At 44.6% G+C, this 72,089-nt stretch overlaps 3 protein-coding genes and 1 long non-coding RNA gene across 4 annotated transcripts in view; 2 read left to right on the forward strand and 2 right to left on the reverse strand.

Annotated features, from left to right (window-relative positions):
* Nucleotides 1–11,017: 11,017 nt before the first annotated feature.
* On the forward strand, nucleotides 11,018–16,098 carry LOC123066958 (wall-associated receptor kinase 2). Its single transcript, XM_044489959.1, has 3 exons — nucleotides 11,018–11,918; nucleotides 14,357–14,518; nucleotides 14,975–16,098. The coding sequence occupies exons 1-3, from the start codon at nucleotides 11,018–11,020 to the stop codon at nucleotides 15,961–15,963; spliced, it is 2,052 nt and encodes a 683-aa protein (XP_044345894.1). The 3' UTR covers nucleotides 15,964–16,098.
* A 5,287-nt stretch (nucleotides 16,099–21,385) lies between these two features.
* On the reverse strand, nucleotides 21,386–25,292 carry LOC123183131 (zingipain-2-like). Its single transcript, XM_044596211.1, has 4 exons — nucleotides 24,954–25,292; nucleotides 23,452–23,650; nucleotides 22,880–23,203; nucleotides 21,386–21,636 (listed from the first exon to the last, which is right to left on the reverse strand). Exons 1-4 carry the CDS (start codon nucleotides 25,290–25,292, stop codon nucleotides 21,386–21,388), a joined length of 1,113 nt encoding a protein of 370 aa, XP_044452146.1.
* Nucleotides 25,293–31,362: 6,070 nt separating this feature from the next.
* LOC123067060 (uncharacterized) lies at nucleotides 31,363–32,041 on the forward strand. Its single transcript, XR_006431517.1, has 2 exons — nucleotides 31,363–31,663; nucleotides 31,792–32,041. It is a non-coding gene; the product is annotated as an uncharacterized lncRNA (long non-coding RNA).
* A 29,068-nt stretch (nucleotides 32,042–61,109) lies between these two features.
* LOC123185474 (disease resistance protein RPM1-like) overlaps nucleotides 61,110–72,089 on the reverse strand; it is a 21,705-nt gene continuing 10,725 nt past the window's right edge. The window contains exon 3 of the mRNA XM_044597353.1: nucleotides 61,110–64,121. Within this exon, the coding sequence (XP_044453288.1) occupies nucleotides 61,365–64,115 (2,751 nt within the window). The 5' untranslated portion in view covers nucleotides 64,116–64,121 and the 3' untranslated portion in view covers nucleotides 61,110–61,364. The remainder of the gene's footprint in view (nucleotides 64,122–72,089) is intronic.

The raw sequence follows: 72,089 nt of genomic DNA on the forward strand, positions 1-72,089 counted from the left end.
CACTTAAACAAAAGGACCTTAAAATCATGTTCGTAGTCAAGTTCTCATATGTCCACTATGTAATCATAATATGTGTCCTTTCCCCTCTCGGTTGTTACATCAAAGCGGACACCGCTATTTTGGTTCGTGCTCTTTTGATCTTGGTCAATCGTGTAAAATGTATTTCCATTTATCTCGTATCCTTTGCAAATCAATACAGTCAAAGATGGTCGCCTAGACAACAAGTACAGCTCAACACAAACAGTGTTGTCACCTCTGAGACGTGTTTCCAACCAACTGCTGGAAGTCCTGATGTGTTCACATATAATCCAGTCGTCGCACTGCTCCGGGTGTTTGGAGCGCAGACTGTTCTTGTGTTCATCGACATATGGGGTCACCAAGGTAGAGTTCTGTAGAACTGTGTAGTGTGCTTGAGACCAAGAATATCCGTCCCTGCATATTATTGAGTCCCTTCCAAGAGTGCCTTTTCCAGTCAGTCTCCCCTCATACCGCGATTTAGGGAGACCTATCTTATTAAGGCCAGGAATGAAGTCAACACAAAACCCGATGACATCCTCTGTTTGATGGCCCATGGAGATGCTTCCTTCTGACCTAGCGCGGTTATGGACATAATTCTTTAGGACTCCCATGAACCTCTCAAAGGGGAACATATTGCGTAGAAATACGGGCCCCAGAATGACAATCTCGTCGACTAGATGAACTAGGACGTGCGTCATGATATTGAAGAAGGATGTTGGGAACACCAGCTCGAAACTGACAAGACATTGCGCCACATCACTCTTTAGCCTTGGTACGATTTCTGGATCGATCACCTTCTGAGAGATTGCATTGAGGAATGCACATAGCTTCACAATGGCTAATCGAACGTTTTCCGGTAGAAGCCCCCTCAATGCAACCGGAAGCAGTTGCATCATAATCACGTGGCAGTCATGAGACTTTAGGTTCTGGATCTTTTTCTCTGGCATATTTATTATTCCATTTATATTCGACGAGAAGCCAGTCGGGACCTTCATACTGAGCAGGCATTCAAAGAAGATTTTTTTCTCTTCTTTCGTAAGAGCGTAGCTGGCAGGACCTTCATACTGCTTCGGAGGCATGCCGTCTTTTTCGGGCAAACGTTGCAGGTCCTCCCGTGCCTCAGGTGTATCTTTTGTCTTTCCATACACGCCCAAGAAGCCTAGCAGGTTCATGCAAAGGTTCTTTGTCACGTGCATCACGTTGATTGAAGAGTGGACCTCTAGGTCTTTCCAGTAGGGTAGGTCCCAAAATATAGATTTCTTCTTCCACATGGGTGCGTGTCCCTCAGCGTCATTCGGAACAGCTAGTGCGTCGGGACCCTTTCCAAAGATTACGTGTAAATCATTTATCATAGCAAGTACATGATCACCGGTACACATGGCAGGCTTCTTCCGATGATTTGCCTCGCCTTTGAAATGCTTGCCTTTTTTTCGACATTGATGGTTGGTCGGAAGAAATCAACGATGGCCCAGGTACACATTCTTCCTGCATTTGTCCAGGTATATACTTTCAGTGTCATCTAAATAGTGCATGCATGCGTGGTATCCTTTGTTTGTGTGTCCTGAAAGGTTACTGAGAGCGGGCCAATCGTTGATGGTCACGAACAGCAACGCCTTTAGGTTAAATTCCTCCTGTCTGTGCTCATCCCACGTACGTACACTGTTTCCATTCCACAGCTGTAAAAGTTCTTCAACTAATGGCCTTAGGTACACATCAATGTCGTTGCCGGGTTGCTTAGGGCCTTGAATGAGAACTGGCATCATAATGAACTTCCGCTTCATGCACATCCAAGGAGGAAGATTATACATACATAGAGTCATGGGCCAGGTGTTGTGATTGCTACTCTACTGCCCGAAAGGATTAATGCCATTCGCGCTTAAAGCAAACCATACGTTCCTTGGGTCCCTTGCAAACTCACCCCAATACTTTCTCTCAATTTTTCTTCACTGCAACCCGTGAGCGGGTGCTCTCAACTTCCCGTCTTTCTTACGGTCCTCACTGTGCCATCGCATTAACTTGGCATGCTCTTCATTTCTGAACAGACGTTTCAACCGTGGTATTATAGGAGCATACCACATCACCTTCGCAGGAACCCTCTTCCTGGGGGGCTCGCCATCAACATCACCAGGGTCATCTCGTCTGATCTTATACCGTAATGCACCGCATACCGGGCATGCGTTCAGATCCTTGTATGCACCGCGGTAGAGGATGCAGTCATTAGGGCATGCATGTATCTTCTCCACCTCCAATCCTAGAGGGCATACGACCTTCTTTGCTATGTATGTACTGTCAGGCAATTCGTTATCCTTTGGAAGCTTCTTCTTCAATATTTTCAGTAGCTTCTCAAATCCTTTGTCAGGCACAACATTCTCTGCCTTCCACTGCAACAATTCCAGTACGGTACCGAGCTTTGTGTTGCCATCTTCGCAATTGGGGTACAACCCTTTTTTGTGATCCTCTAACATGCGATCGAATTTCAGCTTCTCCTTTTCACTTTCGCATTGCGTCCTTGCATCGACAATGACCCGGGGGAGATCATCATCATCGGGCACATCGTCTGGTTCCTATTGATCTTCACCAGCTTCCCCCGTTGCAGCATCATTGGGCACATCGTCTGGTTCCTCTTGATCTTCACCAACTCCCCCCGTTGCAGCATCACCGTATTCAGGGGCACATAGTTTTCATCGTACTCTTCTTCTTCGCCGTCTTTCATCATAACCCCTATTTCTCCGTGCCTCGTCCAAACATTATAGTGTGGCATGAAACCCTTGTAAAGCAGGTGGGAGTGAAGGATTTTCCGGTTAGAGTAAGACATTGTATTCCCACATTTAATGCATGGACAACACATAAAACCATTCTGCTTGTTTACCTCAGCCGCATCGAGAAACTCATGCACGCCCTTAATGTACTCGGAGGTGTGTCTGTCACCGTACATTCATTGCCGATTCATCTGCGTGTATTATATATAATTAAGTGTGTCAAAAACTATTACAGAACATCATGAATAGATAATTAAGTGACCAAATTAATAGAAGTTCATCATCACATTAAAACCAAAGTACATACATAGTTCTCATCTAACAACATATAGCTCTCCAGAGCATCTAATTAATTAAACCATACATTGAAACTATGTAAAACATTTCAATGCGAAAACAAATGTGATCATAATTGCAACCAAGGTAACAATTGATCCAACGGCATAATGATACCAAGCCTCGGTATGAATGGCACATTTTCTAATCTTTCTAATCATCAAGCGCATTGCATCCATCTTGATCTTGTGATCATCGATGACATCCGCAACATGCAACTCCAATATCATCTTCTCCTCCTCAATTTTTTTTATTTTTTCCTTCAAGAAATTGTTTTCTTCTTCAACTAAATTTAACCTCTCGACAATAGGGTTGGTTGGAATTTCCGGTTCACATACCTCCTAGATAAATAAAATCTATGTCACATTGGTCGGCATAATTTTCATAAACAATAAATGAACCAATAGTTATAAAGATAATATATACCACATCCGAATCATAGACAGGACGAGGGCCGACGGGGGCGGATACCAAAACCATCGCACTATATAAGATGCAATAATAAAAGTAAGAAAATAATACAAGTATCTATGTAAACATACAAGTAAGAATATTTTTCCTTTCAGAAAGAAGATAAGAATAAGAGGCTCACCACGGTGGTGCCGGCGATGAGCTCGGCGCGGGTGATCGACGGCGGTGAAGACGGGGACGGGGCGTGACGGACCGCTAAACCTAGACAAATATTGAGAAAAATGGAGCTTGGAGGTCGAGCTTGGAGAGGAGAAAGCTTAAGTAGTGTGGCTCGGGCATTCCATCGAACATCTTGTGTGCATAGGAGGTGAGCTAGAGCACCACCAAGCCCTCTCCCCCTCGGCCAGAAAAAACAGAGCAGTGTGCTCTGCTCTTACGCGAGGGGGTATATATAGGCACCTCATTGGTCCCGGTTGGTGGCTTGAACCGGGACCAAAGGGGCCTTTGATCCCGGTTCAAGCCACCAACCGGGACCAATGGTGTTGGGCCAGGAGCGAGGCTCATTAATTGATCCCGGGACCAATGGTGGATGCTCTTCGATCTGAATATGTTGAATGCCATGGCTGCCGACAACATGGGCAGAGCTGCGACACGCTCCTGCTCCACCTCGCCGGCTCATGCCTCATCAGAGCCAGCCTATTGCCGGCCCCATGTTCCCTTTGGCACCGGACCCATATGGCCATATCTAGAGCAAGGTTTTGGTTACCGAATGAGGCATTTTTACCGAGGGGGACTGGAAAACGCGGTTACCACGGTTACCGAGAAATACCGAAAAATACCGAGAATATTCCGAACGAATTTTATAGTTGAATTTTGAATTCAAATAAGTTAATGAACGAACATTTCAACCAAAGACCTCTCAAAACAGGAACTAGGTTCCGACCAACAAGCCAAAACCAACTCTCATGGTATTAATTAGATTTTATGTACTTTACTATAAATTGAGTGTTTAAATTCAAAAAATTCAAATAACTGGTATTTTTTGCTTGGTACGTGGATTTACCGAGGGGCACGAAAATACGCGGTAACCATGGTAAATCTCGAAATTTCGACCGGTAACCAAAACCTTGATCTAGAGACGATGGCGCATGAAGGAGAGCCGAGGTCGTGTCCGTCCGGGATGCGGAACTCCGGCCGCGGCGGCGCGCCGTCCTCGCCTTGGTGAGACCATGATGTGTTGTTCTCCACCTAAGCTCACCCAGCCCGGATGCATCTTGAGCTCGCAGCCGTCGCGTCGACCTTGCGTATTTCTTCGGCACCCCGCCGTTTCCGGCCCGTGAGGTCGCCGTGGGGATCTGTTGCCTCTGGTATATCAGCGCGGTCGCTCTCTTGCCGTGCGCACTGCTGCCGCGCATTCGCGCTGTGTGCGGCGTGCTTCCTGCATGCGCGGGCTGTTGCGTCGCGTGCGTGTAGGGCTTACGTGCTGCTGCTGCATGTGTGATGTGTGGGCCGTTGTTCTTTGTCAGGGAGCAGTGCCGCTTTCCATACCTCGGTGACCCTGTCCACACGGTGCTAGCGGTGCCGCTGTCGACGTTGCTTCAGGGTGTTGCTGATCGGTGCGGGCTCTCTCGTGTCTTCCAGAGATTTTTTGCTTTCCTCCCTCTTGTGCGAGGCTATAAATAGGTTCCTTTGCTTCTTTCGGTAGTACTTGTGGTTTCCAGTTGCGTCTTATACCTGCTTCGATGGTTTCTTCTTGTAATGGTCCGCGTCGTTCTGGCCGGCTTTCTCGCTCGCGGGCGTCTACAGTTGATCGGCGAGGTGGTTCGGCCCGTGGTGGTGTTCCTGCTGTTTCGGCGGATCGGGCCATTGTCTTGCGAGGTGTTTCATCTTCTCATCTTGGCTCGCCGTCTCGGTTTGGTCGCTCTATGCGTCCTTCGCCTCCTGTGCGTGATTCTTCTGGGCGATCTCCTGTTTCGGTGGATGTTCTGGCGCAATCTGGTTTGAGTTCTCTTTTCTTTCCGTCCATTCGTGTTTTGCCTGTTAATGTGGACTAATTGTTCTGTTTCGTTGTTGGAGTTAGATAGTGATGCTTCTGCTAGGTGGCGTAGGGAGGAGATCCGGCTGGGCAAGCGGCCCATTGATTCTACTCTCGGTTTGTGCATTTAGTTTGGCTGAATTTTATAGGTGGCTGCTGTTTGTCCGCGCACTTATTTGCGCAGTTTGTTTTACATTGGCAGAGGTCCCATTTTGCGCGGCGGAGTCATGTGGACGTGATGTTGTTCCTGCTATTGGCTGTTTGTCTGATGTAGAGCCTGGTATTTCGTTGTTTCTTTTGTTAATTCCTCATAAATGAGCTATGATTATATATGATATTTTTATTTTGTGTGATAGATTCACTTCTAAAATTAAGAGTTTTATGAGCATAAGTTTGAAGTCATTACTTTTTAGTTAGAAAAGGTAAGTTGTGCACATAAGCGAGTTGCATAGGATGCATTTTTTATTGGCATGCCTGATACATCTTGCAACATGGAAAATGGTAGAGAACATGTCTTACTCCCAGAAGAGATGGAATAGGCTAGGGCACATCTTATTGAAAGAGGCCATAGCAGTGGCTCGGCGGCGGCCATTGGTTGCATGGCCCATCCACGTTGGTTTGTGTGTGTGCGTTATTGCTAGGGTCCCCCGAACATGCGCCTGGTGCTGATAGGTGCACCCCGTGGTGTACATGCGCGCTTGCGTGCATGGCACATGCACGTGCATTGGGCCGACGGGGCACAATATCGAACGGAGCATGTCTTTCTCTTCCAATGATGATTTCTGTTTGATCTTTAAACACGTCATAGGATAGCGGCCCCATTGCGTCTGGCCATGCTTCTTCCCGCCTCCGATCGTGAGCGGTTCAAGGTTGTGCTCACTATAGCATCACCTGATTATCAATCATAACTATCACACATTTGAAGTCACAAAGAGAAACCTTTTTCCAATGCAAGAGAAGGCACACACCAACCAATGACAGTTCAACATGTAACCGCCTAGGAAAGTAAATTCACAAGACAGACTAAGATCCTAGCAAAATAAATTCACAAGACAGATTAAGATCCTGGCAAAGATATGCACCAATTTGCAAAAGATCTATAGAAGTTCATCACAGGCAGGAAGCTGCGCTGTCATGAATAAATGAAATGTGTTTAGTCTAATTAAGAAAGTGTCGATGTGTATTTTGGACTTTGTAAGATGTAGCACTCATGCTAATAATTAGTGTATCGTCCTCAATTTGCTTTTATCATGTCTTGCCATTTTTTTTCATTACAAACTTATGAATTTGCTTTTATGCATGTTTTGCCTTTTTCATACTAACATATGGACCCAAAGATTTTCATTTTAAGTTTAAGTTTATAAAACAAGACAAAAGCAACATATATACAAAACTTAACACTAATACATATGCACGGTGATGATAAATGTGTCATTTCTAGCTTCTTCTTTTATGATTGTAACCTCAACTATCAAAAGTAACATATATAAACACAATGTATCGACGAGGCGCGGCGTGCCGCCGCGCGGGTACATGCTAGTAGATGTCAAGGGATTGGAAGTTTACCTGATGCTGAAGAGAAGCGAGGCCATCCAGTCCATCACGCAGTGCTTTCAGTTCACTGAAATATGGATATGCACCCTTAGCTTTGAACAGATTGCCAAGTCTTTCAAAGCAGTCCCACCATACTTACGCAACATCAAGGGATGTACACAGGGAACTTTGCAATGTCCAGTGAACCGGCACAGTTGTAAATACTTGACATCTCCATCTGGGGCATCCGCTAACAATCAATAATAAGTGATAAGAGCCCCGCGTGAACAGTTGCAGTAAGTATGTGTAATATAGTTTAGATTGATTGATTGGCGAAGATGAGAGTGATGTGTAATATAGTTTTGATTTGATTGATTGGCGAAGAGGAGAGTCAATGTTGGTCATTACCCAAAATGATCCCGGTAGGAGAGACCGGCTCATAGGTGTTGACGGCGAGGAAGGAGAAGACATTGGAGACTGATGAGTCGTGAGCGGAGGCCAAGGTGGTGTCAGTTGCTGCCTGCTGACTGACGATGACGGGCGGAGGGATCGGACCGACCAAGAGGAGGTCTCGAGTTGTTGGTTCTTGCGGAGAAGCCGGGGCGGAAGGGGTGGCTGCAGTTAGTGCATCCATCTCATATTGGTTGTTGAAAAAACCAGTAGTGACCTAATTTAAAAGCCAACACATGTCAGCTCATATGGGTATGTGGAACTGAGCATACGTGTTGTACTGTGTGGGCTTAGCTCATATGGGTTTGTGAAACTGAGCATACGTGTTGTACTGTGTTGCCAACGGTGCTTGCATTTTCCTGAATTTATTTTAGACTCTAGTGATATTCGTCCAGTGGTAGAAGACGTTTCTGTGATTACGAAAACGCCAGTTGTGACTTTTTCAATCTCAAGATATTGTACCAGCTCAGTATCCAACACATGTCAGCTCATATGGGTTTGTGGAACTTAGCATATGTGTTGTACTGTGTTGGCACCGGTGCTCGTATTTTCCTGAATTTATTTCAAACTCTCTGGTGATATTCGTTCAGTAGCAGGAGACGTTCTTGTCGACTACGAAAACGTCTGTTGTGACTACGTCAATCTCAAGTTTTTGTACCGGCTCAGTATCTCGACGATTTTTGGTAGGGTGCACGTGTATGCGTTTTTAGGGATGAGTGTATGTATGTATACGTGAGCAACTGCGTTAGACTGTGTTAAATAACGATAGCCAACACCAAAGAAAAAATCTAGTAGCGAAATAAATAAATAAAACTGCCACGTGTTAGCTTGGTACGCACTCACACGAAGTACTTCAAATGCATGGGAGCAAAGGTAGCAAACACCAAAGAAACAATCTAGTAGGGAACTAAATAAAAAAACTGCCACGTGTCAGCTTGGTATGCACTCACACCAAGTACTTCAAATGCGTGGGAGCAGCCCTAGCTTAGTAGCTTTAATTTTTTTATATATAGTGATACTATTCATCACCCAGGATGCAGAATAAATTATTCTCCACCCGAGGTAATCTTACGATCACGTCATAATTAAATTACATTTGGAATTCAAATAGTTACATTCCTATTGATTCACTATGTAAATTTTGGCATAAAAAATAAAAGTATAGGTCGTAAGACAAGAAAATTTGCAGTTTATGTACATTTTACACTAACTTTTTACGTTTGTAATTTTACGTAACATAAAATATTTTTTACGGTGATTATATATTTTCTTACTGTCTCTTTTTATGTCGGAAATAAGTCAAAATTTATGAAATGTAAAATTACGGTGCATTGATGGTAAAATAGAAAGGGGTGAAGAATAACTATTCCTCACTCAGGGTGACGATACTTTGACATGCAGACAGCAGCCACGATACTTTGAGCAGTTAAGTGTGTACGCATAATCGTGACGAACATGTTTGTACCATGTATGTTGTAGTGGCTATATTATTACATTTTTATTTGAATGGAAAAAAGAAGATGGAACAACCCATTCGATGGGATATACTAGCATAAATCTATGTTGTATACTACCGATATATGATTGTGAATGATGACAAAAGTTGGAGTTATCATAAGTGATAATTTAATAGAGGATGGACGTAGGCAAAGGCATTATTTCAATCAGGCCAAATCTGTGCTTGCTTTGACATGGAAAATCTGGCTCAAGGCGCATTAATTAGTTTGGGATGCAATTGAGGTCATGGAGGAGTGTGAGTCATTTGAGAATGGAACTTGTATATTGTACATAGGCAACAAACTGCAACAATTGAGCAGTTAAGTGTGTACACATTATCATGACGAACATGCTTGTGTCATGTACGATGTAATGGTTACATTATCCTATTTGATGGGATATATTATCTATAAAAAGAAACCGTGTATATCAATGATATTTGTGATTTGTAGATCTGGTTGGTTAAAGGACGTTTCATGGTCAAGATAGTGGGGCCACTCCTTGATGAAGAGTTTGATCTAGCCATTGACTTTTCTTTGCCACAGTTTCTTGCGAAATTTTTGTCATATTATTGCGTCTTTCATTCTGTAGGCATCAGCATGCCTTGAGCTTGCTGATCCTTTTATGATAAACATTCTCTTGGATGAGTTTTTGTGTATTGATATGAACACTGAACACTTCAGATAAAGTTAAGGGTGGAATGTGTAATTTTGTTTTCTTTGTGAAATGCATGAAAGTAAACAAATCAAATTTTCATAAGCAATAATTCAATAGAGGACGAACGTAAGGAGACGTCGTTGCAATGAGACCAAAGGCAGACTTTTTTGTCTTGACATGGAACGAATGGCTAGCTCTAGGTTTTTTATTATGATAAGCAATTGTTGTTCGGTGGTCCATGAACCTCGATGTAATTTTTATTATGTTGAAGTGTTTTATACTTGCGGTGTATCTTTATGATAGATCTGATCTTTTTAAAAAAAATAACAGAGTACAAATGCAGGTGCTCGTATACATGTACATACACTCAACTCTATGAACACACGCACACAGACTCTATCCCTATGAGAACCTCCGAAATATTGAGTTGGCACAACATCTTGAGATTGATAAAGTGTGGCTCCAGCTCCATTAATTAGTTTGGGTTACAACCAGGGTTAAGCAGGAGTGGAGGTCATTTCATAATGTAACTTGCATATATATGGTGCATACACAGCATTCGCGGTACTTTGAGAAGTGAAGTGTTTATGCATAATCATGACAAACTTGTATATGTCATGTATGCTGTAATGGCCATATTATTGCCTTTTTATTTCAATAGAAAATAAGATAGCACAACCCATTCGATGGGATATATTAAATATATGGTGTATACAATCAATATTTGATTTATGGGTGATGATAAAGAATCTGAATTTGAATTGTCGTAAGTGATAATTTAATAGAGGATGGACTCAGGCAGAGGCATTATTGCCATGAGGCCAAATCCGTGCTTGTCTTCACATGAAAAGTGTGGCTCCAAACGCATTAATTAGATTGGGTTGCGATCACGGTCAAGGAGTAGTGCAAGTCATTTGTGCACACACAACAACTACAATAATTGAGCAGTCAAGTTAGTGTGTACACATGATAAGTCAAGTTAGTGTGTACACATGATAAGTCAAGTTAGTGTGTACACATTATCATGTGTCATGTACGATGTAACGGCTACATTATCGTATTTGATGGGATATATTAGCCGTACAAAAATCATATATATGTCTGAACGATATTTGTGATTGGTGGATGATGGTACATTGAAGGACGTAGCATGGTCATGAGTCGCACCCCTTGTATTTTATTTGCCACAGTTCCTTGAGAAACTTTTGTCATGTTATTGACTTTTGTTTCGCTGGAGATGGAGACGTGGGGCATCCTTTTAGAGGGTTGGCTACTTATAAAACTCTCACTACTCTTGCCGGAGACCAACATACGGTCAGCAATGCTGAGACTGTGGACATCATTAATGTTGCTGCTGCTCCTTGGGGCAGCGGCAGCTGCAACAGCAGCTACCACGGCGACCACTCGTGGGTGTCAGCCGAGCTGCGGCGGCGTTGATATCCCCTACCCCTTCGGCATCGGCGCCGGCTGCTTCCGCAAGGGCTTCGAGATCGAGTGCATCAACGTTGGCCCTGTGCTCGCCGGCACATCCCTCCGGGTGCTCAAGCTGTCGCTGGATCCAGATGAGTCGCAGGTGATGCTTCCCATCGGGTGGGAGTGCTACAACGCCTCCGACCCGAGCGACACCTATGAAAACTGGGACTATGGAGAGACAACGATGAACAATGACGGCGTCTACCGCATCTCCAACACGCACAACATGCTCGTCGTCGTCGGCTGCAACACCTTGGGCTTCGCACTCAGCAAACCGACCAAGGGCAGCAACTACAAGTACGCCTACCAGACTGGGTGCGTATCCTTCTGCAACAACTCGGCCAGCGCGCAGGACGGCCTCTGCGACGGCGTCGGGTGCTGCCACGTCAACATCCCGCCGGGGCTCACTGACTACTACTTCAACTTCCACGAGTACGACCACTCCGCCATGATGGACTACAGCCCGTGCGACTACGCCTTCCTCGTTGACAGGAACAACTACACCTTCCAGCGGTCCGACCTCAAGATGAACACAAACCAGATCATGCCGGTGTGGCTGGACTGGGCCATTCGCGTAAACGATTCCATCTCCGAGGACATACTATCATGCAAGCAAGCGGCCAAGACGGGTCAGTACGCCTGCGCCAGCGCCCACAGCGACTGCGTCAACTCGACCAATGGACCTGGCTACAACTGCAAGTGCTCCAAAGGCTACGAGGGCAACGCTTACGTCGACGACGGATGCATCAGTAAGTTTCCGTGCTTTTAGTCTGACTACAATTTTATTTATTTGAGAGGGCGCCATGGCAGTGGGGAGACTGTCACCCTGGCATCGGATTGGTGAAGAGGTCAAACGGCCCTCGCCTGTCACGGCAAAGAAGGTAGATACGAGCAATGGATCGGCGGCTGAAGGTAGGTTTAGGTAGGGGACAACGGAAGGAAGAATAGCTGCCGGCGGTGGGAGGGTAGGGTTTGGAAGAAAAGACAAGGACCGCGGAGTTATAAGAGAACAAGACCTGTAAAAGAACTCCCCCTAAATATATGGTTTTATGGGGTGTTGATCTAATTTATGGGAGGTACTTAGGTATTGTGCTTTAGCATGACCCATAAATATCTTTCATGTAAAACATGTTTTTTCTTCATATTTCTTTCTTAACTAGCATACAAAAGTAGATAATTAATTACATTTAGGTCCTTGAAATAAGAAAAACAGCCTCGAGCCATTGCAAACCAAAACTTTAATTGCAGCAAGGTCCTTTGAGCTCAGCTGGATAACCATCAACCTGGCCCGGGCTGCCCGCAGCGGGGCGAGGCGGGCAAGGCAGCAGGGTTCGGTGGGCTAGATGGTCGGGGCAGTGCCACAGCATGGTGAGGTGGCCCGTAGTGGGCTGAGGCAAGATGGGCAGCACGGTGAGGTGGCGATGAACAGCTGGTCGGCCACGTGAGGTACGTCGAAGAGGCGGGCGCTGCGGGCAGGAGTCGCGACAGACACCCCGAGCCACGAGGACCAGTTGGGCGGGCGGCGGACTCGATGGCTAGACTAGAGGGGCGGCAGAGTCGGCAGAGTTCATCATCGGCGATCCAAGTAGTGCGGCGCCGCCTGAGCAACGCGTGGAGGCGAGCGTACTAGGGGGCTGAATTTTCAGCAGTTGGCTCCCGCTACGATTCAAAGGAAAGTTTACCGGAAGACACGTGAGGGGGAGTGTTGACGTATAATGTGCTGCCTAGTCTCTTTCATCAGATCGGTCTTTTGGTTGTATTGGCTAGAGTACGCACTTCTACATGGTATCAGAGCCAAGAGGTTTTGAGTTCAAGACCCGGCTGGCGCAATTAAATTGCAGCCCACTTTCGGTCCACGTTTAGGCCTGAGGGAGCCACACGTGAGGGAGAGTGTTGACGTATAATGTGTTGCCTAGTCTCTTTCATTAGATCGCCCTTTTCGTTGCATTGGCTAGAGCATGCACTTCTACAGAATCATCTCCCCCTAGATGGAAGGGTAGTTGGGCTGATTATATTGGTCCCCTAATTTTTCTTTTAAGTTCTATGGAAACTATTGGAGCACGGATTTTGGCCTAACTCCCCCTAAACCAGAATCGTTACAAGGGAAACTGTTGGTGATGTTGTAATGGCGTGGTGGTGGTCATAACTGGCTGGTGGCTAATTTGGGCTGAGCATCTTCAAATCCTCAATAAAACTACTCCAGTAATCACTTGTTGAGGCTCTCAAATAACTACTTTTGTGTTATTGGGATGGATGCTTTCGCAAATCCTTAATAACCCCATGTGCACCCAACCTCGCATCTCTCTCTCTCTCTCTCTCTCTCTCTCTCTCTCTCTCTGACGGCAGGTGGTGGTGGCGGCAGGTGCTGACAATGGTAGCAGCGGCCACGGTGATTGCGGTGGGCTGTGATGGCGGCAACAACGCTCTGTGGTCCGGTGGCCGGCGAAGGCGGTGGTGGCGTGGTCGGCAACAACGGTGGCACGGGCAGCGTCGGGTGATAGAGTTAGCAGCAACTGACATATATATGGGCCTCACGTTATTTGGGAGAGTATTGGAAGAAGCTCAAGTGCCTCCATATTTGGGAAGTCGGGCTAAATTATTTGGGGCGTCCCAAACAATATTGAGCATTGGAGACCTGTTGAAGCTTGTTTTTGCCCCATTCATATCTAAATATTATTAGATATTGGGAATCTGTTAAACATGCTCTTAGTGGTGAAATATGACCACTAACAGGCCGATCTAAGCGAAAGATGAGTGATGGGACATCATGGAGAGGACAAAAGACTCACCACTGACAGGTCACCCGACTGATCGTTTGGTTAAAAAAAAACCTGACTGGTCGTAAAGTGGTGTCGTTGTTGACTTGGTAGCATAGCCCTCACTCATCGATCATGGCTGATCGGTTAGTGCTGCGCATCACCACTGACGGGTGGTTGGTGGACGGTCAGTGTTGGAGCAGTATTTCTAGCAGTAGTAGTTGATTACAATCTCAATATTTGGTGAATATGCAATTTGTATATTTGTTTCCATATATAGTTAATTTTTTCTTCATTGAATTGAAATCACACATTTTCTAAATCAGTTGAGACTGAAAAAACCTTAGTAGATGAAAACATACAAAACTATGTTTCTTCTTGACCAATGTTCTAAATAATATTCATTTTGTGAATTTGCGGCCGGGACACAGATATAGATGAATGTGCAGATCCTGCCAAGTATCCTTGCTATGGTGTATGCAAGGACACCCAAGGATGGTACGGATGCGAATGTCCTGCAGGTTATCGGAGCCATGACCCAAGAACAGAACCATGTACTCAACAGTTCGCACTTGCAGCACAAATCTCCATAGGTAAACATCATACTCCTACTACACCTGTTACTTCTCAATGTATTGATGCCATCGCTTTTGCTAATTTAGTTATGTAAATTGTTCTCTCTTAGTCGCCCCAAAATACGTAAACAGAGCTAGTTAAATTATTCTTGCAACTATCTCTTTTCTAATATGTATTCGTATTGTTTGAGGCTCACAAGTCAAGTCACAAGAATTTACCACAATTTAAACTACCTGCTGAACAGAAAGATAATCCTCAATCTTATAGTATATATTAGGATCCCTAATTGAACGGTTACATTCAATTTGTAAGTATCTTGCTACCCATTTTAAAATATTTGCTTGCGCTTCATACCAAGCATAAACTCAAAAATTAAGTTTGATTATTAAAATAGTTACGTTCCATGGCCAACTAATTAGTGACCATAAACTTTGATTATTACAATAGTGAAGCTTGTTTCTTTGTCCATGTAGGTGCAATTGGTGGTATTCTTGTCTTGGCATTTCTGGCATTCTTTTTTGTTCTTCGCAAAGAGAAGCAGAAGGCCAGAGATTTTTACCGAAAGAATGGTGGGCTTACATTAGAGAAAGCTAGAACTATTAAGATTTACACAAGGGACAATCTGAAACCAATTTTGAAGAGTAGCAATCTAATTGGTAAAGGTGGTTTTGGTGAAGTTTACAAGGGTGTCGTTGATGGAGCTACTGTCGCAGTAAAGAAACCGAATGGTCGTAGTGTGCTAGAAAAGGAGCAATTTCCAAATGAAGTCATCATCCTGTCTCAAGTCAGCCACAAGAACATTGTAAGGCTTTTAGGTTGTTGCCTCGAAGTGGATAACCCCATGCTCGTCTATGAATTCATCTCCAAAGGAAGCTTGGAGGACAATCTTTATCGTGCTGACAACGAGGAGCTTCTCGATTTGGATGTACGTCTAAGTATTCTTGAAGAGTCAGCACAAGGTCTAGCTTATATGCACTCACAAATCCATAACAAAATCCTGCATGGTGATGTTAAACCAGCAAACATACTCTTGGATGAGAACTTTTCCCCGAAGATCGCGGATTTTGGGATATCGAGGTTGCTTGCAAAAGGTAAGTACCACACTGGAAACGTCATAGGTGACATGTCTTATATGGATCCTGTGTACCTACAATCAGGTCGATTGACCGACAAAAGTGATGTCTATAGTTTCGGTGTTGTCATCTTAGAGCTCATTAGCAGGAAGAGCGCCACTGACTCTGAAAATAATAGCCTAGTGAGGAGCTTCCTAGAGTGTCAACAAAAAGGGGAGAGTATGACTGAGCTCTTTGATAAGGAAATTGCAACAACAGGAGATTTGGGATTTCTTAACAAGTTGGCAGAGATTGCTCTTGAGTGTCTTAACCTTGATGCAGATCAAAGACCATCAATGACAAATGTTGCAGGGCGCCTTCTCACATTGCATAGGTCCCGTAATCCTTAGGTTTGTTTACGGACCGGAGTTTCAATGGCATGTTAAGTTGAATAAAATAGGTAGCTATTAGTGTCAACCTTTGTTGTATTCGTTGTTACTATAGTGAGTAACTTTACATTTCATATGACCAAATGTATGGATTGATTTCCGATTAAACTTTATTGTAATAGGGATTTAAACATCATCTTCCATAACAATATCTGGGCTAGGTACATCACTAGTACAGTATGTAGTGTTTTTTCTTTGGGCAGAGACACCTGCCTTGGGATTGCCTCTATGATTCATGACAAAACAGAATAGTTGAGTGAAAAGCTATGGATCACATGCGCCCCACCAGACAACGAGTCCTCGCTACTGGACTGGTGGCGATCGGCACAACAATCCGCCCCAACGCCCATGCGCAAGGGCCTGGGCTCCATGACCCTCCAAGTTCTTATAATCTGGCAACTTATATGAATATAACCTAGTAAATGAATGGCATTAATATTGTAACTACCACCGGAGAAGGTGGTCAAAATATATCAACATGAGAATCCAAGATTGAAGATAATATTGCAATCAAATCATCAGTAGAAATATAAAGTTAATTGGATTAGCAGCTCGTGACATAAAATGAATTTTAGTCCCCGCGAGTGCAGTCCAGGATTTCAACCAACAACTCCGTTAGAAACAGCAGCAATAAGCGAGGCTAGAGTTTTCTACCAACGATCAAAACTACAACACCTGCATAGTCCAAAAGCCGATACAAAAAGCCTCAATTGGACTGTTGATTGAAAGTCCTTGACGTTGTTTCTTGACATGAACCGAAAATACTAATGCTTACCACTGCAATTTCTTTATATGATGACGAAAACGACTAGAATGACCATTTCAGGACCTGGACATCTGAAGCTAGTTCGAAGCCAGATAAGATGTACAGGCTTAATTAGTGAAGTCTAATGCTACTCTAGGTAGTATTCTCGCAGGTGTTTACAACAAGGTTAGGGATATCTAAGGTTGTTCTTCCTTCAGTGACAAAGACTTGATCTTTAGAAATTTCTGACCTCAAGAGAGCACTCTAAAAATTCATCTTACTGGTAGTTGATGTCAAGACTTCCAATCAGTAGTAATTTAATTAATAAACGAGTTGTCATTTGGCGCCCATAGATGGTTGCTATTTATAAGGATGAATGCCGGTGGAACACATACCTCATGATGATTGCTATTGTGCAGGTGCAGGTGTCTACCTGATGAGAATTTCTAGCAACAACAATCCAGTTGCACGGTTATATTGGGTTATTTCATCACCCCATATCCTACTTTTCATAAACTATATGCTTTTGCAGCGGAAATATACATATGATCCCTGAATACCACACTTATTTCGTCACGACAAGAAAACAATGGATACCTTTGAATTAGGGTTTGCCTAATTATCTGGTTCCACCTCAGTCTAGATAATTGGAATAATTAAGATAGTGGATGAAAATTGAACTTATAATTTGCATCTTACAAACAAAAAAATGGCTGCTCTTTCTGTTCACACCCCTTCCTCAACAAGTAAAAGATCCATGCAGAAACACAATTTCTGACCCCGACAATTCTCAGAAGATTTATACATGGACTCAGTGGGAATGTGAACTTACATGCTAGGTGCCTGGTAGAAAGAAATTCTGATGCGCCTGCATTGCAGCTCCGAGGCAAGTCTGTGAAAAGTGCAGAAAGAACGGCACTTCCAGCAACACCATTTACCATCAAGGCGGCAGGAAACTGGCAAGACAGCTGCAGCAGGCCAACACGATCATCAACATGCACTATGCCCAAATGGCAACCCGTCCATCAAGTTAGTTGTAGTAACAGGAAGTCAGGAACCCGTCAACAATGGTTTGTGCCAGCAGCAAATATAGTATTACTCCTTCCTTGATGACCATATATAAGTCTTTTTAGAGATTTCAATAAGAACTACATGCAGATGTATATAGGCATATTTTAAAGCGTACATTCACTCATTTTACTCCATATATAGTCCCAATTGAAATCTGTAATAGGACTTATATTTAGGAACGGAGGGAGTGTATTACATGAAAAGACAACTAAAAAACAACAACATGAAAAGACGCTGCCGCTCTCTTGGATGTCTTACTTGCCGTTTTTTAGTGCAAATCAGGGACCTCTGAATTGTGTGGCATATTCCTTGGTACCACATATCAAGCTTCTTATGAAAATATTTGTGTTAACATCCACACCAAGTTTTGTGTTGAATAAGGAATAGTGCGCAGCAGGCGAGCAACTACCATGAAAATGACTTGGGCCAACAGAGCTAGATAGTGAACTTTTGGAACTAGTTAGACCCCTGAGATGATAATGTCTACCATATAGTCCAAAATATTAAACTGTGAGAGGGAGACGATAATCAATCAGTGGGAGCCCTGGCACCACCGTGCTGCCGAGATCCTCTTTCCAGCGATCAAGCTCCATTGACTCGGTATCATTTCTACTTTCCCCTCCACAAGCTCATCCCTGCACTCATGTCATCAGTTGCTTATCGGCTTTTCATGCATGCAGTCTCCGTTTCCGTTCAACTTCAAGCACCATGGGTCGTCATGCCAGTCTGTTCTTCCTCCCGCTTGCAACTGCAGCACCCGTGCTCTCCATGGTACAAGGCTTTGGCTATCCGACAGCCAACCTCGCGACACTTTGGATCAACAATGATGCCTCCCTCCTGCACAACTTCCACTATGACGGAGGTTTTGTCATGCGTCCCATTCTCCTCTGTTCACAAAGTACATACTATAGCCAGTCCTTTGCCATAGGGTTCTTCTGTGCCCCACCTTATGACATGTTTTACTTTATCGAAAAAGACTTTCGCCCCGCTTTATAAGTAAAGCAACCACCAAGCACAAAGTATCAAGATAACAACAGAACACACCACACACAAACACAACGCCACCGCAGGCCAGGTCCAACACACACACAAAAACAGACAGACCCAAGTTCATCTGTGGGCACAGCACAACAAGCCCAACACAGGGGCGTGGTGCAGTGGAGATCGGTGCCCGATGCGCGGTGATGGACTCGCGCAGGTGGAGGTAGTTGTCTGGCGTCAAGGTGGCGTTGATGGCGGCGTGGCCTGACAAGGTAGAAGCCTCAATATCTGCTCTGAAGACGGACCTGTGGAAGATGGCAGCGATGACACATGTGAGTGCGTCAGACCAGTTTATGCCCCAGACCAGGTATGTGGCTCGGCTGGGGCTTCTGGCTTTTGATGATAGGCTTAGGTGAGTAGACCGGGTATTTGGCCCAGGTAGCACCCCTTCATCATATGGATAGGAGTAGTGGCATATGTTGCCAAGATGGCGGATTCAGACATTTTATTGTAATACTTTGTAAGGTCCTCGTGAATAATCAATAAAGTGGCCATATGCATCTCCCAGATGCAGAGGCCATGGGTCATCCTCCTTTTCTAAAAAAAAATCTGTGGGCACAGCACAACAAGCCCAACACAGGGGCACTACGATAAAACACATAGAAGGCGGTGGCGGTGGCAAGATGACGACGATCTAATATGGTTCCGGTGGTGGAGGGGGAAGCAGTGGAGCCATCCGGAGAGCCATTGCGCGAAGCTGGGTGATGATGGAGGTGATGGCGTCTCTCTCACTGGGACGGCTAAGGGGCCGCCAAAGCTGCAAGTAACCAGACCATTTGAACAAAGCGTCAGTAGCACGACGAAGAGGAATATGCTGAATCACAAGTTTATTCATAACAGTCCACAGCGTCCAGGCAAGCACCCCAATGGCCAGCTACCTAATGTGGCGCAACGCGGGTGGAATCGCCTGGAGTTCGATGAAGAGAGCGGGGAAGTTGTTGTGGTCCCAGCTTCCACCCACTACCTCGCGGAAACAACTCCATATGATGCGCGGACACGCAGGTCAGGCCTACAAAGCGGACAACGACCATCACCAGGGCCATTGCGCTTCAGGACTTCCACGCCGGACGGGAGGCGACCGCGAATCCATTGCCACAAGAAGATCCTAATTTTCAGAGGGAGGCGAATCTCCCAGATGGAGGTGAGCGCCTCATGGCCAAGCGAGGGGGCGATGGTCTGGTAGAGAGATTTAGTGGGGAATTGCCCAGACGGCACTAGGCGCCATCTGGATTGGTCATCTTCAGTCGTGAGATCAGGCTCGTGCAATGCAATGCAGTCGAGCAGCTCCTGCCAGTCCGCGTTTTCAGCCGGGCCGAAAGGTCTCCGGAACGCGAGTTGCCCCAAGTCAATAAAGGATGTCGCGACAGAAATCTGCGGGGCAGCCACGATGAGAACATGTCGGGAAAGCGAGCCATGAGGGGCGAGTCTCCAGTCCATCTATCGAACCAGAACAGCGTGGCGGTGCCGGACCCTACCTCAATCGAGGTCCCAATCCGGAGGACTGGAAGGAGCTGGATGATGGATTGCTAGAACTGGGAGCCCCCAGACCGCTACCAGAAAGCGAGAGGTTGGCCGCGAAGGTATTTCCGCTGAATGATGCGAAGCCACATGCCACTATATCTGATTGGAAGGCTACGATCAGGTGGTGCACGAAGTGGACCTAGAAGCTCCCGATGAGATTCGACGTGGACAGGGTGGGGCTCGCCGGCACTGACGGGCCCACCCACTATGGAGGCCGAGTTGTTGAACATGGCCGCCACTGCCGTGTCCATTGACAACCGCCCCTCATGCTTCTGCTATCCGAGAGGCAACGGCATGGTTGGTGTCCCATTGCCGGAAAACAACAAAGGCACTGCCATCGAGGTACATTAATTTTTCGGATCAAGCTCATAATAAGTCAATCAATCAACATAACTCAAGCAACAAACTACTCCTTCCGAGATCCTAAATTAATTGACGCAACTTTAGTACAACGTGTGCTTTAGTACAACGTACACTAAAGCTGCGTCAATAGATTTGTACCGGAGGATTCAAGTCGGCAAAGGCAGGACTATAATCGAGGGTGAGAGGGTAGCACTGCTGGGTTATGGGTCCGCGGTGCAGTACTGCGTGGTGATGGTGGCCATGGTGGAGCAGCATGGCCACGACCAGAGGGTCACCGTCGCAGATGCCAGGTTTCGGCAAGCTATTGGACCACGGCAAGCCGTTAGACCACGCTCTCTCATCAGGAGCCTCGCCAAGTCCCACAAGGTGATCATCACCGTCGAGGAAGAGTCCATCGGCGGGTTTGGCTCTCACGTGGCTCAGTCCCTCTTAATACAAACCAAACCAGACAAGTTCAAAATGTGTAGCAACCTGTCATCCTAGCACGAAGTTCACCATGGAATAGATATAAAATCATGCATGTCATACAATAACATAACAAAGATCACCGGTCAAGTTGCTAGTGAGGCAAAATCTAGAGCTACAACAAAAAAGAGGTGGGATTTCACAAACAAAGGTCTAACCAAGATGTGCCATCCGATGTTAGTCAATCACTGGATATAGTCCTCCATACATAAACATACCCAAGGCACCTCGCTCGTCAGTAACGTGCCTACGGATCCTCCCAAACCCCCCCTCGCCCCAATCCTTTCCCCACAAGTTCTTGAAGCGCCAATACTTAATGCCATCAGGATCCATACCATAACCGACAATCAGGACAGCATGCCATGTAGTTGCGCTACTATCAGGTACAGCTTCACACTCCATGATGCCTCCTTTGTAGTTAAATAGATGAGTGAATTCCAGTTTTTACCCCTAAGTTTAACATTTTTGACGCTAATTACCCTATTTAAGAGAATTTCATCCGGCATACCCCATTTAACAAAAGTGTTGCCATAAATTACCCTCTTCTATTTTTTGTGAGTGTTCTGATCTATGGGCCCCGATTACCAGGTCCACGTGGCGTGCCACGTCGTCGGTTTTTTTCCTTGGCGACTTTTCTACAGACTGAACCGATTCGCCAGCTTCTGCCGACCGGACCGGGCCGATGGCAAGCACACGCAGACGCATGTCCTCACCGATTTACAGGTCGCTTGAGTCTGATGCACCACGATCCCATCCAATCCCGCCACGCATATCTCGCTGGAGTCTGTTGCGCCACGCATGGATCACTAGAGGAGAGGGTAAACCCTGGACTTTGCCCATGGATCACCGGAGCATCATCAAACCAATCATCACAGAATCACTAGAGGAGTTAACTGCACCCTGCATCAAGCGAGAACTATTCACACATACAGTAGGCCAACGATGTATGCACAGGGAGTCTAGTTCCATGGAGAAACAATTCAGAGGAAGAAAGAAATACCTGAACTTGCTGACAGTGACGGGCGGGGCGGGATAACGCGCCAGCATGGGACTACACGCTCGAGGCACGGCAGCCGCACGCCGTTGTCGTCGCCGCCCTTCAACACCCTCCGCCACCGTCACGGCCCTTCAGCACCGCCGCCACCGTCGCGGCCCTTAGGCACCCGCCGTCTCCGTTGCCGCCATTCAGCACCCGCAGTTGCCGTCGATGTCATTCAGCACCTGCAGCTGCCATCATTTCCCTTCAGCACACGCTGTCGCCGTCGCTGTCGTAAGCGAATCCCTAACCCTAGGCGCGAGCGAGAGCGGTGAGTGCGGTAAGAAGCCGGGCGACCGGTGCGTGCGCTAGGCTAGACGTGAACGCGGTGCGGCCCGGGTCGAGCGTCGATCGCCACGACTGACGGTGCGTGCGGTTCAGCGATCCGGTCGGGCTCAGCGGCGCGGACTGGTTTCACATGAGGAAAAAACCCAGAAAAACCGACGACGTGGCATGGCACGTGGACTTTGAAATCGGGACCCATGAATCAGAATGCTCATAAAAAATAGAAGTGGGTAAACCCTGGCAACACTTTTGTTAAATGGGGTATGCCGGATGAAATTTTCTTAAATGGGGTAATTAGCGTCAAAAATGTCAAACTTAGAGGTAAAAACTGAAATTCACTCTAAATAGATCAGGCGTACCCTGTAGACGGACAACCACAGGCCGCTTCGCTACTGCTTCCTCGAGAGCATCCTCGGTCAAGTCGACGCACCAAAAGCCTAATATACGTGTTTCTGCTGCTACTGTCTTGTCCCTCTTGCAACCCGAAGCACTTCTCTTGGCCATGTATGGGTAGGATGATTCGCTCGAGAGTCCATTATCCTGTATGTACTTGAAAGCAAGTTGATAGTAGCCACCGTTGCAACCGTTGTTCTCTGTGTTGCAGTCGATAAGCTCTTGAACCGATAGGGAGATCGATTGCAAGGTCTGCAGATAGTGTGCTGCTTCAACCGATGCTGTTGTAGCCATGGCCCAACAACAGCCTGCAACAAATGAGCAAGTTAAGGTTGTGGTGTATGCTAGCTATGTCAACAACTGTGTTGCGTAATTACTCTTAATTAAGCGACCCCTGCCCGCATAGCAGGAAATAAACTACTACCTCTGTAAAGTAATATAAGACCTTTTAGATCTCTACAGGGGGAGTAAGATCTACTAATCGAGCAAATTCAAACACATGCTAGTCAACAGCAGAGAAGATCCTTACCACAACCGTCTTGTTTCCTCACAACCGGAGAGACGGCGCCAGCTTCGACCCAGTCGATCTCTGATGGGCGGGTAGACTTCTCAGCATGCTCTCCAGTCTTGTTCATATGCCAAACTCCAAGACGAAGAGCAATGTGTACGGTGCACCATGCAGGGATCGCTATGACATGCATCTTGTGGTCCCTGGAAAAACGACGCAACTGCATACTTAATTATACAAACCTCGCTCATGAGCAATCTGATTAATAGAGGGACATGACGCACGTTTACATTGTGACAACCATGCATATATTCTAGGGTTTGTTCGCTGAGGAAACATGATGCATGTCTATGATGATGAAACTATAAGAGTCAGCCGCCGCGGGATTGACAGATTTACTACTATAAGAGTCTGCCGGCATATCATCTTAAAATTTACGAAGTCACCGTAGACACCTCGTCGTCGATGAGAACGTCTCCTTCCACTGAATGCGCATCGCCGGAAATCCTGAAACAAATCCAGGAATAAATGCAAGCACCAGGATCTGAACCCTGGTGGACTGGAGATACCACAGTCCCTCTAACCATCCAACCACAGGTTGGTTCGCTCCTTTTCATGTTTTTGGTGGGTATTTTCTAGAGAAAATTAATCAAGTAACATAATTTTTTATACAACATGAAAAGTGAAAAACAAATGTTAACATACCTCAATATAATTGTTCAATTATATGGAATGCAGATTAATATCATATTTGGAAAAGGTTCCTGTAGATATAAGAAAACATTCATGTATTGGAAAATATTTGTATATATTCCTATAAAACAAATCATAGGCTTAAACAAGGTTCTTTCACGCACGTTTGGACATACCTTCATATAGTTTCCGACACATGTTCACATTTTTCCCAAAGAAAAGGAAAGGGAAAATGAGAACGGAAAAGAAAGTGAAATAGTTAAAAGGGGGAAATAATAGACAAGGATAAAAAAGTGAAAAAAAGCTAGGGGAAAAGAAAAGGAAGATGAAAAAACAAAATGAGCGGGAGAGAAAAAAATAGCCAAAGAAGGGAAGGTGCTTCATCTCGTTTTAGCCGCGACCTATGGGCTGAATGCATAACATCCTCAAGGAGGGCCCCTTTTTTAAGAAAGGCTATCATGGCTAGTTTTATTAAAACTCAAATAATGTTTACAACGTCAAGGAGGGCCTTAGTGCCCCTCCTCTGTGTGGAAGGTCTGTTAAAATTTAGCTCATCAAACGGCCCCTTATCCTTCAACTCCTTATATTCTTATAGCAAAAAAAAAAGCGGTTCCTAGCCGAACTCTTAAATTTAGCTCTTAAAAATATTCACACAAATTTGAACATCAATAGCCCAATTTGATTAAAACTACATTGCATAGGGACATCACCAATATGTTCAAACTACAGTGCATAAACATGAACTTAATCTCGCTGATTCGAACGAAACAATAAAAAAAACTAGTCGACTTAAACCTAATTAGGATCTACTTCGGTGTCATCATTGGAACCCCTTTCTTGTACAGCTCGAGCTGCCGGTGCTTCTCGGCGAAGAGCTTCGGATACATCCGGTGGAGCTCAGCCATATACTGCTCATTGGCGCTCCCTGCCTCTAACCGCTCGAGAGCCTCCTGGTTCTCTCGCAACTTGTGGAGGGAGACCAATAGGGGGTCAATCTCGACGCCGGCCGGGACATTGCAGTTGTAAATGGGGAAGTTGAAGTTGAGTTTAGTAGCGCTGTCGTACAGGGCCACCACATTGAAGCCATACACCCTCGCTGCTAGCTTGACTAGAACGAGCCCAGCCAGTACCAGACTCCGGTGTCCGTGACCTTTATTTCCGACACCCATGTCCCCCACGGTTGTTGCGGCACGTTCTGGTACTTCTTGTTCGGCTGTGGTGTCGGCAGGTCGACCGTGAAGGAGCGGGAGGAAAGAGCGCCACCACGGCAGCCTTAGATGGGTTGTATGCCGGGGCGTGGATCCACACTTCTAATCGGTGGCGACGACCTCCAACGGTTGGATTCCACCATTTTGGGGTCTTGCCGGTCGATTGGAAGGTTGGGTGGAGGTGTGTGATGGCTCAAGGAAGGCCTGTGGGGACGTGCGGGCTGGATTTGGGCGGTGGTGACATCGATGCGGTGTGGTGTGGGGACGAGACTTACCTGCTCCCCTCGTGTGTGCCCATCCGTGCTCCCGCCTACGTGGGTTGATTTGATTGGAACAAAATAAGGCGCGGCCCCACCCCCTTAAAATCAGGGGGGGAGATGATTAGATTAGAAAGACAAAAGAAAAAAAGACAGCCGTAGGATGAAGTGGGAGCACGGATGGGAGCATGAAGAGGGAGCAGGCAAGCCGGATCCGTGGTGTGGGAGGGGTGGAGATTTTTTTGAAGAAATGGCGCCAGAAGAGTTATTATATAAACGCGGGCTGATGCGAGGAGTAAAAATTATCCTTCTCTAAGGGTGTCTCCAATGGCAACCCGCAAACCTCACGCAACGGTCCGGACCATACTGTCCGGTCCGTGAAAGCCATCCAACGCGGGCCCATATCGGTCCACGGGGCGGTCCGACCGCGATTTCTCCCGCAAACTGGACAAAAGTAGGGGAAGTTTGCCAGAGTCCAGACCGATCCGAAACCCGTTTCTAAACGCCCTAGTCCACAAAAAACATCTCACCCCTCCCGCGCGTTTTTGGTCAGCGTCGGCATTGAAGTGGTGTGTCGGCTGATAGAGCGCTGCCCGCGCCGCTTCCCGGTGCAGGCCACTGCCGCGCGTTCAAACAATACGACGGATGCCCGTCTGTCAGTCTGCCGCCCGCATAGATGGCACGTGGTTGCCGAGGCGTCTCCTCGGGCGCCACCCGTCCGTCCGTCTGCCTCTCACCACTGCCCCAATGCTCCGGCCATAGTCAAAGTCATCCCTCTCCACAGCACTCCCCGCCATGTATCCTTCCGCTGCCAAAGCTCACTGGACAAGCTTATGTCGGAGCAGAAGAAGGCCAGGGAAGCCATTGTTGTGGATTGGCAGGCTAGTAGGCAGCGAAAGGACGTGCAAATGCAAGACGCCTCCTCCGACGAGCCAACACCACCCCCCCCCCTCTTCCTCCGCGGCACCCTCCTCCTCCGCTCCACTCTCGCCGGTGCATTGCACCCTCACCATCGACGAGGCCCGTCCCATTATATGAACATGGTGTGGGAGGAGCGGGAGGAGCAGTTTCAGGAAGCGCAGGCCGACGCCAACTACAACCACAACCTCCTCCAGGAGCATCTGCACGCAGAGGAGCGGGTCGCCTCCGGCAGGGCAGTCGCGTCGGACACAGAGCTGGCAGAGCAGGAGGCGCTGCTCGAGTCCTATCGGTCCTCCAGGGAGATCCGCCTCGCCCACTGGCAGTACCGGCAGCATGTGACGGAGGTGGCGGCCACCGGCAAGGAGTGCGACGACGCGGGCGAGGCATTGTTCGGCACTGAAGAAGAGGACATCGCCGAGACCGTGCCCCGGCGCCACGACGACGAAGAAGCCAGAACATCCGCGGGCACCGCCGGCAGCGAGGAAGAATAGTGCATAGTAGGTCGCCTTCGCTTGTGTCCCGGGAAGGCCACAGCTCCTTCCCTCCCGTCGACACCAAGCTTGGTGGGCTCAACATCTTCGGCCAATTAGTCGCTTGGCGGCTACATGGAGGCGGGCAGCTTCAGTTCCCGGGGCTCCAGAGGCGGAGGTCACGGGGGCGGAGCTGGTGAGCGCCGAGGCGGAGCTGGAAAAGGCGAAGCTTCTGTTCTCTTGGTTCATGATCGGACAGGGGGACAAGGCACCGGTGATCATTTAGATTAGGTATTAATTATACTCCAGACACCGCCTCGGCCAACTTTGATGTATTTGTAATGAAATTCGTCATGTTTATATGAAATCAGACCATGTTTATATGAAATCCGGACTTGTTTGAATGAATTTCGTCCAGTTGGTTGGAGTTGTTGTTAAGATGTATGCGGCTAGCATTGGATGGCTGCCTCCCGCATCCGTGTCCACGAACTGATACCCCTATCCATGGACGGATGCAGAATTTTTTTTGGTTTTTTGCGGGTTGTCGTTGAAGATGCCCTAAAGACTATAGAAGGGATCGGCTTGGTCCAGTTTAGATGATTAATAAAATGATTTTTTTTATACTCATCTAAATGCTTTTAAGTGATGGGCTAGGGGTAATGAGTTTTTTTATACTCATCTCTACTCGGACTGAATTTCAAGAAGAAAAAAAGAACTTCTACTCGGACTAGTACTCCGCGTACACAACAAGCCTGGACACGAGGAAACCAAATTAACACCCAAACTGACTCCTACACGAACAGAGCTCTCACTTACGTAGACTTTGACAAGATTTACCTAACAAGCTGTAGTATATGTAGAAGAGGGTGGGATCGATATATACGAAAACGAGATCAATATACGAGTAGCAGAAGAAAACGCCATGTCGGTGCCGGGTGAGGTGTCAAACCTGGACCACGACGTGGTGACGGAGATCCTCCTGAGGCTACCGTGTACCTCCGTGCTCCGCTCCCGGGCCGTGTGCAAGGCGTGGCACCGCATCACCACCGACCCCTCGTTCCTCGCAGCCCACGCCGAGCGGCGCCCAGCCGAGCTGCTCGTCGTGTCACGCGAACCTGAATCTGAATGGGCTTACCAAGATCGTGTCGACACAATCCCGCTCTCTCTCCGAGCCGACGACGGCCCGGCGGGGTGCCAGCGTGAGCTCCATTATCCCGAGCATTGTGATGTTCACTTGCTGGTGGGTTGCTGCGATGGGCTCCTGCTGTTCCTGCTCGGCAGATTCCCTCCGGGCCAGTGCTGCTCCTACTTCTTCGTGTGCAACCCGGTGACCAGGCAGGGGACATGGCTAGACCCGCGGCAACCTGCTGGTGCTCTGCGGCTTCTACCGCCACGGCCCGTCCGGCGAGCACCGGTTTCTCGTCCTGGCCAATGAACCGCAAAGCCCGAAAAGCCTGATGACTAACATGGACTTCTTCACTGGCTCCGCCGCGCACTATGTTTTCAATTTCTCAGCCGCCACCGTGTCCTCAGAGGCTCCTCGCCGGCTGGGACCGGTGCCCGGAAACGTAGTCGTCAAGCCCTACGGCTCCGAGAACCAGGTCCCCAGCCACCTCTACCATCGGGGGAAGCTTCATTGGACGACGCATCCTCAGGCCACGAGCACGGGCAAGATCTTGGCGTTCGACACGCTGTCCGAGGAATTCCGGCTAATATCGTGCCCGGTGCGGCCAAGGGGCCAATACTCCTACCTGCACGACCTCTGCCTCATGGAGTTGCACGGTAGGCTAGCCATAACGACCAATCTACTCTGTGGCGAGTTCATGGAGCTCTGGGTGCTCGAGGACTACGACGATGACCGGAGCTGGTCACACCGTTTCCGGATCCAATTGCCGCCGCCGTTCTGTCGACATTGGACGTTGGGCACCGGTATCCCTAACGTCATTCTTGTGGGAAGCTACATGGAAAAATTAGCGGCCGTATACCATCATACCGAGAAGTGGAGCGTAGAGAAGATAGGGTTTATCAACAGCAACACATCGGCTCGTCACTTTCTCTTCAAGGAGAGCCTTGTGCCACACCCCTTTTTTGATCCATATTAATTTTGTCATGGAAAAAAGTCACGCATGATTCTCATCAATCACTATATATGCTCAGTCCACATGCATATAGTATATACTTTGCATTCAGAATTATACCCAAGCAACATCCATGTACTTTGCCTTGAACTTCCTATCACTCTCTCGGATGCGTACCTGAAATGAGGAATATTAGTGGTAGTACTTACTACTCGCTCCAACGTTAGTACAAAGTTAAGACACTTATTTTGGAATGGAGGAAGTACATATCAATGAGGTAGCTCTGGTATGTCCTTATAGTCCATTGGAATCCTTTCATCTTGATTTGTAATACTCCTACCTACATCTGTTTGCAAATGTACTTTTTTCTTTGTCTTTTTGAAACAAAAAATTACATTATTCTTAACTATGTGCCGGTCCTAGTATTTCTCAAGTAAGGTAGTATTGTTTTTATTTTACAAAAACATTTCATAATATGTTTCTGTGTTACCAAATAATATAAAGTTAAACGACTTCGTTTATAAAAACTAGTGGAGTTGCCTGCGCATTTGCGCGGCTAGAGTTTCCTATTAATATAAAAGTTGTTTTAGAATCGAGATATTATGCTGCATTGATAGCATTGTCTAAACTTAGTAATGAGTGCACTATAAAAAATCATGAAGATATTAGAAATACAATTGAGAACTTCAATTGGAGTCCGTCTGAATCCAATTGCATATTTTTTTTCCAAACTTGCAATATCTGTTGTTTTTCGATCATGCCTATGTGGTTTTAGATTAACTCGCATTTTTATGCATGATACAAATAATTAAAAAATCCGTACTACTTGCTTGGGATTTGTGTTGTTTGCAACCTTTTTGTTAAAATATTATCTCCAATTACGTCCAATTATTTCTTTTTCTTATGATGTTGCACAATATATGTTATTGAACTATCTATCTTGCTAGTTTGTATGTAGTTATCAATGAGAGACATCCTAAATCACAAGGGTCGAGAATATACGTAAAATCACATCGACATGATTCACATACTCATGACCATGTCATTGTTAGTATACTTTCATGGCAATCACATAAATGATTGGACAACTTTCGTTGGTAAATTATAAAACATCTCATTTCAATTCCTCCTATATAGTTTACAATATATAGTGTATATGTGTTTTTCTGATAATTGTATCTTTAAGCATGATTGAAACAATTTATTCCATCCTTGAAATTATTTTTATTTTTCTAAGCTCTTTTCTCTTTCTACCAAAATAACATATATTATCTTGGTGCGCACCATATCCAAATTGGTTTGACTATTCTCTTGCCATTTATGGGTGCCTAAACAATGCTAATGATCGCCAATTCATGAGTAACTTAGATCGACTATTTTCTACACATCTCATATTTTATACAAATGAATCCATATGTGTCAATATATCTAAGATACCCAAGCATATTTGTATCTGACACTCTTTTTTTCTTGCGAGAATTGTATCTTATACTATGCGCTGAACATAAAGACTGTCACTGCATGCTTTCTGACATAGAATGGTCCTATGCAGATCATTCATTTTAATTATAATTCTACATTCTAGTTAAGGTTGAATTTGTACATAAATCAAAGTCCTCCATGTATTCTTAAGTTGACCTATTTTCAACTATATCTGGAGAACTATAAATTTGTGGTATATATGAATATAAGCTTCCAATTTGACAAAGCGGATGAGATGAAAAAGTGATACCATCATCAGATAATTAACCAATGACATCGGTGGTGATGTTATATAGCATGCATGAAGCCAAACTTATGCGTAAATTAAATTTTACTACGTACAAATATTATTCTTGAGTCTATCTTTTTTTTACTACATATTGAGTACATATGAATTGCAATATTTTTATTTTATTTCTATTTAAATTTTTAATATCAGCTTTTGTTTTATTTACCCACATGATTATTTTACTAAATATCGAACCATATATTTAAGGTAGATATTGTTATATGGTTTTATCTAATATATCATCAGGTAATTAACTGATGACATCTTCTGGCAAAAAAGTAAAAATCACTGATGACGTCAGTGATGATACCGGGGAGTGCAAGCACCCATATTGTCTTTCATAGCGAATCTGGTTGGTAAAAGGGCTAGTTCCAGCCGCTAGGACGTTCTACTTTATTGGTAAATGTTTGCGACCGGCACGCCGGCCGAGTGCGCATCGTTGGATTTCTTTTTGATTTGATTAGCCATGTCATCACACATAGGCACTAAACGCGTGACTGTTGGGGGACCCAGTCACCGCTCGTGACTCTCGTCTTCCTTTTCTTATCCATTCGTTGCCCATCCGTATTCTTATCCAGCCAGCCGCCCAGGAGGCGAGCTCGTCGTCATGGCCGCCGGCAAATCGATGCGCCTCATCTGATTCGTATGCGGATCGCCGACGCGGGATGCACCCTTCTCCATGGCCGCTCGCAGCCACGGGCGCACTCGTCGCCTTGTCCGCCTTCGCCAGCAGCTGGATGCGCGCCCTCTCCATGGCCGCCGCAGCCAGGGTGCGCCCGTCGCCATGGCCAAGCTGCAATCGGCCACGGTAGCGGCGAGTTCATGCTGGAACCAGGTTTTTTTTGCTGGATCTACCTTTTTGTTTTGCTACAGCCCCTTTCGTTTTTTTCTACCATCCCCATTCGATTTTGATGAACATCTTCGTTGTTTGCTGGAACCGGTGCCCCGTTTTGCTGCAACCAGCTGGTGTATGTGCTATAAGGTCGATGCCTTGCCGGAGGAAGCTACATCCAGCGGTGAAGATTGCTGCATCCAACGCCGTTTGATGTCGGGAGCTGCAACCATGCATGTCGGAGCTGCAACCGGCTACTGGGGGAGCTGCAAGAGGGGTGGCCATTTGTGCGGACGCGTTTTCTTTTTGCCGATCCAATTTTTTGTTTTTGCTGGAACGATGTATTTTTTTTTATGGAACCGAGATAATTTTGTGCTTCAACTATTGCAGAGCTCTCAATGCTCATCTCGTTTTTGCTGAAAGCATTATTTATTTTGCTTCAACGTACCATCGGACTTTGATCCGTGGCGAAGATTTTTGCTGCTTTTGATTTTTGTTGCTAGGCACTCCGACCCGCGGCGAGCCGCTTCAATTTTTGCTTTCATCTTGTTCTGTTTTTGTTGGATCCAACTATATTTTTTGCTTCCACCATGATGAGGACTAGCAGCGACCGGCGGCCGGTGGCAACGACGGTGATCGGCGACCGCCGGGGAGGGCAGCGCCAGGCGAGTGCGTCGAGTGGTGCTTCGAGGTCGGGCGCATATAGTTCATCCATGGTGACGTGATGGAAGTTTTTTCTAAAAGACATCTGATGAAAGAAGAAGAGATAATCATACGGCTAAGAGTTATTTTATCGAACGATGCTGGTAGGACCGGCCCAGTGAGCCGGCGCATAGCAGTGCCCTACTTTATTAGGCTGTCGTTTTCCAATCAGAACATGGAGGACGACTTCTGTATGGATATTGGACTTGGGGAGTATTTTTTTTCCTTTTTTGACCCCATTGGACTTGGGCATATTACATACGTGCCTGCTCGTTCGAAGCCGAACGCGCTCGACGGCCTCTCTCGCGCCGGCGTGCCTCCTCCTCCGCCTGGAGCTCTAACCTCCGCCGGATCTCGCCATCCCCGCGCCCTTCGAGGGATCCGAGTCTAGGCGCTCGTCCCCGTCTTCCCGGCCTCCTCCGCGTCGCTTACAGCATCGAGCAGCAGCTCCGTGCGAGCGAGCGCCCTCGTTGACTTGGTCCAGCGCCAGCATGGCCGGCCTCCAAGTCCCAGCGCGCCGCTGCCTCGCTCCCGTTGACCAGCGCCTGGGCCGCGTCCTACGAGCCGGCCCGGTAGCCGCATCCAGAGGGCCTGCTGACCTCTCCACTGTTCTGGGAAAGGCCCATGGTGAGAACAGATGCGGCCTGTACCATGTTTTTTTCCTAGTTCTACGAGTTTAGCTATTTTTCCAGATACCTTAAAAAAAAGCTATTTTTCCAGAGGACGTCAGTTTTACAGAAAAGTCCCTCTAGTTCATGCATTTAATAATGCACAATTGATGCATCAGATTAAATTGATTTATATATGCAAAATGCTTAGAATTTTGTCTAGTTTAATAATTTGCAACTTGCATTTATGTTTAAAATGTTTAAAATGTTGTTTGTTTAACTTTGCTTAAATAATATGCTAAAATGATTTATTTCATAGATAAATAACTGTAGCTCCAAAACTAAACAAACTTTGTATGTAAATGGGGTGGAAAAATGCCTAGTTTAACATGCTGCACTCTTCTTGCATGTTTAACAACTCTAAAATTGTGTTTAGGGCAGAACAGTACCAAATCCAAAATATGCACATGAGGATTTTCCGAACTTGTTGCTTGTTGTTCCGGCCTCATTTAAACTTGCCTAGATAAGTAGTTTTATTATGCTTCACCCCTTGCCGTGCTAACCAACATTTAATATTGTTGAGTACTTAAACGGAAGAGAACTAAATAATTGTTGTGGTGTTTCATGCAACTCGTTGCATATTGAGCTCCACTTAATTTGTAGTGTTGTTTGTTGCACTTTGACATATTGCCATGCCTCTTTAAACCAGACATGCATCATAATTGCTTGTGCATCATGCCATGTTTATGTGATGGTTGTTTACCATGTTGTTTGCTTCTTTCCGGGTTGCTTCTCTCATTAGCTTCGGTTTCGTTCCGGAGTTGTGAGGATCCGTTCGACTACGTCCGTTTGTCTTCTTCATGGACTCGTTCTTCTTCCTTGCGGGATCTCAGGCAAGATGAACATACCCTCGAAATCACTTCTATCTTTGCTTGCTAGTTGTTCGCTCTATTGCTAACCCGCGCTACCTACCACTTGCTATATCATGCCTCCCATATTACCATGTCAAGCCTCTAACCCACCTTTCCTAGCAAACTGTTGTTTGGCTATGTTACCGCTTTTGCTCAGCCCCTCTTATAGCGTTGCTAGTTGCAGGTGAAGATGAAGTTTGTTCCATGTTGGAACATGGATATTGTTGGGATATCATTATTATCTCTTATTTACTTTAATGCACCTATATACTTGGTAAAGGGAAGAAGGCTCGGCCTTATGCCTGGTGTTTTGTTCCACTCTTGCCGCCCTAGTTTCCGTCATATCGGTGTTATGTTCCTTGATTTTGCGTTCCTTACGCGGTTGGGTGTTACGGGAACCCCTTGACAGTTTGCTTTGAATAAAACTTCTCCAGCAAGGCCCAACCTTGGTTTTACATTTGCCTAACAACCTATAACCTTCCCTTAGGTTTTCGCGAGCCCGAGGGTCATATTTATTTAACCCCCCTGGGCCAGTGCTTCTCTAAGTGTTGGTCCGAACTGGGCGATGTCCGGCGCCCCTGGGCAACCAGGGTCTATGCCAACCCGACGTCTGGCCCATCCGGTGCGCCCTGAGAACGAGATATGTGCAGCTCCTATCGGGATTTGTTGTACATTCGGGCGGCTTTGCTAGTCTTGTTTTACCATTGTCGAAATGTCTTGTAACCGGGATTCCGAGCCTGATCGGGTCTTCCTGGAAGAAGGAATATCCTTCGTTGACCGTGAGAGCTTGTGATGGGCTAAGTTGGGACACCCTTGCAGAGTTTGAACTTTCGAAAGCCGTGCCCGCGGTTAAGTGCCAGATGGGAATTTGTTAATATCCGGTTGTAGAGAACTTGATACTTAACTTAATTAAAATGAATCAACCGCGTGTGTGAGCGTGATGGTCTCTTTTCGGCGGAGTCCGGGAATAGAACACGGTTTTGGAGTTATGTTTGTGCGTAAGTAGTTTCAGGATCACTTCTTGATCACTTCTAGTTTCACGACTGTTGTGTTTCTTCTCTTCTCGCTCTTATTTGCGTATGGTAGCCACCATATATGCTTAGTGCTTGCTGCAGCTCCACTACACTACCTTATCCGACCCATAAGCTTAAAAAGTCTTGATCTCGCGGGTGTGAGATTGCTGAGTCCTCGTGACTCACAGATACTTCCAAATAGTTGCAGGTGCCGATGATACCAGTGCAGATGACGCAACCGAGCTCAGTGGGAGCTTGATGAAGATCGTGTTTGTTATGTTGTTTCGTTTCCCGTTGATCAGTAGTGGAGCCAAGTTGGGACGATCTGGGATCTAGCATTAGGGGTTTCTTCTTTTATTTTGGTTCCGTAGTCGGACCTTTGTTTGTATTTTGGATGTTTTATGATCTATTCATGTATTGTGTGAAGTGGCGATTGTAAGCCAACTCTTTATCCCTTTCTTATTCAGTACATGGGATTGTGTGAAGATTACTGTCGGTGTCAAAACCGGCGGATCTCGGGTAGGGGGTCCCGAACTGTGCGTCTAAGGCGGATGGTAATAGGAGGCAGGGGACACGATGTTTACCCAGGTTCGGGCCCTCTTGATGGAGGTAATACCCTACGTCCTGCTTGATTGTTCTTGATGATATGAGTATTAAAATAGTTGATCTACCACGAGATCAGAGAAGCTAAACTCTAGAAGCTAGCCTATGGTATGATTGTATGTTGTCCTACGGACTAAACCCTCCGGTTTATATAGACACCGGAGTGGGCTATGATTACATAGAGTCGGTTACAAGGGAGGAGATATACACATCCGTATTGCCTAGCTTGCCTTCCACGCCAAGTAGAGTTCCATCCGGACACGAGATGAAGTCTTCAATATTGTATCTTCATAGTCCAACAGTCCGGTCAAAGGATATAGTCCGGCTGTCCGGAGACCCCATAATCCAGGACTCCCTCAGTAGCCCCTGAACCAGGCTTCAATGACGATGAGTCCGGCGCGCAGTATTGTCTTCGGCATTGCAAGGCGGGTTCTTCTCTAAATGTTGAATATCTGTTAAGTAGTGTTCGGCTCCCATAAATGTTGGACTTCTTGCCTTCTGTGCCCAATAAGGGCCATCTTCCACGCGTCGAGCGAATGCAAGGAGCCAGGGAGTTTTTACATTCGCCCCCCCCCCCCCCCCCGGCTAGGTAAATAAATTGTCTATTAAAGGGATGGGGATTCTTAGATCCAATCCACGCCATCCTCCCACGACGAGAATCCACCGGAGCGTGCTCGGAAAAAATCCATTCCAACATGGCCGACCACCGCAGCTCCTCCTCCCGCCCCCGTAGCCCTAAGCCTGGTGATTGGGTGTTCCGTCCTGCATAGTCGATTAGTAGAGGTGCAGACTCAGGGATTTCTCCCTCCAGCGTATATGGTCCCCGTTCGAGCCGGGCTCGCCACCTATAATGGCGGGGAGCAAGCGGAGAGCTTCCCCAGCCCCTCTAAGGGGGAGCGGGTGTGACTTTTCCCTTACTTACTAAGGGGACTCAGATTTCCAATTCATCCGTTCCTCCGCGGGCTCCTAGAGTTTTACGGCCTCCAACTGCATAATTTCACCCCTGCTTCCATACTACACATCGTCGGTTATGTTGGCCTTTGTGAGTTGTTTCTGGGCTGCGAGGCTCATTTCGAGCTATGGAAGAGGTTATTTTGCCTTGTGCCCCGCACAAAGAAGGGGTCACTTTATCAGGTGGGCGGAGCCAAAATATGGCGCATCGCCGAAACCGGATACCTATCCGGCACTCCGAAGAAGACGTCAAAAGACTGGCCTTCGAAGTGGTTTTATATGGAGGACGTCCCCCTTCAAGACCCTGTTCGGCGGGGCCTTCATGAGTTTAAGAATGCTCCTCTGAAGAAATGCCAAAGCTGGCGCCCACGGAGCCCCCGAGAGGAAGACAACGGAGAAGTCCTTTACCTGATGAATTGGATTAAAGCGTTGGCTCAATCAGGTTTGACAATAATCGAGATTATGTCAATATGCATAATGCGGGGAGTGCAGCCACTTCAATATCGAGGGCACCCCCTGTGGTGTTTTAACGGGGAAGATGATGCCACCCGTTGCGGGCGTAAGGGACCGGACTCCGTTGCTGCTTTAGCAAAAATTCTATCCGAGTTGTTCAAGGGAGAGGAAGAGGAGTTCATCCATATCAAGCCACGGGATGGATTCTCCATGTACAACCCTCCAAGCTGGGTGAGTTATACCTCTTTACTCCCATTCTTCCCGCATTCTTCGTCGTAGGTACTCACCTTGCCATTTTTACGGCAGGAACTGCGAAAAGCTTTAAGGGAGGTCAATAGCCCATCTCCACAACCAGAGGACCCTGGTCGGGCCCTCGGTCCCGGACTCGTAGAGGATCCAGACATATTCATGGAGCTGATAGACAGGCAATTCTATCAATTGAGCTGCGATGACGCCATGGTGGCCATAACGGCCGACTATCCCGGACTGCTCCCTGTGTCGCATGTAAGAAAAAACAAAATCCCAACTCCAAAAATAGGATCCCCTTTTAGACACTTCACCTACCGTACACATATGTTGTTTTACAGGGAAGGCATTCGGGACGCTGTGCCAAACCCGCAACAACTCGCCAACAAGAGGCACCAAAGCCAGGTAGGCCAAAAAGGAAGGCGGTCAGGACGGAGACGCCGGCGCAGAGGTATGACACAAAACCTCGCTCCGTGGTTGTCGTCTTTCTCAAAATGTAATGACGTCCATGTTTCTTTAATAGAAAAAACGCTCGCCGGACTATATCCGGAGAGGCTGCCGATCACGCCTCCACCAGTCGGGCTCCAGGGCCGGACATAGAGGCGGAAGCCAACATGGGGCGGACGCCGGATGCTCCCCCTACAGAGGATGCGGATGGACTATCCCTTACAAATTCAGAAGTGGAGAGCGCCATGAATCACAGGCGTCGCCGGGCCGTACTCCGTGACGCTTGTTTCTCGCCAGAGGCATTTGATGCCTTCAATTCCGGAGACTCGTACATCTGTGCTGCTCAAAATGGTCTAGCCAGAGCCACGGACCAGTATGTAAGGGATATACGGGTAAGCAAATCTGACGATTATATATATATATCAGTAGCCCTTGAGACTTGAAATAGTTGACGCAACTGATTTAAGGATCATTATTTGTGCAGGTTCTTACGGAGAAGAATTCCCAATTGTCTCAAGAGCTGGACGAGTGCAAGGCCCAGCTGGAAGCCGCTGTCGCCGCATTGAAGGAGTCCAAAAAGGGTCCCCCTGGTAACGCTTTTGTCTATTGCAAAGAATATGGGTACCAGGTAGTATGCGGCATGTATGCACACCTAACAATAGATGTTGCAGGTGGCCCCGGAGTGAATCCGGAGGCCGTGGAGGCGGATATGGCACGTGATGATCGGCAACGAAATGCTGGCGAGCGTGTGCTGACACGAGTCAGGCAGGAGAAAAATGATCTCCAAGACGCCAATATCCGGCTGGGCGTGGAACTGAAGGATGTCCGAGCCCAGCTTGCGGACTCCGTGAAGGAGAATAAACGGCTTCGGCGCGACATTTTTAGTAAGTGCTTGAACGAACTTTTTAAAGGAGTTCGGTGATACGTCTCCGTCGTATCTACTTTTCCAAACACTTTTGCCCTTGTTTTGGACTCTAACTTGTATGATTTGAATGGAATTAACCCGGACTGACGCTGTTTTCAGCAGAATTACCAGGATGTTGTTTTATGTGCAGAAAACAAATATTCTCGGAATGACCTGAAACTCCACGGAACATCTTAGAAAAAAAAATAAAAAATCCTCGCCAAATATGAAGACCAGGGGGCCCACACCCTATCCACGAGGGTGGGGCCCCCCTAGGGCGCGCCCCTACCTCGTGGGCCCCCTGGATGCCCTCCGACGCCAACTCCAACTCTACATATTTGCTTTCGGAGAGAAAAAAAATTAGAGAGAAGAAATCATCGTGTTTTACGAGAAGGAGCCGCCGCCAAGCCCTAAAACCTCTCGGGAGGGCTGATCTGGAGTCCATTCGGGGCTCCGGAGAGGGGGATTCGTCGCCGTCGTCATCATCAACCATCCTCCATCACCAATTTTATGACGCTCACCGTTGTGCGTGAGTAATTCCATTGTAGGCTTGCTGGACGGTGATGGGTTAGATGAGATTTATCATGTAATCGAGTTAGTTTTTTTTGGGTTTGGTCCCTAGTATCCATTATGTTCTGAGATTGATGTTGCTATGACTTTGCTATGCTTAATGCTTGTCACTAGGGCCTGAGTGCCACGATTTCAGATCTGAACCTATTATGTTTCCATGAATATATGTGAGTTCTTGATCCTATCTTGCAAGTCTATAGTCACCTACTATGTGTTATGATCCGGCAACCCCGAAGTGACAATAATCGGGACCACTCCCGGTGATGACCATAGTTTGAGGAGTTCATGTATTCACTATGTGCTAATGCTTTGTTCCGGTTCTCTATTAAAAGGAGGCCTTAATATCCCTTAGTTTCCAATAGGACCCCGCTGCCACGGGAGGGTAGGACAAAAGATGTCATGCAAGTTCTTTTCCATAAGCACGTATGACTATATATGGAATACATGCCTACATTACATTGATGAATTGGAGCTAGTTCTGTGTCACCCTATGTTATGACTGTTACATGATGAACCGCATCCGGCATAATTATCCATCACTGATCCGGTGCCTATGATTTTTCCATATACTGGTTTACGCTTAGTTACTTTCCCGCTGCTACTGTTACAATCACTACAAAATACCAAAAACATTACTTTTGCTGTCTTTACTTTTGTTGCCGCTACCACCACTATCATATTACTTTGCTACTAAACACTTTGCTGCAGATACTAAGTTTCCAGGTGTGGTTGAATTGACAACTCAGCTGCTAATACTTGAGAATATTCTTTGGCTCTCCTTGTGTCGAATCAATAAATTTGGGTTGAATACTCTACCCTCGAAAGCTGTTGCGATCCCCTATACTTGTGGGTTATCATTCGGCCAAGAAGCCTGCTAACAGCATTATGTCTGCAGGTATGCTGACGGATCGTCCTGCGGAGGAGATGCCCGGGTCTTCGGGTGATCTTCTACCAGAGCTCTCACAACTGCACGAACAAGTTCGACAGGTGATGCAGGGTATTGCCCAAGCCTTTTGGCCATCCGCATCCCCGCCAAGAGGCATGGGGGAGCTTATAGAGAAGCTCAAGGGAGCGCGGCGGTGCTTCCGATTATGGAAGATATCAGCCTGCCGACAAGGTGCAAGGGAAGCCTGGGGCTATGGTGAAGACACGATATACCAAGGCTAACCCAAACCACATGGCCGAGGTCGGACCTGTGGGGCCCGATGGGAAAGAGATCCTTGTCGGTTTAGTGTATGATCAAGTAGAATTAGCCGCAAAGTATTCCCAACAGGATTGTAGGCTAGACAGCCTGTTGGATGGTATAGATGAAGAATTTAATCAGTCTTAGTGACTGTGTACTTCAAGTGACATATGTAATGTCCCTAGCCGGATTGTATATCATTTGTCATGGCGGGCCTTTTCGCTTCGACCTCTGGATCCGATAGTCCGGAGTGTATCCGAATACCCACTCGGTTATGTAAAAACCAGGGTATGCATGGAAATTAGGCGTAGGGGTCATAAGTGCTTGAACAGACAAGCACCCGACTAGCTATGTTATATTACATGGATAGTAAGAAACATCTTCCAGGGAGAATAGTTCCGTTAAGGGTTCCTTTCCCTGGGTATGCATGCCCTAATGTGCATGTCTGAACTGCGAGACGCAGGCTAAAAACATCTGGGGGCGTGTAGTAAATTAAATGAAAGTCGTCTTTTATTCACCGACCGAATATTCCCTTAAGAACGCTACCTTTCGGCTTCGCCCAGTCTGAGGTACACGTCCGGCTGACCCGACAGTAACAATCGCAGAGGTGCTCCCCTTATGCCCTAGCCGATCTAACGGGAACATAGGGCATAAATACAAGATCCAGGCAACCCAGCTTGGCCAAAACTTAAGCCATATCGATGCATATAATGGCGAAAAAAGGTACATGCGGAAGAATAACACATGTGCGGGGCATAAAGCCCGGAAAGTTAATTAGATTAAGCTTCTGTATAAGAAGCCCCCAGGTATATTGAGCGCGGTTAGCGCGTCAAGATTGTGTAACCAAGACACAAGTTTAGCCCCTTAGGGACTTGAAGAGAAAAAAGAGAAAGAAAGAGAGAGAAAACGAATGTGCAAAAAATTGATGGAGGTAAGGAGACGAACATACAGTCCAGTGCTAGGCGTAGAATCTTCGGAGTCTGGTTGTGTTCCATGGGTTTGGCTTGAGTCGGTTATTCGATGCATCCCGCAGACGGTACGCTCCGCCGGTCAGAACCTGGTCGATAATGAAAGGACCTTCCCATATGGGCTTGAGCTTGTTCTTTTTCTTCTCCGGCAGGCATAGAACCAGTTCGCCAATGTTATGGGTTTTGGCCCGCACTTCTCTGCTTTGATACCTTCAAGCATGTTGCTGATAGAATGCGGAACGGGCTTTTGCCACGTCGCGCTCCTCCTCCAGGAAATCCAAACTGTCCTGCCGTTCGAGCTCAGCATCTTTTTCTTCATACATGCGCACTTGAGGTGAGTCATGAATTATGTCGCAAGGCAGCCCCGCCTCAGCCGTACACCATAAAAAATGGTGTGTATCCGGTAGTGCGATTCGGCGTGGTCCGCAGCCCCATAGTACGGAGTCGAGCTCCTCTACCCAATGAGTTCCTGATTCCTTTAAGGACCACACTAATCTGGGTTTAATGCCGCTCATGATAAGAACATTCGCTCGTTTGACTTGACCGTTAGTTTGCGGATGATAGACAGAAGCATAGTCGAGCTTGATGCCCATGTTGCTACACCAAAATTTCACCTCATCGGTTGTAAAGTTCGTGCCGTTGTCAGTGATGATGTTGTGGGGGACGCAATAACGGTGTACAACCCCGGATATGAAGTCTATCACCGGTCCGGATTCAGCCGTTTTGACAGGTTTGGCTTCTATTCATTTGGTGAATTGATCCACCATGACCAGTAAGTATTTTTTCCTATGGGTTCCCCCTTTGAGGGGTCCGACCATATCAAGCCCCCAGACCGCAAAAGGGACAAGTAATGGGGATTGTTTGGTGGGAGGTAGGTGGCATGTGGCTTTGGTTGCAAAAAGCTGGCAACAGACACAATGTTGTACCAGATATTGTGCATCTTCCCGGGCCGTCGGCCAATAAAAACCTGTACGGAGGGCCTTGCTTACAAGGGCCCGGGCTGCGGCGTGGTGGCCGCCGAGTCCGGCATGGATTTCTGCCAAAAGTTTCCGCCCTTCTTCTTCGGAGATGCACCTTTGAAGGACTCCGGTTGTGCTTTTCTTATAAAGCTCTCCCTCGTTGACCTTGTAGGCTTTAGATCGCCGCACTATGCAGTGTGCCTCATTTTGGTCCTCAGGTAGTTCCTGCCTAGTTAGGTAGGCCAGGAATGATTCTGTCCACGGGGCGATGACGGCCATTATCACGTGGGTTGAAGGTGTTATTGTGGTGGCAGAGCCTCCGATTGTGTCAGAGTGTTCGATATCTGGAGTTGTGGCCGGGTCCGGACTATTTTTGCCGGTGTCCCCTTCCCATACCATGGATGGTTTAAATAGTCTTTCCAGGAAGATGTTCGGTGGGACAGGGTCGCGTTTAGCGCCGATACGGGCGAGGATGTCCGCCGCCTGGTTGTTTTCGTGAGCCACGTGGTGGAATTCAAGCCCCTCAAACCAAGCTAACATTTTGAGGACGGCGTTGCGATATGTCGCCGATGTCTACCACACAACCTTCTTCTTGTAGACGTTGTTGGGCCTCCAAGTGCAGAGGTTTGTAGGACAGTAGCAAATTTCCCTCAAGTGGATGACCTAAGGTTTATCAATCCGTAGGAGGCGTAGGATGAAGATGGTCTCTCTCAAGCAACCCTGCAACCAAATAACAAAGAGTCTCTTGTGTCCCCAACACACCCAATACAATGGTAAATTGTATAGGTACACTAGTTCAGCGAAGAGATGGTGATACAAGTGGTATATGGATAGTAGATAATAGTTTTTGTAATCTGAAATTATAAAAACAGCAAGGTAACTAATGATAAAAGTGAGTGTAAACGGTATTGCAATGCTAGGAAACAAGGCCTAGGGTTCATACTTTCACTAGTGCAAGTCCTCTCAACAATAATAACATAATTGGATCACATAACTATCCCTCAACATGCAACAAAGAGTCACTCCAAAGTCGCTAACAGCGGAGAACGAACGAAGAGATTATGGTAGGGTACGAAACCACCTCAAAGTTATTCTTTCCAATCAATCAGTTGGGCTATTCCTATAAGTGTCACAAACAGCCCTAGAGTTCGTACTAGAATAACACCTTAAGACACAAATCAATCAAAACCCTAATGTCACCTAGATACTGTAATGTCACCTCAAGTATCCGTGGGTATGATTATACGATATGCATCACACAATCTCAGATTCATCTACTCAACCAACACATAGAACCTCAAAGAGTGACCCAAAGTTCCTACCGGAGAATCACGACGAAAACGTGTGCCAACCCCTATGCATAGGTTCATGGGCGGAACCCGCAAGTTGATCACCAAAACATACATCAAGTGAATCACGTGGTATCCCATTGTCACTACAGATACGCACGGCAAGACATACATCAAGTGTTCTCAAATCTTTAAAGACTCAATCCGATAAGATAACTTCAAAGGGGAAACTCAATCCATTACAAGAGAGTAGAGGGGGGAAGAAAACATCATAAAATCCAACTATAATAGAAAAGCTCGCGATACATCAAGATCGTATCACCTCAAGAACACGAGAGAGAGAGAGAGAGATCAAACACATAGCTACTGGTACATACCCTCAGCCCCGAGGGAGAACTACTCCATCCTTGTCATGGGGAGCACCGGGATGATGAAGATGGCCACCGGAGAGGGATTCCCCCTCTGGCAGGGTGCCGGAATGGGTCTAGATTGGCTTTCGGTGGCTACGGAGGCTTCTGGCGGCGGAACTCCCGATCTATTGTGCTCTCGGATAGTTTTAGGGTACGTGGGTATATATGGGTGAAAGAGATAGGTCAGGGGAGCCACGAGGGGGCCACAAGGGTGGAGGGCGCGCCCTAGGGGGGTGGGCGCGCCCCCCTGCCTCGTGGCTCCCTTGTTCCTTTCCTGACGTGCACTCCAAGTTTTTCCGGTAGCTTTCCTTCCAAAAATAACTTCTCCAGTTGGTTTCATTCCATTTCGACTCCGTTTGATATTCCTTTTCTTCGAAACACTAAAATAGGCAAAAAAAACAGCAATTCTGGGTTGGGCCTCCGGTTAATAGGTTAGCCCCAAAAATAATATAAAAGTGGATAATAAAGCCCAATATTGTCCAGAACAGTAGATAATATAGCATGGAGCAATCAAAAATTATAGATACGTTGGAGACGTATCAAGCATCCCCAAGCTTAATTCCTGCTCGTCCTCGAGTAGGTAAATGATAAAAATAGAATTTTTGATGCGGAGTGCTACTTGGCATAATTTTAATGTAATTCTTCTTAATTGTGGTGTGAATATTTAGAACCAAAAGATTCAAGATAATAGTTCATATTGACATAAAAATAGTAATACTTCAAGCATACTAACTAAGCAATTATGTCTTCTCAAAATAACATGGCCAAAGAAAGTTCATCCCTACAAAATCATATAGTTTGGTCATGCTCCATTTTCGTCACACAAGAATGCTCTCATCATGCACAACCCCGATGACAAGCCAAGCAATTGTTTCATACTTTAGTAATCTCAAACCTATAAACTTTCATGCAATATATGAGCACGAGCCATTGACATAGCACTATTGGTGGAATAGAATATAATGAGGGGGGTTATGTGGAGAAGACAAAAAAAGGAGAAAGTCTCACATCAACGAGGATAATCAATGGGCTATGGAGATGCCCACCAATTGATGTTAATGCAAGGAGTAGGGATTGCCATGCAACGGATGCACTAGAGCTATAAATGTATGAAAGCTCAACAAAAGAAACTAAGTGGGTGTGCATCCAACTTGCTTGCTCATGAAGACCTATGGCACTTGAGGAGGCCCATTGTTGGAATATACAAGCCAAGTTCTATAATGAAAAATTCCCACTAGTATATGAAAGTGACAAAACAAGAGACTCTCTATCATAAAGATTATGGTGCTACTTTGAAGCACAAGTGTGGCAAAGGATAGTAGAATTGTCCCTTCTCTCTTTTTCTCTCATTTTTTGGCCCTTCTCTTTTTTTAGGCCTTTCTCTTTTTTTGGGCCTTCTCTTTTTTATGGCATTTCTATTTTTTTTCTTCCTCACTTGGGACAATGCTCTAGAAAATTATGATCATCACACTTCTATTTATTTACAACTCAATGATTACAACTCGATACTAGAACAAAGTATGACTCTATATGAAGGCCTCCAATGGTGTACCGGGATGTGCAATGACTCATGAGTGACATGTATGAAAGAATTATGAACGGTGGCTTTGCCACAAATACTATGTCAACTACATGATCATGCTAAGCAATATGACAATGATGATGCGTGTCATGATAAATGGAATGGTGGAAAGTTGCATGGCAATATATCTCGAAATGGCTATGGAAATGCCATAATAGATAGGTATGGTGGCTGTTTTGAGGAAGATATAAGGAGGTTTATGTGTGAAAGAGCGTATCATATCACGAGGTTTGGATGCACCGGCGAAGTTTGCACCAACTCTCAATGTGAGAAAGGGCAATGCACGGTACCGAAGAGGCTAGCAATGATGGAAGGGTGAGAGTGCGTATAATCCATGGACTCAACATTAGTCATAAAGAACTCACATACTTATTGCAAAAATCTACAAGTCATCAAAAACCTCGGCACTACGCGCATGCTCCTAGGGGGATAGATTGGTAGGAAAAGACCATCGCTCGTCCCCGACCGCCACTCATAAGAAGGACAATCAAATAACACCTCATGTTTCAAATTTGTTACACAACATTTACCATACGTGCATGCTACGGGACTTGCAAACTTCAACACAAGTATTTCTCAAATTCACAACTACTCAACTAGCACGACTTTGATATTATTACCTCCATATCTCAAAACAATCATCAAGCATCAAACTTCTCTTAGTATTCAATACTCTATATGAAAGTTTTTACTATTCTTGGATGCCTAGCATATTAGGATTATTTAAGAAAATTACCATGCTATTTAAGACTCTCAAAATAATATAAGTGAAGCATGAGAGTTCATCTATTTCTACAAAATAAAACCACCACCGTGCTCTAAAAAGATATAAGTGAAGTACTAGAGCAAATAACAAACTACTCCGAAAGATATAAGTGAAGATCAATGAGTAGTCGAATAATTATGCAACTATGTGAAGACTCTCTAACATTTAATAATTTCATATCTTGGTATTTTATTCAAACATCAGGAAAAACAAAATAAAATAAAATGACGCTCCAAGCAAAACACATATCATGTGGCGAATAAAAATATAGCTCTAAGTAAAGTTACCAATGAACGAAGACGAAAGAGGGGATGCCTTCCGGGGCATCCCCAAACTTAGGCTCTTGGCTATCCTTGAATATTACCTTGGGGTGCCTTGGGCATCCCCAAGATTAGGCTCTTGCCACTTCTTATTCCATAGTCCATCGAATCTTTACCCAAAACTTGAAAACTTCACAACACAAAACTTAACAGAAAACTCGTAAGCTCCGTTAGTATAAGAAAATAAATCACCACTTAGGTACTGTTGTGAACTCATTATAAATTTATATTGGTGTAATATCTACTGTATTCCAACTTATCTATGGTTCATACCCTCCTATACTACTCATAGATTCATCAAAATAAGCAAACAACACATCGAAAACAGAATCTGTCAAAAACAGAACAGTCTGTAGTAATCTGGATCAAACGTATACTTCTGGAACTCATAAAATTCTCAAATAAATTGCTGGACGGAGTAATTTATCTATTAATCATCTGAAAAAAGAGTTAACTAAATAGCACTCTCCAAATAAAAATGGCAGCAATTCTCGTGAACGCTAAAGTTTCTGTTTTATTACAGCATGATCAACAAGACTTTACCCAAGTCTTCCCAAAGGTTCTACTTGGCACAAACACTAATTAAACAACTAAAACCACATCTAAACAGAGGCTATATGAATTGTTTATTACTAAACAGGAGCAAAAAGCAAGTAACTAAAATAAAATTGGGTTGCCTCCCAACAAGCGCTATCGTTTAACGCCCCTAGCTAGGCATGATGATTTCAACGATGCTCACATTAAAGATAAGAATTGAAACATAAAGAGAGCATATTGAAGAATATGAGTAGCACATTTAAGTCTAACCCACTTCCTATGCATAGGGATTTTTTGAGCAAACAACTTATGGGAACAATAATCAACTTGCATAGGAAGGTAAAACAAGCATAACTTCAAAAAATTTAGCACATAGAGAGGAAACTTGATATTATTGCAATTCCTATAAGCATATATTCCTCCCTCATAATAATTTTCAGTAGCATCATGAATAAATTCAAAAATATAACCAGCACCTAAAGCATTCTTTTCATGACCTACAAGCATAGCAATTTTGCTACTCTCCACACAAGCAAAATTCTTCTCATGAATACTAGTGGGAGCAAACTCAACAAAATAACTATCATGTGATTGAAAATTAAGATCAAGATGACAAATTTCATGGTTATCATTATTCTTTAAAGCATATGTGTCATCACAATAATCATCATAGATAGGAGGCATGCTTTCATCATAATAAATTTGCTCATCAAAACTTGGGGGACAAAAAAAATCATCTTCATCAAACATAGCTTCCCCAAGCTTGTGGATTTGCATATCATTAGCATCATGGATATTCAAGGAATTCATACTAACAACATTGCAATCATGTTCATCATTCAAATATTTAGTGCCAAACATTTTATAGATTTCTTCTTCTAGCACTTGAGCACAATTATCCTTTCCATCATACTCACGAAAGATATTAAAAAGGTGAAGCGTATGAGACAAACTCAATTTTATTTTTTATAGTTTTTTTATAAAATAAACTAGTGCTAAAACAAGAACCAAAAAGATTCGATTGCAAGATCTAAAGATATACCTTCAAGTGCTAACCTCCCCGGCAACGGCGCCAGAAAACAGCTTGATGTCTACTACACAACCTTGTTCTTGTAGACGTTGTTGGCCTCCAAGTGCAGTGGTTTGTAGGACAGTAACAAATTTCCCTCAAGTGGATGACCTAAGGTTTATCAATCCATAGGAGGCGTAGGATGAAGATGGTCTCTCTCAAGCAACCCTGCAACCAAATAACAAAGAGTCTCTTGTGTCCCCAACACACCCAATACAATGGTAAATTGTATAGGTGCACTAGTTCGGCGAAGAGATGGTGATACAAGTGGTATATGGATAGTAGATAATAATTTTTGTAATCTGAAATTATAAAAACAGCAAGGTAACTAATGATAAAAGTGAGCGTAAACGGTATTGCAATGCTAGGAAACAAGGCCTAGGGTTCATACTTTCAGTAGTGAAAGTCCTCTCAATAATAATAACATAATTGGACTACATAACTATCCCTCAACATGCAACAAATGGTCGCTCCAAAGTCGCTAATAGCGGAGAACGAACGAAGAGATTATGGTAGGGTACGAAACCACCTCAAAGTTATTCTTTCCAATCAATCCATTGTGCTATTCCTATAAGTGTCACAAACAGCCCTAGAGTTCGTACTAGAATAACACTTAAGACACAAATCAATCAAAACCCTAATGTCACCTAGATACTCCAATATCACCTCAAGTATCCGTGGGTATGATTATACGATATGCATCACACAATCTCAGATTCATCTACTCAACCAACACATAGAACCTCAAAGAGTGCCCCAAAGTTCCTACTGGAGAATCACGACGAAAATGTGTGCCAACCCCTATGCATAGGTCCATGAGCGGAACCAGCAAGTTGATCACCAAAACATACATCAAGTGAATCACGTGGTATCCCATTGTCACCATAGATACGCATGGCAAGACATACATCAAGTGTTCTCAAATCTTTAAAGACTCAATCCGATAAGATAACTTCAAAGGGGAAACTCAATCCATTACAAGAGAGTAGAGAGGGGAAGAAAACATCATAAGATCCAACTATAATAGCAAAGCTCGCGATACATCAAGATCGTATCACCTCAAGAACATGGGAGAGAGAGATCAAACACATAGCTACTGGTACATACCCTCAGCCCTGAGGGAGAACTACTCCCTCCTCGTCATGGAGAGCACTAGGATGATGAAGATGGCCACCGGAGAGGGATTCCCCCTCCGGCAGGGTGCCGAAACGGATCTAGAATTGCTTTCAGTGGCTACGGAGGCTTCTGGCGGTGAAACTCCCGATCTATTGTGCTCCCGGATAGTTTAGGGTACGTGGGTATATATGGGTGAAAGAGATACGTCAGGGGAGCCACGAGGGGCCCACGAGGCACTACTAAAGATTAGGGCAATAACGACCAACGATTGAAAACTCTCGGTTGTTATTTGTATTATGATTCAGTCCTACCTCCAAATTAGCCCCGTGACTCCCCACCATGACAATATAGATCTGGTGGTGGTTGTTTTGTTATGTTTAGAGTGTAAATTGCATGTCAATATCTGATGATGAAACGACGGAGAAAAAGGAAGATAAGTACTCCGTACTAACAAAAAAGTAAATAATCTACTTATCCTCACAAATCTCTCCCCACCGCCTCTCTCCCTCTTCCTGCCGTGGCGTCAGTCGCCGCTGGGCCATCCAATCTCCGCCTCCTCCTCTTACTCCTCCCCCACTTCTGATCTCGCATCTCCCTCCCGACCTCGAGCGCAGCAGCTGATCCCGATCCGAGCTGGAGGTGATATCGGCGAGGTCGAAGTTCCCGTCGGCATCCTCTGCGGCGGTCTCGTGGGGTGGGCCACGCATGCTACTCATCTCGGTGTCGGCGGCTGCAGCCATACCCTACCATCGCGTCGACTTTCCCCTGCCTGGCGCGGTGCTCGCTGGTTTGGATCGTGGCGTTGACGCAGCCGGCTCCTTATCATACATCTCCGCTCAGTGTGCTCCCAGCCTCTGACCATTTTTAGGTGCCGCTCACCCCAACATTGCTACACCACAAGCCTCGCCATGTCTGCCATGTGCTTGAGTCCTCAAATACGGATTGAACCTAAGAGTTCATCCAGGGGAGCGACCACCATTTTCGTTTTGGTCTCCAACGCTGGCACTCTGGCAACCACCGTGTGAGAAAACTTGAAGCTCAGAGTGAATGCAGAGTATGGTCGTTACCTATTTCCATGTCTTCCTATAGATTACTTTGTGCTGCTTCAATTGTTTGATTGTTTAGAAAAATGAAAACAGATTTTGCAAGGCTATATACTTGATCCCCATTTTTTTCCTTGTGTTTTGTTTCTGCCCAATACGTTTTGTTCATCTAAAAAATAGGATGCTAACTACATAATATTTCTAACCATCTCACAAGTATTTCATGTATATAATTTGGTAGAACTTGACATGCTGGGTTCTAGATAGTTAAGTTCAATCAGATGGATCAACAATGCAAGAACACTATAAAGTGCAGTTTTTATTCAACATAATTTTGATAAGATTAATTTTTTGTATTACATCATTAAGGAATTCATCTGAATTAAACACATCAGGTGCATGTTTTTTATCCTTCATGCAGCATTTTTTCCATTTCTTGAACTGAATAAGCTGTAATTGAAACGGCAACTTTGTCGAGAGGAGCACTGCGAAATGGCAACATGCTTGAACTGAATCAACATGCTCTGTCCAAAAGTTTTCTATGTCACTTTGGTAGAATCATCTGTAATCCAATATTACTAGCGCAGCTCTCAAACATATTTGACTCAATTAGGGTAAGTTTGGTTGTAGGCTCCAACATTATAATCTGAATTTCTGTACTGTTGTGCTTATGACATTCTCTTTTTATGAAAACCTATTTTGGACTTGCCATTGTTCATTTCCAAGAATATAAGCCCAGTGTGACTCTACTCGTCATTTCATTTCAACTAATAGTACCTACTTGCCTCTGTTGGAATAGGGAGGAAAGGAAAACAAGCCACCGACTATGGACAAACAATTTTCTCAGACTCGCAAGAAGGGTACAACCTTTGCTGATTCTACAGCCTCCGTCAGACATGTAAGATTTAATTTAAATGCAATAAATTCTATTATGAATTGCAAGTGTATAATACGTACTTACAGATTGAAGTTGATGCAAATAACTTACTGTTGGCACTTCAGGCACAAATTAAGACACTAGTTCAGTTGAATCCTGGTCTTTTGAATGATGAATTCATGCAGAAATGTGACTCTTCTAAGCAGTGTGATCGTATAGCTGCTTTGGTGGTCAAATTAGAGCGAGAGATTTGCGGGGACCAACATTAAGTAAGGCAGAATTTGTTTCCAAACTTAAAGTTTCCAAGCAAGCGAAAAAGTACTCCAAGAAAAAGGTTCAATTGCATGGTGCAAGTAGCGTCTTATGCCTGGTTGATCTTTGATTGGTAGTTCTCATGAAAGCCAACATGATCAACTAAGGAGTTCCCATCCATTGATTTTATATGCTTTTATACTTTGTGCCAATTTATTTACAAGGACTGTCTTTCATAAACTACTCAACATTTTGTAGGACTGATGAACCACTGTAAGGGATAGAAGCATCAGGAGGCATTGTATTCACCGAAGAAGAATGATATCCATTCAAACAATGATGGTGTCCATCGATTGAAGATTAATAAATATCATTTTTGCTAGTTGTCTCATTTTCCAAATAGATATGAGCAAGTACATTGGTCATATAAGGAGTGTTTTTGACTCAATTTTCTTCAATCATATTTTAATTTAATAATTGTATGTCGGAATTTTAGTATTTCTATTAATAAAAGAGGCTATGATCCTTTCAATTCAGATTATTTTGTTTCTATATATCAATGTGGATGTTAATATTCAAATGTTGGATCCCGCATAAAGTGGTCGCAAAATGGAAAAGTTATATAAGTGGTTCCGAAGGATATCAAAGTCATGAAGTGAGTGACCGGTAATGTTACTTTGATCACCATGATTACATTATTTGCGATAACAAATATGGTCGTTAATACTAGGTTGCTATTGCCTCGGGATTGACGACGACACACCATCCCGTTGTTAAAAGTATAACGACCACATAATCTGGTCGTTATACTTTTAACGATGGGGCCGACTACGACCAGCACATTGTGGTCGTTAATGACCTTTAACAACCACAATACGCCTTTTAACGACCACATATATCGTTGTTAAAAACCATTTTCCTAGTAGTGAGGGTGGAGGGCGCGCCCTAGGGGGGTGGGCGCGCCCCCTGCCTCGTGGCTCCCTCGTTCCTTTCCTGACGTGCACTCCAAGTTTTTCCGGTAGCTTTTCTTTTAAAAATAACTTCTTCAGTTGGTTTCATTCCGTTTCGACTCTGTTTGATATTCCTTTTCTTCGAAACACTGAAATAGGCAAAAATAGCAATCCTGGGTTGGGCCTCCGGTTAATAGGTTAGTCCCAAAAATAATATAAAAATGGATAATAAAGCCCAACATTGTCCAAAACAGTAAATAATATAGCATGGAGCAATCAAAAATTATAGATACGTTGGAGACGTATCAGCCGCCATTTTCGGATCCTTGGCATCGAAGTCTCCATTTATTTGGGATATTGCGAGGTTCGAGTCCCCACGCACCTCTAGGCATTGGATTCCCATGGAGATTGCCATCCGGAGACCGTGTAATAGGGCCTCGTATTCGGCTGCGTTATTGAAGTTTGTGTATAGTATTTGGAGTACGTATTGCACTGTATCTCTGGTGGGGGACGTCAGGACGACGCCAGCCCCCAGACCAGCCAGCATTTTAGAGCCATCGAAGTGCATGATCCAGTTGGAATGTGCGCCGTACTCTTTAGGGAGTTTGACTTTCGTCCATTCGGCGACGAAATCGGCCAATACTTGCAACTTAATGACTCGTCGTGGTTTGTATGTTATGTCGAACAGGAGGAGCTCGATGGCCCATTTGGCAATCCATCCCGTGGCATCGTGGTTGTTTATTATGTCGTTGAGTGGTACTTCGGAGGCCACCATGATTGAACACTCTTGAAAGTAGTGTTGTAATTTTCGGGATACCATGAATACCGCGTATGCCATCTTTTGATAATGTGGGTACCGTGATTTGCATGGAGTGAGGACGGTGGATACATAATATACCGGATTTTGAAGTGGAAATTTATGTTCGTCCATCTTTCGTTCGACAATGAGCACTGCGCTTACAACTTGATGAGTTGCCGCTGTATATAATAGCATTGGTTCGCCAACACTTGGCGCGGCCAAGATTGGGTTGGTGGCCAGGATGGCTTTTATTTCTTCCAGTCCGGCCGTGGCTGCGTCCGTCCACTTGAAGTGTTCGGTACACAGAAGAAGGCGATAAAAGGGAAGTGCCTTTTCTCCTAATCGGGAGATAAAGCGGCTTAAAGCCGCCACACATCCAGTTAATTTCTGGATTTGCTTGAGGTCAGTTGGGATAGCCAACTGCGACAGAGCTCGGATTTTAGTCGGATTTGCTTCAATTCCTCTACTGGAGACGATGATGCCCAGGAGCTTTCCGGCGGGAACGCCGAAAACACATTTTTCCGGATTGAGCTTAATGTCGTATGTTCGGAGATTGGTGAATGTGAGCCTCAAGTCGTCTATTAAAGAGTCGACGTGTCTGGTTTTAATGGCCACATCATCTACATATGCCTCCACAGTCTTACCGATCTGCCTTTCCAGACATGTCTGGATCATGCGCTGATATGTTGCGCCAGCGTTTTTGAGCCCGAAGGGCATTGTGTTAAAACAGAAGGGGCCGTATGGCATGATAAATGCCGTTGCGGCTTGATCAGATTCCGCCATCTTAATCTGGTGGTAACCGGAGTATGCGTCGAGGAAGCACAATGATTCGTGTCCTGCGGTAGCGTCGATGATTTGATCGATGCGAGGGAGTGTGAAGGGATCCTTTGGGCAAGCCTTGTTAAGGTCTTTGAAGTCGACGCATAGGCGTCAGGATTTGTCCTTCTATGGTACCATCACCAGGTTTGCTAGCCAGTCTGGATGTTTTATTTCTTTAATAAATTCGGCCTCCAGTAGCTTGGTTAGCTCCTCTCCCATGGCTTGTCGCTTAGGTTCACAGAAACGCCAAAGAGTCTGCTTGACTGGCTTGAATCCTTTTAGAATATTAAGGCTATGCTCGGCCAATCTACGTGGGATTCCTGGCATGTCTGAAGGATGCCAGGCGAATATATCCCAATTCTCATGCAGAAACTCCCGTAGTGCGGCGTCTACAGCAGGGTTTAACTGTGCCACGATGGATGTTGTTTTTGTGGCCGCTTTGTCGTATGTGATGAAGTGGTGGTCCGGCGCCCTGTGGGCGGTGGTTCCTGTTCGTCTCCTGCATTGTCGTCCATACCGTCGATGTCTTCGGAGTCGAAGTCGAGCATGTCGGTTAAGTCGTCGACAGTGGCTACTAAGTGGGTGGTGGGTGGGCAGCGAATTTCTTTGTCGTCCGCATCCCATTCTAGCCGGACATAGTTCGGCCAAGGTTCTCCTGATAGGGAGAGAGACTTTAATGAATTTAGCACATCTCCGAAAGGTGAGTGCTGAAAGATATCCGCGGAGGTGAACTCCATGATCGGCGCCCCGTCGGATTCGACGGGCACGGATGTAGGCGGCTCGGAGTCCGTGGCTGGTCGTAAATCCAGTGGTTCGGCGACGCGGCTCTCGAAAGGGATGAAGTCAGTATCTGGCTCTATTGCCACTGAGAGTGCGTCCTCCATGGCGGGGTCTATCCCTCTGCTCTCGGATGGCGTGATTTGCTCCGGATTAACGGCCGGAGTAGTTGCGGATGCAATCTCCCGAACACTGTCCGACGGCAGAGCTACGTCATGCTCGTCACGACTGTGCGGCGCGTCCGACATGGGCTCGAATCCGTCGAAGATCAAGTCTCCTTGGATGTAGGCCGTATAGTTCAAATTTCCAAATCTAACCTGATGGCCAGGGGCGTAGCTCTCGATCTGCTCCAGATGGCCAAGCGAATTGGCCCGCAGTGCGAAGCCGCCGAATACGAAGATCTATCCAGGGAGGAAAACCTCGCCCTGGACCACATCGCTAGCGATGATCGAAGGAGCCATCAAGCCTTATGGTGACGACACAGTGGAACTCTCAATGAAAGCACCAATGTCGGTGTCAAAACCGGCGGATCTCGGGTAGGGGGTCCCGAACTGTGCGTCTAAGGCGGATGGTAACAGGAGGCAGGGGACACGATGTTTACCCAGGTTCGGGCCCTCCTGATGAAGGTAATACCCTATGTCCTGCTCGATTGTTCTTGATGATATGAGTATTACAAGAGTTGATCTACCACGAGATCAGAGAGGCTAAACCCTAGAAGCTAGCCTATGGTATGATTGTATGTTGTCCTATGGACTAAACCCTCCGGTTTATATAGACACCGGAGGGGGCTAGGGTTATATAGAGTCGGTTACAAGGGAGGATATCTACACATCCGTATTGCCTAGCTTGCCTTCCATGCGAAGTAGAGTTCCATCCGGACACGAGACGAAGTCTTCAATCTTGTATCTTCATAGTCCAACAGTCCGGCCAAAGGATATAGTCCGGCTGTCCGGAGACCCCCTAATCCAGGACTCCCTCAATTACCCCTCTTGCGACAAACCTACCATGCGGCTATGCCTCTAAGTCGTGCCCCGACACGTGGGAGATATAGCCGCATTGTTGGTGTTACAAGTTGGTATCAGAGCCTTCCCCGGCTTAGGAGCCCCCTGCTTGATCGAATCGCTGACGTTGTGGAGTCTAGAACAAAATGTTTTGAGTCTTAGAATTATATATATCGGAGAGTAGGATTATTTTTACTCCCCAGTCCCTTTGTCGATCTAGTGAGGTCTCTTGACGTAGAAGTTTTTGACTCTCCACTCCTCAAATTTCACAAAAAAAATTAGGATCACGCGGGTATCTTGGAATCGTTCCGATGGTTTTGTGACGAGAACATTGTTCTTGGTGCCTCCTGACATTTAGGGGTTGTGGCAGTGTCCCGGGGAGTTGAGCTCCGAGGTGTTGTTGTCACAATTTTATCTTTGCAGTTCTAGAATACCTGAGTTCACTGACATCGAAAATCTCTTTTATGCAGTTGTTGGTGAGATAACCTCGACGCCACACCCAGTACTGGGGCGGGAGTTCGGGAGTATTGCCATAACTCGTATAACAGATGCTTTTCGAAGGTTGAGGTACACAATTTCCGAAGGTTTCTTGGTTATGTGTTGAAGGATGGATACAGCTGGATGTAGGGATTGTTAGTTTGGGTGAGATATTATGCTTTACCTATATCCCCAACACCTGATTGCATAACCAGAAAGTTTCAGGAGTTTATAAGTGGGAATTCAAGTATATCGTAGGATATCTTTCCAACAAACACATGATACGATGTGGGGTCTATCATATGTTTGTTCCGGCTTATTTCCTAAGCGAATCCTTTGTTTTGTTTTGGTTTGTGGTATTCGAGTTGTTTTGAAGTCAAATGTGGATTCCATACCTTTCCTTAAACGGTGTTCTCATACTTCTATGTGAATACCAATCCTTCATGATAATCGGGATTGTCATGTCAATCCTTTTCAACCAGCGTGTTTCTCTTCAAGTGGATCCGATCATTTTCAACATCCGCAAGATCAACTCAAAGTCTTCTCAATGTTATTTGTTGACCCCTGGGCTGACAGGCACATGTAGGACTCTATCCGATGAGTAGCCATTGAAAGGTCCTCGTGAGGGTTTCTTCCTCCAAATCCAGTGCTTGACTTGAGCAATGAGATGTAAACTATGGATGATGGCTTGATGCCAAGGGGTGGTTCTAGAGTGGAGACGATCACACATTGTTTGTAGCTGCTGTGATCGCGGGAAAGTGGTGGCGACAACATATGAGTGACGTCGATGATCTTTCTGCGAGTATCCAGTCTCGAGTTCCGGTGTGAATGTGTAGGTATGACCCGGGTGAGTTATACCTGACAATGGCGATATTTTTATGTTGTTACCTTGTTGAAGCATTGCTCATATATGCTTGGACTGATTCTTCATGTTGAAAACCTAAAATCTGGCCTTTGGTAGTTGGATCCGGTGATAGCAGCGCTTGAGCAGCGCTCAAACCTCATCGTTCATGTGGTGTCATGAGATGGTTCGTACGGACATGGTCATTATTGTAGTTTGCCAATCATGGATGTGACCGCTTTGGGTTTATTCTTTTATTCCTCACCTACACATAGCTTTGGTCATATATGACTTGGCTATTTGGTAGGGTATTTGCCTAAGAGAGAGAGAGATCTTACTGGTTGTGTCTGTCCTAGTAAAATAGCGACTGCTAGGCGCTGGCGGCGGGCCAAAATTTTCGTCTAGTCAGCACCCGAGCGCTTGATACAAGCACATGTAATCGTCAGATCCAGATAAAAAAAAAGAAATATCCCCTCCGCATTTGCATACAACTCCATGACCTCTCACCGCCTCCGTTAGTAGTTTGCCAAAGCCACTCGTCGGCTCGCTCACCAGAGTCGCTTGCCGGTTGTAGCACCGGTGCTCACTGGTCCACCCCGACGCAGCAATTTGTAGTGTCGGTGCGAGCAAAAACTTGACCTACGGTTTGCAGTTTTTTCGCTCAAAGTCATCATTGTAGCCGTTTACACACGAGATGGTAGCAAAAAATGACTGGTTCCAACAAAAAAAGAAGACGATGGTAGCAAGAATTGGGGTTGCTTCCAACAAAAAAGAACTTTACCGGATCTCCCATACTTGTTGTCGTGGTTTCAAACGCTCTGAACACCGACCGCCATGGCTCTCCAGCACGTGTCGCCGCCGTCTCCAGCACTGGTGGGTGCTGCTTGCAGCACTTGTCGCAGTCGTCTCCAATCTTGTGGCCATCGTCCCAGCATCACGTAGCGTCGGTTTCCCTCTCCCCGCTGACCGGATGGCGTTTTACAACAAAAAGTTTCGTGGAGACGCAGTGCGACTTGTCAGCATGAAGGCAAGGAAGGAAGGATGAGGGTGGAAGAGGGGAGTTTGCAGCGGCTCATGCGGTGACAATGGTGACCAAGGTCAGGACTGGGGAGAGGATAAGAACCACGATTGGGGAACGAAGCTACAGAACTCTCCAGATTCTACTGGATAGAGAGATGTGTGTGTGGCCCATTGACATGTGTCTAGGACAGTGTACTAGGAACCGCACGATATTAGGTGATCCGACACGCGGCATACGACTGGCGGAACACCTGGGCTGGTACGCCGTATACAAACGTTTCACTAGTAAAATCCAGCCTTTATTGAAAAAACTATTCAATTTTTTGGAGAGCCCACCCACCCGCTCAGCTCCAGGTTTTATTTATTTTTTCAATTAAACCTAGCTCCCCACAAACCCACACACACACCTCGTTTGTGGCGGCGGCGACCATTCAGGCATTGTAGCCATTGATGCCCGCCGGGTGTGCCGGACACGTAGAACCAGGTGATGTGTGGGCATCTCATGTCCATGGGATATGACCCAAAATTGATCAAAATATTTAGGTCATAGGCAATTAAACTTTACTGTGTCATCTATGTACTTAGGTTGTCGTATCTTTATAGTTATGTAGACCTTCTGTTCTTTCTGTCCTATTTTATTTTCTTATATATATTTTGTTTAAAAGAAATATAAAGATTTATTGACAAATACATGACTCTTTTTTGCAAATACTTGAACATGTTTTGAAAGACATGAAAACTTTTTAATATTACAAGAACATCCTTTCTAAATGGGTCAACACTTTTTTAAATATACCTGATTTTTTAAAAACATCCTTTCTGAATGGGTGAACACTTTTAAAATGGGACTAAAATTTTAATATGCATAAACATTCTTAATGCATAATTAGAAAATTGAACATTATTCAAAAGTAAATGTTTTATATATGTTTAAATATTTTATTTAACACATAAATATTTCTTCTTCTTTTTATCATTGGTTTGATTACAATATGTATTTTTAAACCAATCACCAAAAACAGAAGAGAGAGACATAACTATGTGAATGGGCGGTGACATATCAGCAAGGACTGGGGTGACAAAGGACTTGGTGGCCAACGTCGGCCGCGGGTGGAGGGAGACGGCGTTTCGACCGGCGTTTTCCGACAGGTCCTCGAGGTGGATGACCACTGCGGTGACAAGGGCGGTGATGGGGCAAGACGAGGTGTTTATTTCCTTGACCATTTGACACCATGAGCGTAAGAAGAACTCTGTAAGGAGAATTGAGTAAAGTTGAAGCTCGGCCGGGATAGCTTTGGTCGTGGGCTGGGAAACGTGGTGGCTCTGGCTAGCGGGCCATTTTCCTTTGAGTGAGCTAGCAGGCCTTGTTTCCTTAAGTGAGCTAGCAGGCCATGTTAGTAGGACGGCGGGCCGCACACCTTCTCATCTGTCTCAGCCGCCTCCACAACCCCGCTAGCATTGACGCCGGTTCTCCGCCCACCGCCGCTGACGCCGTCCGCCGTCCGCCGTCCGCCGTCCTGTCCGCTCGCGACGGCAGCAAGCAAGTGCAGGTGACCCCAACCCAACAGATGCAGCAACAATCCCAGCCGTCGGTGACTGGATCGGCGGTCTGCCGCCCCCTCCACCCCAACGGCAGCAAGCAGCAGCAGTTCCTCTCAAAATTAATCCAAGATCAGGAGGTACTACCTACTTACTGCACCACACCACTGCTTGCTTAGGTTTATTTCGGATACGCTAATGTTGATACTCTGCTTCTTTTTATAAGCTATATATACGAAAATCCATCTCTGCACCCGATCTCATCTGCACCCACGCTGACGAAAAAAATCAAAACAAATACTAGAAAAATTCTAAAAATTATAAAAGAAATTGTGCGGTACAAATTTGATGCGTGCAGTCGCTTCAATTTTCAAATCATTTGGACATCTGAGCAGCTCTCGGCCAAAAAGACAAATTGGGGTCTGTAAAAAAGTTTATTGTTTATGTACCTGTTTTTGCCTGATTTGTCTTTTTTGCTAGAGCTACTCAGATGTCCAAGTGATTTGAAATTTGGAGTGGGTCTCGCGCATCAAATTTTCTACAGCACAAAAAATTATGGAAATTTTTAATTTTTTACGAATTTTTTTCTAATTGGATGCAGATGAGCCTGGGCACCGAAACGCCGTCTATATATATACAGAAGAAAAGTTTGCAGTGGAACTTGAATTCGACACCAACGTTTAAATCTGTAGCAGTGAACTAGAATCTTCATGTAGTTTCTACCTGTCTCCCGACTCCAATTTTCAGCCACACACACACACACACACACACATCACATAATTGAAACGATTTTCATATACGCATTGAGATTCAGACTGCACCCGGAACACCAACTTGTAGGAATTATTACAGCAGAGATGTTTTGAATAAATCTCTGTTGCGACTAGTATAGACTATTGCTTGAACAGCCGAACTGACTGTCCAGCATTCATTTTCTTCCCCTTTATGATAATTCAAAACTGAACACGGAGAAAGGGTATCCACAGAAATATCACCATTGGAAAGAGCAGTGTCCGTAGTAGCACCTTCTCCCCAGTAGCCCTTAACAGTGACCCTTTGCCTCATCACGCTTGATTCCTTCCTTTGACACTTCTCATCTCCACATTCGTCGTACAATGACACACAAGGACAAACCATTAACACAAAGTTCCAGAGCTTGCAGTAGTCATATTGTTGTTGGGTTGTTCCATACGAAATACAGTAAGAGCAAAGCATCATGGGACTTCACAAAATGAAAATGGCACACAAAGCCCATAGCACACTGTACCAAAAAATTATCGCCCTGGTGGTGGAAACATAGAGAGAAAAGCGTCCAGATTGCAGAAGCAATTGAAAAGGACCAAGAGTTTCCTGAAATGTTGTGAAAGAATTTTCCCAGGCATGATTTGATGGAATCGGTCTATCTATGACATCAAGCAAATCCAAACAGCGATAATCATATACATAATGAAACAAACTAACTCACTCTCATTTTGAGTCCTGATGGCAAGGAAGGCCAACCAACAATATATATTGTTTTAGGAATTATTACAGAAGCAACCAACAATGCATGAAAATCTACAATCACAAAGAAATTAATAGTTGTTGATACTATTAGACTACCGTAGGACTCCTGACAAACAATAAAATGCGTGCACACTTACAATGCATAAGAAATCCTTACATTTCTTAATAACCGAGGGAGGTAGACTGCTGTTTTTTGCTAGGAACGGAGCTCTGGAACATGCTTCATCTTGTTGTGCATCTGGTTCAAATTCCACTGGGCCTTGAAGTCCTTGTGCAGTCCCAGCATCCAGAGCTTCTTTAGGGTTCCAAGGGATTCAATGCCACGAGGGACCATATTCAGCTCCGAGAGCGACACAATGTAGATCCCATCAATGTGTGGAATGGCACCCTCTTCAATCTCCAGTTGCTTGACATTAGGCATGCACTTCAAGACGAGTGTCTTCAGCTTAGAAAAGGACCCTGCAGAAAGGACCAATATAGCTGCACTACTCACCCTGTTAAGACTGAGATAAGTTAGAGCTGGCAGATGAGATGCCAACAACTGCAGCGGATCTTCTTTCCCAAGATTGCACCAACTTAGAGCCAAGTACTTGAGATTCCTCCCATGGCCCTGAAATATTGGGCACTTGAGTGTCCCATCAGCCCAGCCACCTCTGATGATTAGCCTGTGGAGATTTTTAGAAACTGGCTTGAGTGCCTGGAAACTAATTGTTACCTTCTCATCAAATGCAGAGAGAAGTAAGCTCGAAAGGAGGGTCATATCTGAGAGAGTTTTGAAAAGGTCATCACAATTAGATGCATTGATGTTATCAACCCAAACAGTCTGCAGCTTCTTCATTTTCTTCAGCTCTAGCGACAAGTCTTTGCTGGCATGAACGGTCTCAAGAGTTTGCAGTTCTTGAAAGTTGGAGATCATTTGAGGCGCCTCAACTCCAACAAAGTACCGGAACTCCGTCTGCTTCTCATCAGCAAACCTGTCCGCTAAAAGGTGTCGCAGCTTCTCAACCTTTACAATTCCTGGTGGTAGGTTTTCTACTCTTGTTTGCTTGATGTCCAATGTCTCGAGGTTTGAGAGTTTACAAATGGTGTCTGGCAGTGACTGGACATTGGTACGCCTTAAGCCAATGTATCGGAGATTAAACAAATTCCCAATGGATGCTGGCACTTGGGTTATTGCAGAGTCTTGAAGCTCGAGAACAGTAAGGTAGCTGGATCCAGACAAAACTGATGAAAGCATGTTGGTAGAGGACGAAGCTGCCGCGAGTGACAAGATGGTACGGAGGCGTGGAAATTCCACTCCTGCAGCTGCCTTAGTGTCTACCCAACCATATGTCGAGAACCGACGAACTTCTTTATCCATGAGAATCATTTCGCCTGGATCATTTGCTGAGCCAAACTTCTCGTCCTTCGCCACGGCAAGAGCCAGGTCACGAACAATATCGTGCATCTTACATTTACTAACTCGGGAGAGCTCATCCCACTCCACAACTTCCAACATATTCCGGCTGATGAGCTCCATGAGATTTCCTTCAGCAACTTCCTCTGGCGTGCTGTTTTCTTTCTTCATCGCGAATCCTTCAGCAACCCACAGGCGCACAAGGATCTCCCGTGGCATTGCATAGTCTTCAGGGAACAAGCTGCAGTACAGTAAGCAGTTCCTGAGATCACCTGGCAAGTCACGGTAACTCAGATTAAGTACAGCTTGGACATGGTTATTCCCCCGCAGCTCGCTTCGGAGATGATTGTACATGTGATTCCAGGCGTGCTCTGTCGCTTGCTTCTTGGACAATAGGCTTCCAGAAGATACAATGGCCAATGGCAGGCCATGACACCTCTCAACTACATCAGCAGCCACCTTCTCGAGCTCCGGAGGGCACTCATGATCCGGACTGTTGTGGAAAGCCCTTGAGCAAAAGAGCTTGAACGACTCGGCACTGCCCAATGGCTGGAGTAGCAGGCGGCGACTTGGTGGAGCAAGGGCCGCAACATCTTCCTTCCTTGTTGTGATCATAACACGGCTCCCTTGAAGACCCTGGAACGCATTGCACATCTGAGTATATGCCTCTGTGTCCCACACATCATCAAGCACGATCAAACACTTCTTGCCTTGCAGTATCTTCTTTATTGCTTCTATCAATTCATAAACATCAGCTTTGGCCCCCACGCTAAGAATAGGTGGCATCAGTGACTCTTGTGTGTGCTGTATCTTGGTGAACAATGCCCCCAGCAAATCAACCACATCATAGGCCTGGGACACCACAATCCAAGCATGAGCATCAGGGAAGTTGGTTTTCTCCCGGTCAAACACATTCTTCACAAGCGTGGTTTTCCCCAAGCCTCCCATACCAGAAATTGTTATCACCGTGCTTTCTTTATCATCGCTGGTCAGCCATTCAGTCAACTTACTCCTGTTTTCCTCAATTCCCACAAGATCCTCGTCACTAAAACGTTCTGGAAAGCAGCTCCCAGACCGCTGCTTATCAATCTTTGCATGATCAGTTTTGATGGGTTGAACAGTGTCCCTCCATAATTTAGACAGTCCTTTGATGCGCAGCATCTCCTTCTCTATCTCTTCAACCTCATCGGCAATCTTACTAAAGACCTTTATATGGCGTGAACCTCTGAAGATGTACCGGTGCAGGAAGCCTTCATCCTTGAGCTTAAGAGCCTCATACGAGTACTTATCAATTACATCCTCGACACGGTAGGCCAGCTTCCTTACATGTCCAATCCAACCCTTGATGACATTGTTGCTGAGTTGTGTTGTACCGAAATCTTGAATAATATCCTTCATCGTCGTCAGTTCTATGTCGATTATTTTGACCTTTGCCGGCAATTCCTTTAGAGCATCAACCTTCCTCGACAGCTTCTGTACCACAGCTGTGACAGCTTCATTCAAAACAACTGTCCCAATCTTTGACACAGCAATGAGTATCGCCTCCGCCATTCGCTTCTGAAAAACACCAACACCCAACAGGTTATATGATGCATCATACAAGAAGCTGGGATCGAATACAACAAGTAGTAGTTGATGCATGCATGGTAATAGTAGTGGACCAGTACGAACCCCAGATGAAGGAGGTGCATGGTAATAAATAGGCTAGCAATTCTGGCAAGAAATCATGAAGGGGATAACTATGTACTCCCTCTGTTCCTAAATACAAATCTTTTTTAAAGCTTCAAAGACTTATATTTAGGAACGGAGGGATTATATACTGAAAAGTTGCTAAGAAATTAGTAAAATAGGCCATCAGAGCATGCACGAGCGCCTCCCTGTGGTGGTGGCGGCGGGGTCGAGGCAGAGCATGGAGGAGGAGCGGCATCAGCAATCGATAGCAGGGCGGCACGCGGATGCTCGGTGGGCGACAGTGTGATGTGTGATGCGGCGGCGGTGCGCGCGGCCATTTGGGTTGAGGCATCCCTTCGCGCGCTAATGGGGCGGCTATGGCGACTATTTATCGCATTAAGCGAGATGAAAAGTTTCTCTCGGTGAGGCATCTGCAGATATTGGGCCAGCCCACTCGCGTGCAATTAATAAAGGAAAACGGAGAGGAGAAATGGGGGCGCGCAGGCTCTCCTGGTTGAGGCGGAGTGCGACGGTAATGTATCTGGTGCATCCGCAGTTGTGGTGCTACCGGTGCACCGGATGCCATAAAATATATATTTTTTTAATCTGAAAAAAGTCTGGCATGTTAACGCAACATCAATGTATGATGTCACTTTTGTACAATAATTGAAATATTTTTTGAGATACAAAAATCACAAATTTTACAACAGTGTGATAATGTGTCAAATCTAAAGCCCAAGTTATGTTATATACTATTCAATGTTGAATTTGTCATTTTTGTTTTTGAGTTATTTTTCGAATTTTGACTTGAAATTTTGTGACAACCTACATTGATGTTGTGTGAGTGTACTAAAAACTTTTTAATTTTTTTGAACTTTCTAAAGCACAATGTGAGTTTGGTACATCGGTAGCACCACAAGCTTCGGAGCACCATATATTTTCCCGGAGGACGAGTAGCCACTAGGCTAGACTCCTCGTCCGTGATGTACAAGTACGGTGGTAGTTCTTACGTCAAAACAAGTCTGGGTTTTCAATTGTCTCTTCTCTGTTTTTTCCAGTTTCTTTTTGGTTTTTTCTTCGCTTTTTCTTCTTTCATTGGTTTTTCTTTACTTTATTGTTTTGCTGTTTTCTTTGGTTTTCATTTTTGTTCTTTTCTTTCTTTTCTTTTTTCTTCTCCTTTTTTTCAATCTTTATTGCATTTGTTTCTTTCTTTTTTTCCTTTTTCTTTGGTTTATTTATTTCTTTTTGGGTTTTATTTTTTGCTCTCTCTCTTTCTTTCGGTTTCATTCTACATTTTCTGTATATGTCAACATTTTTCTAATACAAATTTAGCATTCTTAAAATACAAATTTAACATTTTTTTAATACATGGTCGACATTTTTTCTATACACTTTTCCAATTTCTTGATTAACATTTTTGAAACACTAGTTTGTCATTTTGTTCAAATGCTTGATTAACACTTTTGTATACATGATAAAAAAATCTTAATTTTTAAATACGTGTTAAAAATTTTCTATACACATTTAACATTTCAAAATGCTTGATTAGCATTTTTAAGTGAGAGGCACGGTTGTGCTTTCATGAGAGTCATGGCCGTGACTCTCGAAAACGAAAAAAAACATGTTTTATGTTTTCTTTTTCTTTCGCGAGTCACAATTTTGCTTTCGTGAAAGGTAGGGGTGTGCTTTCGCGAGAGTCACGGCCGTGCCTCTTCGAAAACGGAAAAAAACATGTTTTCTCTTCTTTTTTTTCCTTCCGTGAGAGTCACGATTTTGCTTCCGCGAGAAGCACGGTTGTGACTTCGTGAGAGGCACGGGCATGCCTCTTTCGAAAAGGGAAAAAACCCGTGCTCTCGGTTTGGTTTTTTCGTGAAAAAAAGTTCGTCAAAACCTATGAACATGGGTTCTAGTTTTGAATATCTCGACGCGAGGAATCCACCGGTGAAAGCGATTCAAAATTTGGACGCACCGTTTGAGAGATAAAACATTTTTGAATAAATGGATCTACGAAAAAAGGGAAACTCTCAGGTTTCGTTTTACAACGGAGTTGATGTGATCTTTGCAACGAGTACTCCTCAACTAGTGATTTCGTAACGTTGCTCTCATGGATTCCGAGCTTATTATTCATCGGGTTGGACCTGGGCCGACTCACCTATCGAGCCCAGCCAAGTTTAGGCGTATTAACAGTATTACATTAAAAAAATCTCTATTAACATAATATCATTAAAATTTCAAATTCCCCTAAAAAAATTGAAATTTCAAATATCCTAATTCGTTTTACAACGGACATGTTGAATGCTCGGTAAATATGCAAATTTTCAGGAAGAAAATATATTTCTAACGCTCTAAAAACAATATTGGCTCTAGAAAAATGCTTACAGAAGTCTTTCTGAGCCTCGGTTTTGTGTTTTTTCTCCTAGGGCACAAGGAACTTCACAAAAAATTGCACGTACGTGGAACATTCAACAATGTTTGTTGAATTTTCTTTCAATTATTTTTACTATTTCTTCCAATTTTAATGTTCAAGAGGTGCATGTGAGCTCGATCAGAAACTCCCTATCCCACTACTGAGCCATTTGGGTCGCATCCTAGAGATAAAAATGTAAAATGTATATATCCAAAAAATGATTAAAAATGTACATTATCGATCGGACGCTCCATCTAGCGCACCAAACTGTTCTAAACCAAACGATGCCACACGACATATTTGGTTGTAAAAAGTGAAATTTATTCTCTTTTTAACATAAAACCTAACATGTTACTATTTTGTGGCTTGATGTTTGCCGGTGCGCATTAGTCCGACCAGATTCTAGATACATTGCCAAAGATCACCGCCTCATCCTATTTCATTTTTTTTCTTTGGAGGGAGCCTTAGCGAGTTCCATTGCAACTTGTTCGAATTCGGACAGTAGGCCTCCCAACTCACTACAAAGGCAAGAACCAACGGCATGTACAATAGTGGCATATGGATACAGATGCCTCATGACAAAAAATGTATAGCAGCATATAGAACATCTTTACATTCACGCCAGCTTTTCGTTTCAATTTCTGCATTTTCTTATTTCAATAATTCAATCACTGGTTTCTCGGCTCATTAAGCTCGTAACTTGATTCTTAATGAATAGATCCAATCACTGGTTTCAGCTCTTTAAACTTAACGAGCTTAAGAAGCTAGCTAACGAGTTTCATGAGCAGATTGCTAATCTCATTTAATAAAATACATCACATATTTTTTTAATGTTAAGTGACAACATTTCTTGGTACCTCAACCAATGTATTCCATCTAATATATCCGACCTAGCCTATAGGAGACAATAACTAGTACCTGCTCACGTGATTATTTCCTTCCTTCATAAAAACACATCGCAGCTAAACCAACAGAGGGTAATGCCTGTCAACGAGTAGTCACAAGCGCTCATGAGGTTAACAAGCTCTAAAGGAATATTTTGATCGGATTTCTTTGTTAGTAAAGCTCAACGAGCTTAATGAGCCGAACAGCTTGTTAGTCTACTCCTAACAATTGTGGAGCTACACTCCTGTCAAGGTTGCTGAAATCGGCAAAAATGACGATCTATGTTGAATAATAACGAGGGGGGTGTTTAATTGGGCTAGTTAGGCCGTTTTCTGCCTTTTTGGGCCTTGCTCACAAAAACCTAGGTGTCGTCAGGCCACAACAGGCCTGCATAGGGTGATATATGCTCGTGAATCCAGAAACTAGCTAGAAGGCTGAAGCCTAATCGATTAGAGTTTCTCATCAGTATGAAATAGAGTCAATTACACTGTAGGTGCTAAAACTTGGCACAAATAATCACTTTAATGCTAGAACTTGTAATGTACATATAAGTGGTTCAAGAACTTGGCTTGACGGTGCAAATACGGTGTTATATACGCCTGCTGCGATTGACTAGGTGTGCCAGCTCGGCGTGAGGCCCGCTGTCAGTGAGACGAAGGGGAGGGCATGGCGTGTGGTTTGTCTTTTCACGACAAACCCCTCAATTTTTTTGTCTCACAAAAAAGTCGCTCCTGAGAAATTGTACATAAAATGAAAATGCTAGTCCTGAGATTCAAACAAACGACGTACAGATTACCTGCACAGTTGGCTATCCAGCACAACGAGTCGGATTTGACAACATATTAAGATATATGAACTTTATATACTTTAGGCTGAACAATACAAATTAAGAACTTTAATCCCATAAACAAGTTAAATACCGGGGCATACCACCCCAACACAAGACGTCTCTTGTTTAAAAAGTATACTTACGCTATCCATAATTCAAAAGGTTCATGTCATTGTAAAGAGAATTCATGTGTTATTTTAAAACATAGTCATACAATTTAAAATATTTATGAATTATAAAAATTGTTTATATGATTTAAATATTACACAATCAGAATCTGCAATCCGATGGCACAATAGGCTCATATTTATTTTTCATACATATTTTATATTTAGTTTTAGGTACAAATATTTTTAAAAAATAGAAACCACAAAATTTTTATTAAAACACATGAACTCTTTTTAAAATAACCTAAAATTTTCTTAAACCATGATCACTTTTATATACTATATGAATATGATATTGAAAATCAGGAAAAAGATAAACATGTATACGAACTTATTTAAATATATAAAAAATTCTAAAATTAATTTAATATTTTCTTAAAATATGAACACGTTTTAAATTATAGTTTTTTAAGGTCATAAGTTAATTATATCGGTTTTTGCTAAATTTACTATGGCGATATGTTTTCATGTTAGATGAACATTTTTAATGTAATTTATTTTATTTATATGTATATTATTTATAACACATCTTATAATTACAAAATTTTAAAATGCGAAAAACTAAAATGTTGAAATTGTCCGCACTGACTACAATTCAGTTTAGCCACGCAATCATTTTGTGTTATAGTCATAAAATTTAATTATATGGATTTTGTTAAATTAGTACATGGATATGTTTTGATGTTATATGACATTTTCAATGTAATTTATTTTGCTTATATGTGTATTATTTGTATCACATATTATGGTTTACATAATTTTTAGAAAATTTAAAAACTGGAAAAAATGAAAATGTTGAAAATGAAAGTGTTGTGTTATTTTCATAAAGTGTAATTGACATCAGAATAACTTGCAAGAAGTCTAGCTAGGTGGTTTGGCCAGAACCTGCTCACGCAATCTGCAGGTCGCTGGTTCAAACCTTGGCTGACCATTTTCTTTTTTTGTACTTCTTCATGGAGAAAAAATATACTCCCTCCATTCCAAAATATAGAGCGCCCGCGCTTCCTGAGGTCCAACTTTGACCATAAATTTAACCAACGAGACCAACTGCGGCGGGAGAAAAAATTATATAATTGAAAACTTCTTTTGAATATGAATTCACTGATATAATTTTTGCTCCCGCCGCAATCGGTCTTGGTAGTTAAATTTACGGTCAAAGTTGAAGCACGGAGATAAAGGAAGCACTACATTGTGGAATGGAGGGAGTATCAGGGGCTTTTCGCAAAATAAACTGGCCACACGCCCAGCCCAACCCTTTTTGGCCACTGAAAGTGGGCTCCTCGCCATGTGGGAACGCCAAGTCAGAGCTGCAGGCTCATACAACACCGTATTGGCATCAGCAAGCCAAGTTCTTGAACCACTTATATGTACACCACAAGTTCCAGCACTAAAGTGACTTTTTGTGTTAAGTTGTAGCACCAGTGGTGTAATAGACTCTATGAAATACTTCATACGGCGTGCACATGCAATAAATAGCGCAATCCCTGTTTGACGCATTAAGCGTCAGAATGTGATCATTTCGCCCAGATGAGGGGGACCCGGCAATGTAAATGGGCTTGTCCATTTTAGATAGCGAATCTACTATAGCATCCTGTTATGAGAACCTTCTAGAAGGTCCTGATAATTTTTCTATATTTTCTTTGCAGGTTTATTTTGTGTTTTGCATTTCCTTTCTTTTTAATCAAAACTTAAAAAATTGTTCATAATTCTTAAGAATGTTTGCAATTTTTTTAAAAAATCATGTTTTCCAAAACATATTCACCATATCTATAAAAAATGTTTGCAAATTCAGAAACATATTGGAGTTTATGAAAAAGTACAAAACTTATAGAAAGGTTTGGTTTTTTAGAAAATATTCACAAATTTAAAAAATGCACGTGTTTTGAAATTGTTCAGTTTTTGACAAAAGTTCGAGCTTTAAACAAGTTCATTTTTATCTGTGTTTTCATAACATTTTGGCAACTTGGGCAAAATGTTAACTTTTTATTTTTGGGTTTTTGGTATTTGGTGGGTTTTTCCTATGTTTTGACTGGAAAAAACTATTTTACTTTTTAGTTTTTGGGTTGCAATGCTTTTCATGAGAAGTACAAAATGTGCTTCTGCGAGAAGTAGTGCTTCCTGAAAAGGGAGAAGCACAATTGTGCTTCGCAAAATAAAAACACAGTAGGTGCTTTCGTGAGAAGTACAACTGTGCTTCCTAAATAGGAAAACACACAATTGTGCCTCCTCGAAAAAGGGAAAATCACAATACGTACTTCCATGAGAGGCACAACCGTGCTTCCCAAAAAGGAAAAAGTACAACTGTTCTTCCACGAAAAAGATAAAAAGCCAAGGCTATGCTTCCCGAAAAGGAAAAATCAAGAACTGTGCTTCCAGAGAAGGGAAAAGCACATCTAGGGTTCCCAAAGAGTGTGAAAAGGCACAATTGTGCTTCTGTGGTTTTCTTCGGGTATTTTTTAAGATTATCGGTTTCTATTTTTTGTTTTTTTGTTTTCCGCCTTTTTGGTTTCCATTTTGCTGTTTACAGTTTTTTCGATTACCTATATTTTCTGATTTTTTCGTCCTTTTCCCGTCGAAACCTATTAACCTGGGAACTAATTTTGAAGATCTCGATGCAGAAAAAATCCTATGACGAAAACGGTTCATGATTTGGACACACGATTCAAGAGGTAAAAGATTAAAAAAGTTCTATGGATAAGAGAAAAAGTCTCAGGTTGCGACAAATGGGTGCACTACACTTATCAGCAATAGAGAAAGTGTGAGTGACCTTTGCAAAGAGTACCTTTTAATTAATGATTTTTCCAAATAGTGTCTCACCGGTAGGAGGCGCACACCCCCACTCCCTTGTTTAGTTTTTTGACTGGCTGACCCGTTCTTTTTCCTCAATGATGTTTGGTTCTTCTTGTCTGGATTCTCTAATTTTTGCAGCTGAGTTTTGTTCCTTCTTTTTTCTTTTTTATCTCTAGTTTTATTCATGAACGTTTTCGAATCCACGAACATTATGTTGGTTTTGTGATTTTTAAAATATTTGTGAACTCATTTTGGAATCCATGAACATTTTTTTCTGATTCAAGATATTTTTTTAATTCATGAACGTTTTTTTCTGATTCAAGATATTTTTTTAATTCATGAACGTTTTTCCAATTCATGAACATTTTTCAATCCGTGAACAATTTCCAAATTCCTGAAAATATTTTTCATGTTAGTGAACATTTTCAATATTCTTTTTTCCCTAAAACATCAAACCAATGGGCAAATGATGAGGGAAGAAAACAGTGAAGAGGGCCCGAGCGACCGATTTACTAGGTCACGGCCGGGCGATGCATATTCGCTGTTGCGCCAACTTGTGCATAAGGTTCTGAATCAGAGGACCCCGCGTGCACCGCTTATACCACTAGAAACAGGAAGGATGAAGGAAAAAAAAGAAAGGTTGAAGGCAAAAATGACGAGAAGTGAACCAAATGTGTTACATCCTTTTTGGCTCCAGACTGTTAGTCTGCGTGTAGCATGCTGAGTGTGTCCCTGCCTTAGCTCGAAGATGGAGCGCCGAAGATGGGAGGTGGCAG

The sequence above is a fragment of the Triticum aestivum genome, chromosome 1A, assembly GCF_018294505.1.
Source record: "Triticum aestivum cultivar Chinese Spring chromosome 1A, IWGSC CS RefSeq v2.1, whole genome shotgun sequence".
Lineage (NCBI taxonomy): Eukaryota > Viridiplantae > Streptophyta > Magnoliopsida > Poales > Poaceae > Triticum > Triticum aestivum.

Excerpts from the sequence above, each read along its gene's own strand:
- LOC123183131 (XM_044596211.1), bottom strand. The coding sequence starts at position 25,292 with ATGGGTGTCGGAAATAAAGGTCACGGACACCGGAGTCTGGTACTGGCT. Across the intron at positions 23,204-23,451 it reads GAGGAAACAAGACGGTTGTG|CATCGGTTGAAGCAGCACAC; the intron begins GTAAGGATCTTC and ends TGGCTACAACAG. Across the intron at positions 21,637-22,879 it reads CCGTCTACAGGGTACGCCTG|ATCTATTTAACTACAAAGGA; the intron begins ATCTATTTAGAG and ends TGGAATTCACTC.
- LOC123066958 (XM_044489959.1), top strand. The coding sequence starts at position 11,018 with ATGCTGAGACTGTGGACATCATTAATGTTGCTGCTGCTCCTTGGGGCA. Across the intron at positions 11,919-14,356 it reads CGTCGACGACGGATGCATCA|ATATAGATGAATGTGCAGAT; the intron begins GTAAGTTTCCGT and ends GCCGGGACACAG. Across the intron at positions 14,519-14,974 it reads TGCAGCACAAATCTCCATAG|GTGCAATTGGTGGTATTCTT; the intron begins GTAAACATCATA and ends TTGTCCATGTAG.